The 72,089-nt window shown below is 44.5% G+C and overlaps 4 protein-coding genes across 4 annotated transcripts; 3 read left to right on the forward strand and 1 right to left on the reverse strand.

Moving 5' to 3' along the window:
- Nucleotides 1–13,720: 13,720 nt before the first annotated feature.
- On the forward strand, nt 13,721–19,156 carry commd3 (COMM domain containing 3). Its single transcript, XM_083670531.1, has 8 exons — nt 13,721–13,878; nt 14,454–14,565; nt 14,770–14,833; nt 15,049–15,083; nt 17,013–17,073; nt 17,154–17,210; nt 17,299–17,361; nt 18,906–19,156. The coding sequence occupies exons 1-8, from the start codon at nt 13,740–13,742 to the stop codon at nt 18,963–18,965; spliced, it is 591 nt and encodes a 196-aa protein (XP_083526657.1). The 5' UTR covers nt 13,721–13,739; the 3' UTR covers nt 18,966–19,156.
- Nucleotides 19,157–20,055: 899 nt separating this feature from the next.
- bmi1a (bmi1 polycomb ring finger oncogene 1a) lies at nt 20,056–29,864 on the forward strand. The gene is made up of 10 exons (XM_083670455.1): nt 20,056–20,375; nt 24,332–24,462; nt 24,846–24,942; nt 25,107–25,162; nt 25,393–25,443; nt 25,797–25,905; nt 26,716–26,761; nt 27,762–27,860; nt 28,232–28,312; nt 28,634–29,864. Exons 2-10 carry the CDS (start codon nt 24,345–24,347, stop codon nt 28,964–28,966), a joined length of 990 nt encoding a protein of 329 aa, XP_083526581.1. The 5' UTR covers nt 20,056–20,375; nt 24,332–24,344; the 3' UTR covers nt 28,967–29,864.
- Nucleotides 29,865–33,412: 3,548 nt separating this feature from the next.
- Nucleotides 33,413–39,097, forward strand: spag6 (sperm associated antigen 6; the record flags this gene model as incomplete). Its single annotated transcript, XM_083670395.1, has 11 exons — nt 33,413–33,437; nt 33,710–33,805; nt 34,007–34,173; nt 34,981–35,164; nt 35,465–35,670; nt 36,122–36,295; nt 36,399–36,551; nt 37,027–37,218; nt 38,381–38,497; nt 38,699–38,844; nt 38,967–39,097. 11 exons carry the CDS (start codon nt 33,413–33,415, stop codon nt 39,028–39,030), a joined length of 1,524 nt encoding a protein of 507 aa, XP_083526521.1. The 3' UTR covers nt 39,031–39,097.
- A 6,848-nt stretch (nt 39,098–45,945) lies between these two features.
- On the reverse strand, nt 45,946–70,993 carry pip4k2aa (phosphatidylinositol-5-phosphate 4-kinase, type II, alpha a; the record flags this gene model as incomplete). Its single annotated transcript, XM_083670441.1, is given in 11 exon segments — nt 45,946–46,026; nt 46,479–46,582; nt 47,760–48,000; nt 48,404–48,517; nt 55,430–55,468; nt 55,899–55,972; nt 55,975–56,044; nt 56,491–56,643; nt 58,262–58,358; nt 59,783–59,880; nt 70,020–70,993. Coding segments are annotated over 11 exon segments (1,212 nt in total). The 5' UTR covers nt 70,161–70,993.
- Between the last annotated feature and the right edge of the window lie 1,096 nt (nt 70,994–72,089).

The raw sequence follows: 72,089 nt of genomic DNA on the forward strand, positions 1-72,089 counted from the left end.
AACTGTGAACATAACGTAACTGTGACTTGCCCCTCTGTAAGTGAACCCTGTAAAGGTGTGTTTTACTGAGCCAGGAGATCTGCAGGGGCCTAAACTGTCTGGCCAGCCAGGGAGAGTAACGCAGACACACACCTGTATGGTGGTCATGCTCTAAACTCATGTGTGTGTGTGTGCGTGTACGTGTACGTGTACATGTGCGTGTGTGTGTGTGCGTGCTGCACGCACGTGTGAGTTCCAAACACACACACACACACACACACACACACACACATGCAAATCATACCCATCAACAGCTTGTGATGAAGTGAGACGGCGTCGCATAAATAGAGTGTGCCGTTACCATGGAGCCCACTCTCACCTCACGAGGGGAGAGAGAGAAGGAGAGAAAAAGGGAAAAACACAAAGAGAGAATGAGACAGAGAGAATGACGGACAGAATCACTGAGGGAGAAAGAGAGAAAGGGCGTATGTGTGAGAGAGGGAGAGAGAGAGAAAGAGAGAGAGAGAGAGAGAGAGAGAGCAGTTGTCAAACAGTGTAAGAACACCATTGCCTAGCCACACTGCTAAAGAAGCTTTAAAACTGTGTTCTATCACAATGGAGAGGACCAAGACACCTGATGCATCTTCACACATCTACATTTCCTGAGTGTCTTTCACAAGCGGAATAGTGGTTTGAGAGAACAGTATCCTAAAAGTTCCGAGTGCGTGAGACAGATTTGGAATGGGACGCGGTGAGTTCACCGATTTGACCTTTTTTCCCCCGAAGCGCTTTGCACACGTCTGTTGTAACGACCAGATAAAATAATAACTATCGTTACAAAGAGCCGTGCTCACACTGCCTCTGGGCCTGAGACAATGACACAGAGATAGGCCGTGCTATGACACCCTTACGAAGGCCCGCCATGGAGTTTACGAAGGCCCTATAAACATTCGCTACGGTGACCATCGGGTGACCGCGTGACCGTGGCGAGGAGGACCAGGGTGTACACACACTGTCGTCCCCTTCAAACGTCCGATGAGTGACATTTAATCACAAATGTCTCCTCAGTCCAGACATTTAATCATAAATGTACTATTGCATGCGTAGTGAGGTAGGTAGGCACGTAGTTTGTGCCAGCCTCATTTGGTCAATGACCCTTCACTTAAGATGGTTCTACCATACAAGTAGAAGGAGTAGAACAGCCCTCCGTCTATGGAATGTTGCGTTGAATGGGGATGTCCATTCTAGTCGTCGTAGAATGCTAGTTCTTTGGTCGGGGAACAAGAGGTAATCAGGGGAAAAATGTCCTTCTCCTCCAGACCTCCATCAGACCAGCCTGCCTATTGATTTTTCCTTCCCCTCCTCCTCCTCCTCCTCCTCTCCTCTCCTCTTTCTCTTCCCTCTCTCTTCTCAGGTTCCATTTGGAGGCTGTTCATCTACTCTTGAGAGAGGGAGGGAGGGAGGGAGGGAGAGGCAGAGAGAGGATAAGAGAGAGGGAGAGAGAGAGGGAGAGAGAGAGGGAGAGGGAGAGGTCCACTGAGATACACAGAGGCCTAGTCATCGCTCCACTCCTCTCTAATTCAGTCTCTTCATCCCTCTCTCCCCATTCTGCCCTCTGCATCTGCCTAATCCTTCCCTTCCTCTATCATTCACTCTTTGCTCTCTTTCTCCTTCCTTCCTCTGTCCCTATCCCGTCCAACCCCCATCCTACCCCCCCCCCCCCCTCCCCCCCCCTCTCTCTCTCTCTCTCTCTGGGAGCCAGGTCTTGGATCAATGCAGCATTGATTTTTCTATCAATGTACATTAGTATGGATCCGACTACTGGTCGCACTGCCCTGCCCCACACACACACACACACACACACACACACACGCATACAGCCTGTTGCCACGGGGACCCCAGATTTCATCACTCCTGCGCTGCTGACACAAAAAGGGGTGGATGAACAGAATGATACGGACAAAGGAGGAACAGCGAGGGATAAAGGATGGATGGATGGATTGAAGAGAGGGTTTGGCAAAGAGACGCGGAGAGATCGATCAGCAGGACAGTGAAAGAAACAGTAGGAAATAGAATCAGACAGAAAAGAGATTCTGTTGGTGAGGGCCAGGGAAAAACATTGTTTTAGCCTGTTGTAGATGCATTCCACCTGCAGGATGCAACTCTGGTGTGTGTGTGTGTGTGTGCGTGCGTGCGTGCGTGGACGGACATGTCTGTTCTATTCACCTCAGCTCTGTGTGGTCACATCCACACACGACATGACGTCAGACTTGGGTCACATTTGAAAGTCAAATACTTTCAAATACTTGGCCTGCGCTTCATGTAGTTCACCTGGTACAATGAACTACATGAAGCGCAGGCCAAGTATTTGAAAGTATTTGACTTTCAAATGTGACCCAAGTCTGACGTCATGTCGTGTGTGGATGTGACCACACAGAGCTGAGGTGAATAGTCCTACATCAATAGTCCTACATCAAGCACACGTTAAGCATACGTTTTTCAGATGATGGGACAGAGGCCTGGTTCCATTTAAAGCCCTAGCCTCTTCCCCTAGTACCAACGTCCCTAGCCATTAGCTATAACAGGGGAAGGGGCGAGGGCTAAAATGGAACCACTCCAGATATCAGGGGCGAAATCAATGTGTGAGATCTCTCTCTCTCTCTCTCTCTCTCTCTCTCTCTCTCTCTCTCTCTCTCTGGCACTGACACTCTGTAGGCCCTGGAGATTCAGCTGCACAGTCTGGGGTGGGATGGGGGGGGGGGGTCTCTGACACCTGAGGCTGAGAGACTGAGACCCCCAGGGGGTGAGGGGGGGGTCCAACAATGGGGGAGGACACAAATTAGTGAGACTGAGGCACGTGGGTAATGGAAGAAGGGGTATGATGCTCCATTGTAACTCATTATGCCCCCCCCCCCCCCCCCCACACACACACACACAGTAAGCATGCACACTCACACATTCACTGACACACAGGAAGCATGCACACACACACACACACACACACACACACACACACACACACACAGAAAGGCAACTACATACATGCACAGATAACAAGACACAGACAACAGACAAGAGATGTTGGCATGCACACACACACACACACACACACACACACACACGCACGTGCGTACCCACACACACAGACACACAGACACACACATAGACACACACACACACACACACACACACACACACACACACACATCTGTCTCTTCCCTTGCCCTATAATGGGCTCTGAGTCAGGTTGAGATTGACACTTCTCTTTCTGCTGTGCTCCTTTTGTGTATGTGATTGTATTCACTCTCCACAATCTAGAGGCAGATTCTGGCAAGGAGGGTTTCTCCTGAACTCCAGCACATTTACGTCACCACAAAATGATCCTATACCTCCACAATATTTTCCTTTTTAATTAACTCTATGTTAATAAACTAAATTTATAGTAGGAAAGGAAAGGAGGCAATTACCGTAAAATATAAAATAACAATTATAATCTTTTTTCACAATAATGTTCCAAAGACTCTGAGGTTAATTGCTTGAATCTTTAGAACATACAGTGTCGGTTAAACCTAGATGAATGTGCAGTTCATTAGTTTATACAGCAACCCTATCCTCTGATATTTAAAAAATGAAATCAATTATTTTTCGGATAATATCAGAATGTATGTAGTTATCTTTTTGCTTGAGAGGCATATATTCATTTTCTTTGTAAAGAAAAATGCATGCTGCAAATGAAAAAAGAAATACTCAATAAAACAAAACAAAAAGCCCTGAACAGCAACATTCTCAGAGAGGGACAGAGAGAGAAGCATACAGGTAAATAGATAGTGTTGACCAGATATAATATATATACATATATTTTCTGCTCCAGTTTTGAACAATTCAGTGTTTGAATGGTATAAATGGTATAAATAACGTGTATATATAACGTGTGTGTGTATATATATATATATATATATATATATATATATATATATATATATATATATAGTACATATACATATATTACATATATTAGATAAAAACAAAACGGGTACATTTTAAGCCAGTGCTCGTCCATTTTGAATTTCCACTATCGCCCCTGCAGTTCAGAAACGGTTCAGGAGCAGGTTTTGCAGATAAACATTTTTTTGACATTTTTTTTTTTTTAAACAGTTGATCATAACTAACCACTACTGCAATTGCATGTTCTCTTCCCTTCTCTCCCTATCTCCCTTTCTCCCTCTCTATCTCACACACACACACACACACACACACACTCACACACACACACACACACACACACACACACACACACACACACACACACACACACACACACACGGAGGCAGGCAGGCTGTGAGACTTGAGGGAAGCAGAACAAAGAAACATCCTTCTTTGAGAGCACATGTATGAAAGTTGATCCTCCGTTAAGACCCCCTGCACGAGGAACCGGAGAGGCCTTGGGGCCGTCTTTCGCCCTGCCTGATTGTAAAAGCGCTTTCATTTGGCCAGTGGTGGACGCCTGCCTGCAAGCCCGAGAGCAAGGGGAAAAGCAGCCTGCCGTCTCTCGAACCGCGGCCGGCGGCGGCCAGGGCAGGAGGGGGGAGAAGGAGACCCGAGCCGGGAGTAGCCTGGATATACCACTCTATATAGAGGCTCAACTCTCAGGGAAAGAACACAAATCAACTGTCATTCACACTATTAGCAATATGTTGTTGATGATAAGATGTTCTTATTCTAAGCTTGTACACTTTGGGTGGGCTACTATTTTAAAACATAAATCTCTGCATGAATTCCTCAATTAATTTCCATTAGGTTGCTAAATCAACCTTGTTGAATCATAACACACATTTTTGCTGTATGGCACTCGTTCCAACTTGTACATGTTATGTTTATATATATATATAAATGTTTAACATAACATATATATATATATATTATATATACATATATAAATGTATGTATATATATAAAAACCTATGAGTTATATATTATATTATATTATATGTTAGGCTATATACCTTACTACATGGGGCGGATGGAACCGTTTTTGCATGGTTACATTTTCATCGAGCTAAGAAACAGCCAATCAACGAGCTTCTAATAGTTGAGATATCTGTTTCATCAACCGAACATAAAGATGTACTGAGGAATAACGTATAGCACAATTTATAAACACACACAATATCAAATACGATATAAGCGAATAATTGAGTTGTGCCGTGACCTGTGGACGCAGGCTATTCCACTCAGGGTTGACAAGTTTTGTTTTTATCTTGTTAAGAGTGGCCGGCTACGGACGACACATGGTCATTCTTATCCCTACAGGCGGATAATGCATGGAAATATTATTCAGCAGAAACTATCGGCGGCAAGCTCACAGCACAATCGCCAACCATTTTGACCAAATAGCCCAACTCACCAAGGAGTTGGAATACTCCCTGGACACACAGAGCCAACACCATCAGTGGCCAAACACACACACACACACACACACCCCGGGAGCCCCAAGCACGCTCACGAGAGGTTACAGTCACCCCGCGAGCTCGGGCAGTGTGAGGAAGGTGGATCACGCAGCAAGAGAGGGAGAGAGGAGGCGAGAGAGGGGAGTTAAACTCCTCAAACTTCAACCACATATGTCAACATCTTATCTGACTCCCAAAACCTCGTATATGAAAGCCAAGGGTTAATAATCAGCAGGTCTGATATTGTGTTTAGATTATTTTAATAATTATGATGTGGGCTTAAATATAGCCTACATGCGGATAGGCCTTGGTTAGATTAATTTAATTTAATTTGTTTTACTATGTGTACTAATATTTCCGTAGGCCTAAACTAAGCTAACTTGTTGCAAGGTTGTTTAAGCTGCAATAGAGCTGGGAAAGCAACTGTCGCCATGGCATACGGAATATTGTATTGAAATTGCAAAGACTATTTTCTATTCAACTGTCCAGACACTAATTTCCAATCAATCACAAATCAAACACTGTAACAACTTTCATGAAGAAACATGAAGAAACAATTATTTGTAAGTGGTGTATACGCTCAGCCTTGAGTATATATATATATATATATACTCATACTTGAGTGGTGCAGCGTCAACATGTACAATTGTATATTTATAAATAAAAGCATTTAGTATGCAGTTTGAATGTGTATAATTAGGTATATAAGCAGAGTACGTAGGCCAATAAGATTATTAATGACAATTGTCATTATTGTAACCTAAGGTAGCCTACAAATCGTGACTTATAGGCTATTATTAAATATCACACTGAGACCCTTAGCAAACTTTAATAAATCAACGTAACCATCCGTTTATTTTGCCCTTGGATGTTTTCTTATCACAGTTTAAATGGATGTGTTCCTTTGACGTAGCCTATTTATTGCAGAAATAAGAGAGGGAAAATCAAGCGATGCATTTTGAATGATCAATTGGACAGCTTTTGTTTAAGACCACGTAACAGATCAAATTCTCACAGACGGATCAGATTACGGGAAAAATGTTCGAAATCTAAAAAACGAAAGTGGGATAGAGTGTAGCCAACATGTCAATCTGCGTCAGCGACCCGTAGCCTATAGTCCCGCACTGCACCGGCGAGAACCTGCACGTGGGCCAGAGTCAGGGCAACGTGCGCCACCGTGAATGGGGAAAGTATGGCGGTCATGAGTACAGCCTACGTCTCAATGAATCAACAAAGTCTTAGAAAATAAAACAACATGTGTAGGCCTAATCCTGCCATCCATAAAGACATTTCTGGAAGACATATTACACCGTATGGGAGGCTTAAACACCGGGGACGGTGACTGAGTTTACCGCTGGTGTTCATGCATGCCGGCAGCCACCGCGCTGTGAACAATACAGAGAGCGAGCTGCTTTTCCCCGGTCTGCTCGGAAGAGGAAAAGCCGCTCACCGAAAACGGAGCGGATAGAGAAGACCGAGAGTTAAAAGGCTGTACGGGGAAAATAAAATAAGATGATTCCTATAGACCAAATCATGGCAAAATAATGAAAACATTTGTAATAATACAATTTAAAAAAAGATGACAACAACAACATTATTATGCTATTGTTGTTTATAATATGTCAGTAATATTATCAGTAAACTAGTAATAATTTCATATGAACATTACTAATACCCTAATAATAATAATAATAATAATAATAATAATAATAATAATAATAAATAACAATAAGAAAATACATATATAAATACATATATATTATGAGTAGTGACCAATTAGTCTTATATCCATATTAGCCAATCAAGTCTATTATTAAGAGTTGTCGATAGTATTATTATTAGTAGGCCTAGGCCAGACAATTATTGATAGGCCTAATTATCATAGTCCTACCAGATCATATCAGGATAATGCTCGGACTATTTAGATGATTGGTTAGAATGACACAGATGTAGGTCTGTTCTGAATCCTCAGTGAGTCCAACAAAGGATGCAAAACCCGCCCGCTGCAGCTTGACACCCGTGACGGTATCGTGAAGAGATACCGGGAGGGTGTTGTTGTTGATGTTGATGTTGTTATTGTTGTTGATGAGGCCCAAAGTCACCTGATAATATCTAGGTCTCTCTATCTCAAATACTGATCATCCGTATGCAGGACATTTGTTTACTTTTACAATCATAGAGCCTAGGCCTATTGATCATTGTAGGGATATGATTAGCCCAAAATGAATTGGAGGACTAACAATCGACAGTCGTTAGGCCTGGTTAGTCATCCCCAGACCTGGACCCTGCACTTTAAAGGCAGAATATAGACTGAAGAACAGCAGCTATGCAAACAGCGAACCCCGCTGCGTAGGTTCACGTTATTGCATTCGCTTCTAATGTGCTATAAAGGTTAATGGCTCTGCGTGCTACAAGAATAAACAGAATAGCGTAGAACTACTCGAAAATCGCTTTTATATTGTCTGTCAAACCATGAGTTATGCCACACACCACACAACACGGCCTGTGCCGTGAGTCGTAGACAGAACGGTGCCTCGCGCGGTCACTCGAATACGTTCGTTCGACTGGAGTTGCGAGACCATGCACGCGGTCAGTCGGTGAATGGGAATTTTTTAAGTGTGGACAGAAACATTGAAATTCCCGTCGGTCCAGTGGCGAGGTACCTCCCTCTCTCCCCCCAGCCCCCCTCTTTTGTTCCCCTCCATTGCTTCGCTTTGAAAGGGGTTAAAAAATAAGCTGGCTCGCGCTCCTCACACAAACCACACCACTGCCACCAAGCGGCCATTGGGAGGTGCGCGTGTGCGTAACTGTGCGCGCGTGTTCTTTGTTCACTCGGCCGAATAACCTCCTGTACACATTTGCTTACACATACACCAGTACGAAGAGTGTTCTATAGCGACAGATCTGCAACATGCGAGGAGATATAAAGCATAATTCAGGACTCAGCCGTGCGCCTACATGTCCTTCCACGCACGCGACGATCCATTATTCTTTTCCTCAGAACAATGGAGCCATAAGCACGATTTCTTACTTAAAGGTTCTGCATGTAATTCACGTAATTTAATTAGTCGTAGATATGTTAATGAGATACTTAACGGGGAAATGTTGATTACCGTTCCTATAGGCTCTCAGGGCATTCTTTTATCTTAACGCCTTCGTCATTTAGCGTGATTAATCATCTATCTACATTTACCACGAAATGAAATAAATATCCATTCCACTCTGCCTGTCAGTGGCATCAGTTATTGAATGGGTATTCGGAGATGAATGTATATACAGCAATTATTCTCATCGTGGGATGTGACATTTATTTAATAAGGAGACAATATAGCTAGGAAAAAATCCATTAAAATTCTCTGAAGCCAAAATGTTCCGAAATACAAACTCAATCCATTGAACGAGTCTTTTTACTTCAGATAAAAATGAGAGACACTCTGCTTTGTTGAGGTCTACTGCTAGTTGTGCAATATTGCAGTATTAAAAGCATAATCAGGAGTAAAACCAATTCACCAATAACATTTAACTTATAGCCTCAAACCTATCCAACAACCTAACGCTTACATGTTATCCTTACTATAGGCTATTGAGTTCAATATAGCAGGCAAATTAACCAGGCAGAAAAGCAGCAGGCAGATACATCTTATTTAACTAATTTAACACTTGAAGTGTTGCGTCAGTGATTTACCAAATCAAGTCATGTTTATTAACAAATTGATTGATAGATAGATAAAGAGAGAAAGAGAGAGACAGAGAGACCTTCAGAGACCGTAGGGGGCGTAATCACTTCACAAAAACTTCTAGTACTACTACTACCCACCCTCTCTCTCTCTCTCTCTCTCTCTCTCTCTCTCTCTCTCTCTCTCTCTCTCTCTCTCTCTCTCTCTCTCTCTCTCTCTCTCTCTCTCTCTCTCTCTCTCTCTCTCTCACACACACACACACACACACACACACACACACACACACACACACGGCAACAATTAGCTACGACAGATGCAGGCTTTGGTCTTCTACTGTTGACCTGGAAGGCACAAGAGGCACATACAATATTCACATACTCAGCTGAAATGGGAATTACCTGTAAACTACCAGCCATCACATTAACTGTAGCTTGGTGTGTGTGTGTGTGTGTGTATGAGAGAGAGAGAGAGAGAGAGAGAGAGAGACCGGTGCGGAGCTGTTGTTTATGTTATCCTCTGTAACGGGTTGTTTGCTCGTTAACAAATAAACAGCTTGGCCGCGAGCAGAGGGCGTGAAGTAGAGGTCTGTGGCCTCGCGCCCTCTGAGGAAGGAAAGGGGGGTGGTATTAAAAACGCTCAAGTTTTCTAAACCTCATTAATGAAGTCCTTACTAGCTGGATGAAACGAGAAAAGTGGCTCATAAAACAGAGTGGAGAAGAAAACCACACAGGCCTACATGTGCCTTATTCTCACCCAAATAGCTACACTTTTTCCCGAGGCTCCCTCTGAAGAAGTCTTATGCATCGAATAAAGGACATTTTCACAATCAGTTATATTTCTTTGTATTTGCAATAGCCTGCATTTTATGAATGCATCCATGCATGTTATAACTCTATTTGCAAAATGTCAATTTACATACTTCAGGCAACCTCTCGTTTTAACCAAATTAAAAAATAAAATTCAACGATTTAACGTTACATTCACGTTAGTAGGCAACTGTCAGTCAATAACGTTGAGACGTAAACTGACCTGGCCTCTGCCTGCTGGATGGACAGTTCTACTCTGTTTATCCATGGCTCTGGTCATAACTATCTGGCAGCGTTGCGCATGCGTTATAGGTGGGCTATAGCTTCGAAGCCTTCGATGCCATAAGATTATGATTAAGGGCAGGTCGCTCTCCCAGGGGCACGCCGGAAAGGGGGTTTTAAAACTCTCCTTCTCTCCCTCTCTGGCCCTATCGCCCCCCAAGACGCCCCGGCTCAAATAGCATAGTTTTGCTGAATCCGAAACTGAAAAAATACATTTTGAAAGGTCAATCTCTTTCAACATAATTGGAGTAAGTGATGTTCCTGATTATAAATCGGTTAACACTGTCACATTTATAAATCGCTTGCTGTAATGCAAGCTCATCATGTATGCATGGCCTAAGCATTTTTGCTTATTACAAAACATGGCACATGCACAGTTTGCCAAATAATTAGTTAATAGGCATAATGTAGGCATATACATATACACATATACATATACACTAAAACATGCAAGGTAAACTAGAATGTAGGCTAAACTATTGGTTGTTCAGACAATCTGGTTTACAAATGAGATGACTGTATATTCCTCACAAAGGTCACATTCACCTTAAACACGATTTTCATCACTTTCACTTTTAAAGTGTGCTGTAGCCTAACTGACGGAAGACTCGTTGAAGTTGTGGTTTCTGAAGAGAAAGTAAAGTGAAATCAGTAACGACACCCAACTTCATCTTTCATGCATCATTTGTTCAAAGTGGTAATCTAAAGAGAAGAATCAGCCTGATAGGATAATGAACATATTTAGTTTAGATCGTAAATGAACAATGAATGTTAATGTTGATCTTTTATTTCAAGCAATACTTGTTAATAACTTGGTTTTAAGCCATCAAAAGGCTATCGATTATTTGGTTTAATGTCTTTGAATATTCCTATCTTCACTGTAAATGTTTGAGTGACAAACTCGTTCCAAACTCGAATCCAAAGTTATAAATCACATTCTTAACTGACTCTGAAACGATGAACTATATGAATGAACATATTAGAAAATGGGTCACACTTTTCATTAAGTTGTCCAACCGGTGTAGTAACTCTGTATACAGCATTGTACCACGATGTTACACACCCGATACATTAGTAGCCTAATTGCTTTGTAATTACATAAATAGTTGAGCCGTTTGTGCTAAACGAATGAGGACAATTCCTTATTCCACTAGTGTGATAACACAAATCGCTCAACTGAAGATCTATACGCAATTATCAAATTAGCAGCCTAGGTTTATTACAATATACATTGTTAGGCTACTGGAGTAATTCACCGCTTTAGGGCACACTTATTACCGAAATAATCTAACAACACATCGCTCAAAACTGCGCAAAGGAGAGAAAACATTCCTTTATTCCAATATTCTTGCCCTTTCCACACCTCACCCTTCGATTTTTTATTTGATCAACAATGAAATACTCATAACTAATAACATTGAAGCAGTATGTCTGTCTGTTTTGCATAATTTGAGTAATGTTAGTTTTGTCTGAAAATATATAATTTATCATTAAATGTGTAACCCTCTTGGTTGATAGGCAAGTATTAGGTTGAGCAAGTAGCCTGCCGAACTATTTGTGAAGACTTTCAAAGTTAAATCAAAGTCGGCATTACTGTCTAATGTGGTTTATTGTTAAACACAGCATACCGTAACAGCTGCTTTCCCAGACGCTGGCATATCGAATAATCTAAAGAAGAAAACACACACGGTCTGGAAATCAGAGCAGAGGTACCCATGTTTCATGTAACCGTTTCACTTCCAAATGTCCCAATGTCAACTTTCAGTTTTACACCACCACACTGAGCCTTTGATTATGCCAAATTCACAACTTGTCACTTGTCACAAAACAAAGTGGTACATTGTCAACAAAGCCAAAAACACCCATCAGAAATACAATTATTAGCCATCATTTTACATCCCATCCTATCCAATATCCCAGGCTGGCTCTTTGTAAAGGTATAGGCCAATAAAATAACATTTGGTCGTCAAACTGCTGATTATGGTGCAGATTTATGCAGATTCGATTATTGGGATCGTGAGGGGGAGGGGCCAAATTGAGATTAATCTGTGAGCTCACGGTTGATTAATGTGCAACAGAATTCAGAGGACAAAAGTGAGCTATTTAGAGAGGGCACAGGGCGCTCGGAAAAAGGAAAAAGGTTATTTCGGAAGGGAAAAAGAGACATGGCTGGAGTAGCCTATATTCAATTTTTCATCAATTTTGGACTACGAATGGACTCGCCGAGGTCAGCTCTCGTGTGTGTCATATCTGTATCTAACGACGCGTGGACAGAACCAGCCGCACCGGTCATATAACTAGCCCTAGGCTAAATCGCGACCAAGCCTAGGCCACCACGAAACGTGTTTAATAGTGTCTAAACCAATTTCCAAATATCGTTGGTGATAGGCAAATTGTCTAAACATAGCTATGAAATACAAGACATTGACAGTGTCATAAGGTATCCCATTATAGCCTCTGTTGGCGTCAGGGTGGGTGCTACCGGGCAGGGTGAAGCGCTACCGACCATTTCTGTGAGACACAGGCTAAGCCTATTGTGCTGAAAGTAATAAGGACAGCAAGCTACGAGTAGGCGTTCAACTGTGACAGAAAACACAACAAAAAAACAACAACCCGGAACCCATGCTGCACAAGGATCACTTCTTGACAGGTGAGAGAGGTCGTGAACTCTGACCTTGATAAACCCCAGCACCAGGTTGGCCTTTTAAGGGCATTGCTTCGGCTATAACGCAATATACACTGCATCTGCATCTGCTTTGACTGGTGGGCAGCCCGGTCAGCTGGGACAATGGATATTCGTTCCATTCTGTGTCTCCTGCATGGACATAATGGTCTCACCAACGCCTACCTATAGGACCCATGGGCTGGACATTTACATACCGTTCTTTGAAAGGGATTTCCAATATTGTTACATGGCTAGTGGCCCTAACCCCTCTGTATGAAAGACATGTCTTTTAATTACCAGTAGCCAGAGCTACCAATGTTGAATGTGATATAATCTGCGTTGAAAGACTCTGGATGGGAACACAATATGATTCAGTCCTGTCCTCAGTAGAGCCTACCATCCTCATTTTGCCTAGTTCCTGTTTCCAAATGCCCTACGAGATTCTCACACGTACAAGGAATTCCCCTTAAAATGCGTTCAGCTCAAGAGGCTAATAAAACGGTACACCGTTATTATAGCTGTTCTACAACCATCCACTGCCTATTATCCTCATTCTCCGAGACTCTATTAATTCCTTAAAATATAGGCTACACACTAAAAAAATTGCATCTTTGGTTGGGGTAGGCCTAAGCAACATCCAGTTTTAAACCTGTGCAAATAACTGAGTCAAACATAAAACTACTCTACAGCCTACCTACCGGTTTTCTCTGCTGTTCACAACTGAAAGATATTATTAATATATCATTTTCATCTCTTTACGACGAGACATGTGTTCTGTGTGAACATTGCTCTCTCTCTCTCGCTCTCCTTTTCTACGAGGAAACATGCAACATCAGCTGATCTATCACGTGATTCAGAGTCGTGGGTCATTCCTCATTGCAAAATGGAGTTGTCGGAGTCTGTACAGAAAGGGCTGCAGTCTTTAGCAGACCCGACGCTTTTCGACCTGAAAACCTTCACGGTATTGCTAGACGTTGCCTTTCGTAGCTTGCTCTCCTCCCATTCCGACAACAGCATTCTAGGTAAGCCCGTAGTCTCTGCAGGAGCCTATTGTCTGTGCTTCCACAACTTCCGGTTTCTTCACAGTGAGGTGATATGGGGGGGAGCTTTGCAAAGCTTGGAATGCAATGATACGGTGTATCCCATGCCTATAGCAATGACATGGATACAATGTAAAAGTATCTATATGTGTCTTGTGTGTTTGAAGTGGTCGACGTGTCACTTCATTCTCGCAGCGAGCTTGAAAAACATGATAGCGCTGTTCACTGTTAGAGAGGGTTCTGAGCCAGTGCAGCATCATCCGGTAGCCTAGCGGTGTGTACAATAGGTGGGAGAGCTGGGAGCGATGATCTCTGAATCGTAGCTGCGACTTAAGCCTGTTGCACCAGAGGAATGTGTTGATTATTTGACTTCAGATTTCTTGGTAAGACTGTCCGTTATTCGGCAATGCAGAGAGAGAGAGAAAGCGCGCTTTAATGTACATATTTTATTTGCCTCTCATCATCAGCATCTCATCGTCTTCCACAGAGTACCACACACACACACACACACACACACACACACACACGTGAATAATTAGACAATTATTTTATCGCAGATCAACCCGAGTTTAAGCGTATTGACCAGACCCTGTTGAAACACTGTCACGTGTCAGCGACCACCTGCATACTCGAGGGGGTTAAACAAAACGCGGACAAATCCACAATAAGGTGAATCTTTATTCTGGCGTCTTTCTAAAGTCTAATGTTTGAATGGAATAGAAACATTGAAACCATTTGCCCACACAACATTTGCCTCTGTGCTCTGAAACATCGACAAAACACCTACAACAACGTTAAAACCCTAGATCCATAGTTTATTCATCATGTAGGTTATTCATATATAATCTGTGTTGATTCTCTGTGTTTTTACAGCTCGTGTCTGGAGGAAGTTAGATTTGATGCGGAGCAAACGGAAGTGTTCTACACCTCATTCCAGGTGATAACTATGTTGACTAATATGTTAGGCCTAGGTCATTATTGGTGATAACTAGCCTATGTTGTTTAATATGTTAGGCTTAGGCCATTATTCAATGTAGGTGATAACCAGCCTATGTTGACTCATATGTTAGGCCTAGGTCATTATTTAATGTAGACTAAAGCTTATTCAAACTGGTGCAAGATCTCAACTCTGCCTTTTTTTGTTCCCCCTAGAAATATAAATGTGACCTGGAAACTCTGTTGTCAAGGTTAGTATGTCCACTCTGCAAAATACCTACAGAATTAGGCCTAACTTGGGGAATGTGTCCATCTTATTTTGTTGTGCCTTGCAGAAGCTTTTTGGCTGGTCAAACCTCATTGCTTTTAATCTGAACTTTGTCTGTTGGCATAACGATTATTGTCACATTCCAAAATACAATATAGCCTCTGCGAGGGCTTGGCGCGCAAGGGCGTAAGTGACATTTTGGACCAAAACAAGTTTTATATATCAATAGAAAGCTCTAGATGAGATCTATCCAATGGCAAAACAATGTGACGGAAATCCTTAAATGGACTGAACTAGAGGGTAAAAACAAAGGTCCCATTACAACATGATGGGTTCACCTTAATGGCAAAATTCAACTCATACTGTAGCAAAATGACTTGATCTTGGTGCGCAAAAGGCATAAGTGACGAAGTCAGTTGTTTATGATTTCCAAAATATTTGTTCAGATTTTATTTTGCCTGCTTATTAACTGAAATAAGATCTTTAAGAAAAGATAAGTGGTTTTAAATTGTTGTTTTAAAAGTAATAAACATTAGACTTACCAATCTCAGATTTGTTTTGGCTCTCCTGAAAATGTTAGAAAATGTCACTTATGCTTTGGTAGCCTACTTAACTAAATTTGATAAATCCCTTAAAGGGGCACTCTAGGATTGGTACCCCCATGTTTGGAATAATTATATATAACCATTGGAGAATATAAATGCACCATGAGCTTAGTTCAACTTACCCCATCAGAACCCAGAATATGAGCTTGTTTTACTCCATTGTTTGTAAAAGATCAAAACATGGTTAACACTGTCATTTTGATCTCATGGTCCTTGCATTCACGTAGCTCCGTTTATGAATTTGAGAGTGGTTACATTTCACCAGCCCCATGCCTCAGCTGTTAACCAACTAAGTGGTTGTTGCTTGAATCCAAGATTGCCCTTTAAATGGTGTGGCTAGTGTAGCATATTTCCTCAGACTACACACATTCATGTTGAAACATGCCAAATACTGCCGGGTAAAATAAGACATCAAACATCTGACAGAAGCTGAATGAACCAAACACTTCATTGCTGATGGGTCTTGCAATTTTCATGTTTTAATGTGGCACTTTTGAGCAGTTAAGTTGCCCAGAGCACATGCCACTGGAAGCATTGAATCAAACCTAAATGATTTTAAAGCTTCTTCTTTTTTTTTTTCTTTTTTTTTTTTTTTTATACATGTAAGTCATCATTTTATGCAAGCCCATAAGATGATTAAGTCAAGCCAGCAACATTGCAATACATTTCGCCAAATGATTTGGGGATGCATAATGAAAGGCCAAAGTTGTGAATCTATTTTCTAGATTTTTGAATTTCTTTTAAAATATAGACCTTCTGTTGCTACTAAACTATCATGCACATTTGAATGGGTAATTGTAAAGAGGCAAGTACGCTATAGACGTGAACCTGCAATATTTGTCATTTGTGACAATGTTTTTTCCGCCCATTGTCCTTTGATGGCTTAAGTTAGTGAATGCGTCTGCTTGACAGCAAACACTTTAAATCAGTTTATTTTTCTTAGAAAAAGCGCAGCTCTTTTACGGGGAGCGTTTGTTTGTAGCGCATTGATAGAAGCAGCTTTTACATTGTAATTAATCACGCTGATTGTCCCTTTTGTCATTGTCCTGACAAGAAAACTTCAAAAACATCACATTGGTCCCAAGGAACGACACGAATCTTTCCCGACGTACATATTTTAGTTTTAACAACACAAGTATGATCGACCTCATATGTGAGGAGGAAAGACTACAGTATGGGGGTTATTCAGAAATCGTTCTTCTTCTTTTAATTCTCCGGGGCATTCCCGTTTCTTGTCCATGAGTGTATAGCTTTAAGATAATGTGGGCCTTTTTAACATTCTCTTCTCTGTGTTTTTGCATGTTTAGTATAGGGAGATGCCCACCTCACATCAACGATGTATCATGGCGCTTGGAGTACTGCATCAAGGTATTTAGTTTGATAACGATGACGGTTGGATTTTGGTTACGTGGATTAAAAAGGTCTAATTGATGTTGTCTCCATGGCAGAACGGACACGTGCATAAAGTCAACGAGCCCTCCTACCTGATCTCATTAAATATCGAGGTACACTATATACTAAGTCCAAGAAGAATTGATTATAAAAGCTGGCCTGTATTAACTTGTCAGCATATAACACGTGTTGCATTTACAGAATGGCGATAATGGAGGGTCGTCGGAAGACGTAAACTTTAGCTGCACGATGGAACAACTTCAGGTACAGTTATTTGGAATACAGTAGAAATTGGGTAGGCACACCATACATTTGTACAGAATGGCTAGTAATGTTTTACATGACATGTCTACAGTTAGGCTACATGTATTAAAGAATCCAACTGTCACCACACACTGTTGTTTCCCATCCTTCCGATTAAAAAGAATTCCAGAATTCAAAGTTTAATAAAACAAATAGCATATGGAGCACTTGTGAACTCCTTTAACCACACATTGATGGGCCGTTCTTAATCGTGTTTATTTTGTTTAATAAATTAATGGAAAATGGCCCGAGTGAATGTGTGAAAAGAAAAGCATTGGAACTGAGATTGGAAGTCCATTGCACTTTGAATATGCATCAAGTCATGTATTTCAATTATCTTTCTATGATCTGTGTCAGGATTATCGTCTTGCTGACAAAATGGGGACATTGATTGTAACCTCTTGGCTACCTACTGCAGATGTTTTTTGATATCGAATATTTCTGGCCTATTTAATCCATTGATTGTGACATATAGCCTACAGCTCATGTTTTTTCTGCAGATAATCTTAGTTCATACTTAAAAAGCAACTTTGACGGTTTTATTCAATTGTTGTGTACGCTTGCCCAACATCCACGGAGTCTGTCCTTCAAATAAAGTGCTACTGTTTTGTTATGTGTGAATATCGATGTAGTAGTCTACATCAGCCTATAACAGAGCCTATCATCCTGAAAAATACATGTACAGGACCGCGCTTAAGTGGCACGAGGTATCAATAACGTGTCAGGTTTAAATGTGTGCCTGTGTTCGTCTCAAAAGTGCATCTCACCTGTTTATAAGTCTTATTCGAGTTTGTTGCTTTATTTTCAGCAGTCCTCCAGATAATTTGTTTCACTGCGACCCAAGGTTTCCCCCGTCCCTGCACTATACTGTTTAAAGTGTATTCTCTGACTTTACTGCTATATATTTACTCTGGTATATCTGTGTGCAAAGGAGGCGAGTAGAGGGCTTAGGTAAATGTGTGGGAGTGAGAGAACGCCCGGTTTATGAGGGATAGCCTCATTTTAGGATTAGGTGAACTTGAACGATTGCATTACATTTCAATTGAAGTCAACATCCTTAATCAAAATACCTTAAATGCAACATGCATAAAATATTTTAGGACCTTTACATTGAATCAACTTTAACCATACCATGTTAATAACATTTTTGCTGCACGTGTAAAAGTTCAGACATGGGCATGATTAGCTCTAATTGAAGCAGCGCCCAGTTTCAATACAGACACTTTACTTTTTCCATTACGCAAGGATTGCCCCGAACGTGGCTATGGTTGCACGTTCTAGGTTTGAGATACAAGTCTTGCTTGTCTCGTTGACTGCTCAGTCATATATAGCCTATAGAAATCCCTTGAATCCAATAGCCTTTTTGATCAATTCTTAAATATGTTATTCGTGCAATGCTGCGTTCCTCATTTTCTATTTTTCAAACCATGAAACGTATGGTGTTTTTAAACTCCCCCGCATGCTCATTATGTTGAAGTGGACCGACTATGTGACCTTGTTTTCAGGATTTGGTGGGAAAGATGAAAGACGCGGCCAAGTGTCTGGAAAAAGCTACGCAGTTGTGAGCTCAAACTCGAAACACCGTGCAACAACAGTGGAATCGGGTTTCGCAAGTGACCCCCTTCTTCGCATCACTGAAGTTCAGCAATTCAAAGCGGAGTCGATATCTATTTTTTTTGCATTTTTTTTGCATTTTTGAAAAGAGTCAATTATACGTTCAACAATGATATTGTAAGCAATAAAATGTTCGATGAAAGTTTTTGTCTTCTGATTTCTTGCAGCTGTTGAGGTGCGAAATGATAAGGGCTAGCCTAATACTTAAACCTTTTACAGGTATTTTTCGGTGATGTCCTTGAAGCCCTATACAGTCCATCAACAGTTTTCGACTACACCTCCTGACTGACAGTAAAGGTGTCCAATATAGCCTATTGCCAACAGTGTCTTTGTCAGGACGATAAATAAACCTTAAGGTGAAGCATCTTTATGACAAACTAGAAAATCCACATGGAATGAAACTCCGTGCCACAGGCGAGGCGAGGATGGTCGTCAACGCATTGGTTCCGTGACGTAGTGGCTTTTGCCCGTGCAAACACGAGCTGAACAGCATCTACATAAAGCTTATGGTTCAAAGCATCGTCCCAAACGACCCATGGCTCAAATTCCTAAACATCCAAGACACTTCAATTGCCTCCATTAATTCGTAGTCTAAATTTGAGTAAATGGTGTAGCGGCTTGGTGTTTTATACTTTAAATTGGGAATGGAATTTGGAACGTTGGCCGCCAATGCATTTATCACAAAGATGCATTTTGCCTATAGCTCAAATGGTTTTGGAAAAGGACACGGCAAACGCACCGTTCCGAAAAGATAATCTCTAGGCTGTTGTAGAATATCGATGTTGCTGTAGCCGAGAAAACACACTGTAGCGCCACTCCAGTGTTGTCAATGTGTTCGAAGGAAATTTTGCGATAGGGCAACAAGATGGGTTGAATATGTATTCTTTGTCATTTCACGAAGCATCGTGAATTGGCCCGACCCGAATAGCCTACACCGACACTAATTTCCAGGCCACCCTTAAGGAATGGGACCACGTGACCAGAGCGGGGCGGTCGAACTACAAGCCATTTTGGGGACGGTGTCAGTTTCCACAGAGCACACACTGCTGCATTTTTCAAAGAGCCAATTTTGGAGGCAAACTTGTCGGGAACGAAGTCCGACCGTTCGGAACGCACAGCCAGAAGTCTGGAATCTTCAGCAACAGAAGATACTTTACGCGCACGAGTTGCAAAGCGGGAGAAAAATACGAATTTTACGCATCTGAAATGAGCTCCGGTTTGCCTTGCGCTCTCCGCAATTGACAGCGTCTGCAGCTCGTTTCAAGATGGCGGCTCAGCTCGCATTCATTTTCTGCTGATCGCCTCCTAACTTTCATTGTCTACTTGTCTCCAGTCGAGCAGTTCACCAGTCGAGCCTTGGGGTATGTATCATTCGATATCTTCTCTTACCATAGAATAAATAACGGTATGGTTCTCGGTGCGTGTATGTGTTTTTTTGTGGGTTCAAATGTAGACTGAGCCCGTGGTGGATGCGGGGCTTTGACGGTGGCTCGCGCTCACCGACGTGGAGCTCTGTCCTCCCTCTGCTTTTTAAAATGTGTTCCTTTCTCATTCACGCTTTGGCATTGCGCTACACAGTCCTGCGCATGATATTCTTTACTATTTATTGTTATGGTCTGTTATGTTTGTTTATGGAATGGGTTTGGTTGATGTTGTTAAAATTTCCACAAAGTCCGTGATCTCAATCGAACAAGACCGAGATGGGTGAGATGTTCACGGCAGCACAAGCTCCAATGGTTCTCCTTATTGGTAAAGTTCCATATAGTGTCCCCATTTTATAGAAATATGACCTCTTTGATGTTGGGGACAGATCAGTGTAGTTGTATTACGCATATGTTGCCATGTGTTGGTTTTATTAACTTAACTTCCCCCTTGGTGAATAATGGTCCCTGTATATGGTGAGTGTTAAACCTTTTAATTATTCACCAACAAATCATCGCTATCAGTTGGTAAAGACGGGATCAAAGTTATCCACGCCAGATGACTGTGCTACAATATTGGCGCACATGAATTTTGAGTCAAATCACTTTTATGATTTTTTCCTTACCAGGATTGGCAAGATGTTGGCTAGAACCTCTGATTAATAAGGATCCTTTCAGCAACCATGAATAAGGCTCCTCACGTGCAACCATCTTTAAATTATCTGTAAAATGTAGATGGCCTATTTAGAATGGATGGTTTAATCATGACTTAGTTCACCATAAGCCTTCTTGATGTCAAAATGGACAGACAGCCTATACCATACCCTATCCTCTGCCAAAACAGAAGATTTTGTTGGTTTCTCGTAGCCTAATGTTTGAGTCAGCAATCTCACCACCTCTTGTTGGTTCACTATTAGGAATTGTGCACTGAATGTTTATCGTGCGTAAAAATCTATCTTTCAACAATCAAACGCAAGTTTTGCACTGAGTGAGAACATTATGTCGTTTGATAAGTGCAGGCTGGACGACGAGTGTTGTTTGTCCTATATACTTGGTAATAAGGTCATTTTGATCGTATTATTATCATGCGTTGTCAATGCAAATGCTCTTCTGTGGAAATGAACTCTTTAAGTGGGAAAGAATATGTTCTTGCAGCTGACAGCCCATCCATGATGTTTTCATTACATTAGTCTGATCTGTGTTGATACAATGTTGCTACTTCCAGGAATGCAAATATGTATCTTATGTCCAGCCATAGGCTAAGCGGACGCTTTCGCTATTATTGCGGACACTTTTGCAGACTGATAGAAACTCCCTTTTACAGAGGCCTCGCCCCCCCCCCCCCCCCCCCCCCCCTGTCAATTATGTTAATTTAGATATCTAGTAAAGGCGTCTTCAGCTGCAGTTAACATGCTTGTGCCAGTATATGATTTGTGCTATGGTAAGCCTACAGTAAAACAGGTCCCCCAAATGGAAATAAAGATGGTCAGCATCATCAATTACAACAGGAGAACTATTCTGTGATGAGCTGTCTTCATCCATAATGATGTGCTTAGCTGTGCTATAAGTGATAATGTCCACTTGTTCTTCCCTTTTTGTCGAAAGAAATACTAGCCTGTATATTGACTGTAGCATCCAATTCCTTACAGAGGCTATTTGTTGCGCCGGAACAAACACTGATTGCTGTTACTGCAGATCACGACCGAAGATTAGAAAGCATGGGAACCGTTGCTTCATATGATGTTGATATCCCAACTTGTGTCTCCCAGTTCAAAGTTCGAAGTTGATATTGAAAATATATTCAACTTTGGTAGGCATCATCTGTTGCATATATTGAATGGTTTGCTATGTTCTTCTATGGACTCAATTTTCGTGCTTGTTCGACTTCGTGAAGGTGGCTTATGCGTGTGTATGGCAGCATAGCCGGCATTTGGTTCAGCGATGGTCATCCCAAAGCAGCGGTATAACAGTTGTGCAAACATCAGTTAGTTAATCGACTGACTGCCTAACAGGCTACCTGTTTGCGTTGCCATTCGTGTCGACAACAGTAATAACTATATTGAAGTCTTCAACGATCCCGAAATTCGTGATTTATTATTTTAGGCTACAACACACGATGTGCTATTGTGGAGATCGGGCTGGAGATAGGATATCTATAATTGTAAAGCCTTTATGCTCGACCTTAGACGCATCCTAATAGAATGAGATTTAGACTCCAGTTGTGGGGTGTTCATCACGCACGCGGTATGCACGTTATAATTTTTGCAGTCCGTACGTCACGCAACATGTCGCTGGGACCACTTTTGATACAACACTGGACGTTTGTGTCACTTAATTTCTCGCGTCCCATGTTTTATTCCTCATTCCAGTAGCCTAAACTAAAGCAACAATTCTGTGCCACACAATCCATGTTCATGTGTTTTTAAAGGAGGGCTGAAATCTTTGCAAGTCGATGTGTTGTCATGGCATTATAAATATGACTAAAATTAAAGGGTTTATGGTGAGAAGAAAGATAGAGCGGTGGCAACAGAATATAGACAACAACTTATTTAATAAGTTTGTCTGTCCTCCCAGACGTTGTTTTGAAACAACCCCGCGATTTCAAATCAGATTTTTTCCCGTTGCCCTATGCTGCTATTATTGTTGGCTATTCAAGCTGCCCGTTGACACTTATTTAGTAGCCTAAACCATGTCCTTTCGGCTGAATAGTGGCCAAAATTTAGCTGTGCTTCAACTTGGTGTATAAATCACTTCGACGATGCATTAGAGGTCGAGCCATGTTATTGCACTGTGCCGATAACCTATGCTGGGTGTGCAGCATGCACACGGAAACAGCAAGCAAGGGAAAGCGATCAGAAATATAGTCTATTCAAACGAATGCGCACGACAGGGAGATGTGGGTCAAGAACGACACAGGAACCGATCTTAACATGGGTTGATGTGGAAATTGTTGTTCATTGTCAGAAATCTCTCTTATTTTCGAGCGAGACGTTTTTTACAAAATGGCAGCCATGCTGTCGGGACCGACTGTAGCCTATTCGCTACGCGAGGGAAGGACGGATATTTATTTTCATATTGGGCTATTCATCGGCACATCATCAGCGCGAGTGATGATCGCTCTCAGGGCGAACCACGTCTCCTCGTCTCGGTCCCTGGCAAGATGCCAAGTAGTGCAACCGAAGTTGCTATAGAAACGGTAAGAATTTCCATGTGTGGCACACCTGACACGGAGTGAATTAACGTCTTCAGCATCCCCGAGAGGTGAGCGGATTAATTCACCCAAGAATGTGACCAATTGTTGTTGCAATTGGCTCGGCCGATTTGATCTTGCGCATTTCACCGGGTTTCAATGAAATTCCGGAATCTTATCACTGAGGCGCTCTTCAAATGTCTCGATGTTAAATATAGGCTATTTGATTCTAAAGCTACAACGTGTCTTGTTAGTTTTGTGGGTCTGCTATCAAATTCTCATGAGAGACTGAATGGCACAATCCTCATAGTTAAGCGCTGGGAGGCATATGATCCATTCTAATAGATGAGATTGATTTATGGCTACTCAGTGCGTTCAGCTTTATGTGCCCTCAACAAATCCAAATCGACGACATCCACCAATTGTTGCCTATCAATCAACTGCTGGGTCCTCTTCTGAAACCGACCAGCCCCTCTCCCAGTTATCATACTATTAGCATAAAGTATGGTGTTTCTCTAACACAGAGAAACAAAACATTCTTCCAAATGGTTTACGCGATTTAAATGAACGCACGCTTGATCAAGCTGTGAAAGAACCAACATCAGGGCATGAGTTTTCAATATAAGGCTACCGTATATTTTTGTGTGGTTACAGATAGCGTGGGTGTCTTGTCGTGTTTTAACTGTGCCCCTGTCTCCCATCGCAGGACTCTGCCTTCCATGACGATGCATCGAACAACTAGAATTAAGATAACGGAGCTGAACCCCCACCTCATGTGTGTGCTGTGTGGGGGATACTTCATCGACGCCACAACCATCATAGAATGTCTACATTCATGTGAGTGACACTCCTTCAAAACATGGTCCAAGCACAATTGCTTGGTAGTGGAGCCAAGCCACATGGGTTTCTTAATGACCTGAAATTCATGCTATTTTAGAATTGTACTATTCTAAGTAGGCTAGTAAGTTCCTGCAGTCTTAGAACATTTTTGGTAGTAGGAATATACTGCTATTCACACTAGCTACTGTATGTTGCAAAGTGTTCTTAGGAGATGATCAATACTATACCCTTTAATTTGTGAAAGATGCGTCGGTCCAAAATGTATGGTGTAAGTGAAACACACTCTTCTTTCACACTGGAATAGGGCTGTGCATTTACAGTAAATATGTTTTTGTTGATGAAATAAACTAATCCAGAGTTGTTGTTTTTTCCCATTTAAGTCTGTAAGATGTGCATTGTGCGTTATCTGGAGACCAGCAAATATTGCCCCATTTGTGACGTGCAAGTGCACAAAACGAAGCCTCTTCTCAACATAAGGTAGGCACTTTGTTTTAGAAAAATCATTTCTTATGATCAGTGCTGTTACTATCTTGCTTTTTTTTTCTCTTGTAAAAAAAAAAAAGAAAAAAAAAAGAGTTCTGCAAGCTGTGCTGTATTCGTTACCCATGATGACTGATTCTGAAACTGCCGTTCCTGTCAAGGTCTGACAAAACCCTACAAGACATCGTCTACAAGCTGGTCCCTGGCCTCTTCAAAAGTAAGCACAATATGTTGAGTCAATTGCTGTCCCTCTATTTGCCATACTCTCTCTGTTCCTTGTAAATGTAGAGAAATGACTGTCCTGAATGCATCATTGGCCTGTGTTTTATACCAGAGAAGCCTTTTACAATAGGTTCTTCATTTCAGTGTGACCATTGTGGTTTAAGTAAAGGCAGCATATTTAAATATAGATGTGCCTGTGAGTCACTACCATGTGTTTCCCTATAGATGAGATGAAGAGGCGGAGAGATTTCTACGCAGAGCACCCCTCTGTAGATGGTGGGTCTATAACCCCTTGTACACACACAGTGATTGATTGATTGAGTTCCATTGGCCACTGCAGTGTCTTATTCCATTGGAGTTGTGAACTTTCATGATTAAGTCCTAGCTGGAAAGGTTGAACCCTATCCTCTGGACCTCCCTTCTGCTTCAGAAGTGTGATTCCTTCCTTTGAGTGAATGTTGTGCTTGGTTGAGGAAATTATTTGTGTTTCTCTCGACTAGTCCTCCTCCGAGTCCAACCAATAATAACATAAATATTGTGAAATTATTTTCTTTTGCGATTCCCTTGCTACCTGTTGGTCTGTGGTAAAACTCTGCAACTTGTTGATTTTGTTTTTGTTTGTTTTTCAGCGACTAACGGATCGAACGAGGACCGCGGGGAGGTGGCTGACGAGGACAAGAGAATCATCACAGATGATGAGATCATCAGCCTCTCCATCGAGTTCTTCGACCAGAATAAGTACGTGTAGGACACGTCTGTCCATCTCTCATTCAATCATCATAATGCCATTTGCAAACACTTCACCTTTTTACTTGTGTTGTAACAATATTATTACTCTAGTGCAAACAATGTGGTGATAAATAATTTAGTGCCCGATTTGTAATTACATATTAATGGACTTTGAGAAACAAGAACATTCCCTGTTACACTTCTTTAGTAACAAAAACTACACCACAGTGCAATGGAATTATAAAGGCATTTTTATATCACAACATGTTATGACAATGTTGGTACTGAGAGTAATTAAAATATTATTATGTAGGCATCAGGGCAACATCATGTAAAGTGTGACTTGACATTTTGTATGACAAACATATTTGTGTAATTTGTTTTCTTTCCTTGCACAGCCATGGTTTTCCTTTTAATTATTATTATTCTACACAATGTCATGTTTTTCTAGAAAAGCAGTTATCCCCAAAAATGCTCAAAGACTTATCATAAAGACTTATCATAAAGACTTATCATAAAGCAATGAAATGTTATTTTTCTTTTAGAACCAAGTCTTTGTTTTAGAAGTGGAAGTGTTGCATCTTGTGAACATCAGTCACCATTTAATAAATCTTGGGTCAAAACCCCCAGATAACTGAAACGTCGCTCTCTTTCTCACATGAATGTGAAGTAGTAAGGTAGCTAGTGTGCTTGAGTTTTTTCATTTTACTCAGAGTACCTGGAGCAAACTAAGGTGTGCAAAGTTTTCTCAAACAAGAATCTTGTGTAACATTTTTGTGTGGTACTGTGAATGAACTAATTGAGTTGTCCTTGACCTAGGGTTAAACTGGCAGGTGCAACAGAGGACAAGCAGACTAAAGAACAGGTACAGTGACCAAGTGTTATCTGATTATATTTGTGAATTATAAGTGTGATTTGATTTAGTTGTGATGTGGCATGCTCCTACCCAGAGACTGCAGATACAACTTCAGATGCAACACACAAGTTTACATGTTCCCTAACAAATGGGGAAAAAAAGTATATTAAATGTTTCCCGTCTGTTCTCTGCTGTGTCTTATTGCTTGGTCTGTTAATTTTTACTGGACATGTTCTCTAACAAATAGCTTGCCTGAATTCTCGTACTCTTAGTATTTACTGTTACTAACAGCACTACAGTCACTTGGCACACTCAGCTGTCGCTGCATACAACAAATTGTCATCTTTCGCTCCATTGTTTTGTTCACCACCTTTGGTTAACAATTTGTCACTACTCCATTTGAATTGTGGGCCTGAAATTTGAATTTATTTCTTGAATAGTCTGCAGAGAATTCCTTTTGCATCGAAAGGCAAAAATTAGTATTACATCCTGGCATTTTAAGCAAATTTGATTTTGACAACGTTCATTCTACAGAATGTTCTAATCTGGCATGAAAGGTCTACTGTATTGGCCTGGGTCATCACAGTGCAGGACTGTATAGAGAGTGCATACTGTTCAGATGCTTGTTTTAAAAAGAAAATTCTTCAATCTGGATCCTTAATTAAGTTATCTCCTTCAAAGCTTGCTGTATGTCTATCTGACACGTTTTACACCAAGTAAAAAACAATTTGAGTGAAAAAAAAAAAAAAGGTCTCCCTACAAGTCTCCCTTTGTCCTCATCTTTGCAGCCTCTGAGGATAAACCATTCTCTAAACCACTGCTTTCTATTTTAATGTACTTTTAAGGTGGACTGCAGCCTTCTGTCAGTTTTCAGATAGAATATGATTTTGAGATTCTGACTTTCAGCTACTGTCTCTCTTGCTTGTTCAGACATGAGTTGTTTTATCTTAATTAGAAGGTAGGCCAACATTATGATGATGATGATAATTGTTGTGTTTATTTTGTGTAGATGAATAATAAGAGGTACCTCCAGTGTCCAGCAGCCATGACAGTCATGCATCTGAGAAAGTTCCTGCGCAGTAAGATGGACATCCCCTGTGCCTACCAGGTAACTGAGCACATTACCAACAAAACAACAAAAGAAGGACAAATGTGATGTTAAATGACTGCTAGAGCAGGATTCTCTTATCTTCTGACCTTCTTTTTCACACTTTGATAATGATATATCAGCTTTCAGAGTTGTAAGCATTGAATAAAACGTTGGAGCATTTAATGTACTTGAATTTACAATTTAATAGTGGTATTGGATTTTGACGTTGTTCACTTAAGCTTTTTTATCAGATTGTTAGAATTAACAGGCTTTAACTGTTATTTATCTACATGCATTTAAATTCACACAGACTGCTTGCAGTTAAGGGGAACATCAAAGGGCGTTTCTACTGAACATACTTATGAAATGTTGTCTTTTGCACAATGCAGGTTGAAGTGATGTATGAAGATGAGCCATTAAAAGATTACTACACGTTAATGGACATAGCCTACATATACACCTGGAGACGGGTAAGAACTGACTTAAAGAAGATTGTCATTTTAAGAGATTTCATCAGCCAAAGTTATTGTTGGTTTTTATATGCTTCATATGTAGTATTTTATTTGGTAGTGCATTGTCACTACCAAATAAAATTGGAGTTGGAGTATAATTTTGATAAGACTATACTCTTTTACTTTTTTTTTTTTTTTGGTTGTTTCAACATTTGATTTAACCCTGGATTGGAATGTTAAAGTCAAAGTTTAAAAGCTTTATTTTCCATTTAGGTAAAGATTGGAAATTGGGAAATGTCTCTTTAAATATGCAAATGTTTTGTTTTTTTTCCTCTCCAGAATGGCCCTTTGCCCCTCAAGTACCGTGTCAGACCCAGCTGTAAGAAAATGAAGATCGGTCACACACAGGAGGGCCAGAACAGCGCTGCTCGCTCTGGACTGGAGAGCGACTCAGCCAGCGACAAAGCCAGCAGCCCTGCTGGTGTCCCCTCTACATCCTCGTCGCTGCCCAGCCCCAGCACCCCGGTGCAGTCCCCACACCCCCATTTTCCACACATCTCCAATGCTGTCAACGGAGCATCCACCTCGGCACCAGCCCCCAGTCGGCCTTACACCTTCGGAAACAAACCACGGAAGGCTTCCCTGAACGGCTCCTCCGCCTCCTCGGGATGACTGCACACAGAACCGGATAGCCAACGCCAGACCGCTCAGCTATTTCCATGCCAATGTAGTTCCATTGTTGTAGACGCTCTCTTTTTATTATCGTTGTTGTTATAAATATATGTAAGTTTAACGTAGTGGAAGTGAAGCATTTCAATAGGAACATAGCCGGGATGTTATATAGCTGAAAGGTGACATTGGCGGTATGACAGTTGTAAAAAGGTTAGAATGTTGGAGATGGCGAACATTAAGCCCCCTCAAAGCTGCGTTTTATTTTACAGATGTGACTGAAAATCCTTTATATTATTTTCTTTCCTTTTTAATGTTTTCAAATCAAAATATGTGTTGACTCTATTTTAAGTGTGTATTTCAACCTGTCTGATAAAGCATGGTCATGAAAAACACTTTTTATTACTCATGTTTGAAACGGTTGCCTCTGATTCAGTTCTTTCGACTGGCCTTTGAGAAGCGTTCCAGAGAGAAGTACGTTGATAATCGAAATAATAGCCTATGGATACAACAATGTATAGTATTAGGCCCATGACATTGGGAGGAAAAGAAACTCCAACGATCTGCGAAAATGTACAGCGCTTTTATTACTCGGAAAGTTTCTCTCTTTTATAGCTGCAGTGGAATCGAATTGCTTAGCCTCGACACATATCCTTAACCCTGACACCAAGCAGTTCAGAGTCCACATGTATATAGCGAAATATATGCATATTTAATCAGCGATAATGTCAAATACTCTGTCCTTCGTCCAAGGAACGGACAGGCTGTTGGAAACACACCCCTCACCCATTTCATGCTATGACAAATGTTTTGATGTCTCCCGTGTTCTACGTATTTGTATCGCTCGATTGTATGGACAACTATTGTATTGTTACTGTTGCACAGTATAAAAACATCTAAATAAAACATTTTACACTTAAATGTATGTTTTCTTTTGTGGCCAGTATCAGATGCTGTTCGTGATATCTTTCAAGTGACTTATAGACACATGCCTACATTAATCCAATCGTTGGAATTTATTTCACTATTTTGGTTAAATTAATTTATTTCTAAGTTGAATCTGTTGTATTGTGAATCGAATAATAAGAATTTGTAGACAAAGCGCAGCACCAAATGGCATTCTAAAGATGCACAGATGTCTCGTGCTGAAGCACCATTGATTTCATTCAACTGACAAAACAATGTTGAAATCACAAATGGGACGACTTCTGCTTTTTGTGTATTTGATAACCTCTCCATCGCATGCGGATTGTTGAATGAATCGGTAGCAGATGATTATTAATTGAAATTGAGAAACAAATGGGCCTAGCTGCAAACAATCTTGCACAACAGATAAAAAAAAATTCAGACCGCCAATTGCTTGACGAAATGTAAACATTAAAGAGATGATTCATGCTTTTCAATAAAGGTTAAATAACACCCATAGCCATTATTTAGTAGCTGTGTTTTGCGTTCTTTCATTTGGAGGCCTTTTCTTTGGCAATAGATAGTGATCTTTTTTTCATGGTCAGTTTTATTGCGCTGGACAAAATACAAAATAAAATGTAAAAGACAATATTTTCTTTGGCTGCATGAACCTTCGTCATTAACTTGTTTACAAATGTGAAATGTTCACCCTAACCCATTTCACAGCATTCCTTCCTGGCATTGATTGGTTTAGGCCTACTTTTACTTTTTAGTCATAGGTTACAGTAGTAGGCACATCGTTCATGATCTTGGGAAAATACAGGGATATGGACATTCAGGAATACTTAAAGTTCGTTTTCACTAGCAGCAGCTGATATTGTGGCTTTGAGATGTCTTAATCTTACACAATTTCGTGAATAGATTGCCACCGTGTTGGGATAGCCTCTAACTATGTCTCACGTTACGCACTTAAAATTGATCTGTAAATTCTACACATTATAGAGTTAGTCATGTTAGAATGTGCGCTAGGCTACACATGGTTTGTATATAGTTGGCATAGTTATTGTGTGAATATTCAATAAAAAGGGAAATTAAGACTGAGAAGTGGTCTCAAACTCACCTGAACATTGCCATTTTAAAAAGTTTTTTTCCCGTAGTTCATCCTCATATAATATAAGACACATATATATAAACTATATACAGGTACATATTTGTTCCTTCATTTGAATTAATGTTTTAATAACTCAACGAAATGTAACGACGTGCGGGCATGAGATTGACCGAGGATACACTGAGGTAAGTGGTTTTATTTGTTTTTCTCAGCATCAACCAGCCGCTTTCATGTGTCAACAAACCCTCGTTTTTCTCAATTGATTCTAACACGACTGTCAAAACCTTTGTCTATGTTTCTAAACTATTTTCATTGTCTTCACACAAATTGCAAATTTGCATAAGACACTGCTGGCAAAACTTATACATAAAAGCTCCACTTTCATGTGAGATTAGTTGTCACATTTACAACAATATTTTCCAAGATATTTTCTCCAGACGGGATTAGTGATATATTAAATATTTCGGCCTGGAGAGGACTAATAACGAACATCATTTCTTTGGAATTGATGTTTTTAAAGCAAATTGTTACATATATGCCTATACAGAATTACAGTAAATTATTGAGATACGTAAACGATCATACACTGACATACTAAAACGTGGATTGGAATTTTGCCAAAGGTGGACTGGATTCTAAATAACATGAACAAGTGGATTACGTTCAAGAGAGTACACGATAACGTCGGCTGCACCTTTGTGGTGAATGACTTAATCGACATGTTGTCATATGGTGATATTAGAGAAATGAAAGCAATACTGCATTTTGCAGTGCATTTATGCTATTTTGCCAAGTAAAAGTCTGTTTCACAGTTGTGTTAAATGTTTTGAGAACATGAAACAAATCAATTGAGAAAACAAAAAAGTTAATTAAGAAATTAAAATTAAAATTCCATATAATATTGCATGGCATGTGTGCAATTCATATACTATCTGACCCATTTCCACTTTGGACACTTTATATGATTAACAATATGTATACTATATATCATACAATATGTATACTATATATTTTATATTTCTTTATTTTTTTGTATCTTTATTCTTTATGATGATTGTGCTGATGATATGCTATAGGCATTGCATTGGCCTGTTCTGAAATACATGTCAGATATCCAAGATATGTTTAGCAATTAACAATTGAATTTTATTTTGAATCGAAATTGATTAATCGTTTAATGATGAATGAATAATGAAACCATTATTGTGTGAATTTCCCCCAAACATGCATTTTATTTAGCCTATTTTACACAGACACTTACTGACAAAAAGGGATTGTTGAACAATTTATATGATTTATTTGATTGAAATAAATAATTAGATTTTTACCTCTTAACTTTTCCCAAATGTACAGAAATGTGTAGACCAATATCGTATAGGCCCTTTATTGTTATAGGCCTTATCATCTCGCTCTGTGATAGTTGATGAAAAGTTTGATAGGCTACCTTAAAGAAAGACAGTTCAAAACCATAACCAAAACCATACTAATGTGATGATAATATAAACTTGATCACATATTACAATTTTAATGTATGGCTTGTGTAGGCCTAAGACCTAATAGTTTTGATTTGAGAGAAAGGCTGATGATCGGATAAGGTGATACACTTGGCGCCATGCACATTGCTTGAAAGGTCTGAAAAAAATAAAATAAATAGAGCCATTGCACATTGTTTTGCCTAATGTCGGTTTGCCATAGGCATAAGCAATGTCAAGTATGTATGGACTTTATTACCTCCACTAATAATGTTATACACTAATAATGTTATACATCTATTATTGTTGTCTAAATAATGCTCATTTTCAAGTGTAGCCTGAAATATTTCTACAAACTGGGGCAAATGTTCGACGACACATTGAAATGACATAGACATTTTTATATTACTAATGTAGATATAATGTTGGCCAGTTTTTCAATTGAATATAGTATTGTATCAAAGACTGGCTACATTACTGCCGAGAGTCTGGAGAGCAGAGTAGACAAAGTAGCGCCATTAGCCCACTGATACATGTGTAGCCTGCTACGTTAGCCTGGTATCGTTTCAACGTTGCCGTCGTTTTATTGTTACTATTCAAATCTTGTCAAGTATAAACGTTACAAATGCATCATTGGGCGCCTTAACTAAGCTGCAAGCATGTGTAGCCAGTTGGCTTTCATTACGTTTGACATTGTTCTCCCTCCACAAGTGTTTTTGCGGGAGCGGGATGAGGGAAAGCAGGCAGAGGGCACAGGCGATTTGCGCAAGATCTGTATTAGCTTCCGGATTGTTGCTAGGGCAACTGTAACACGCTAACCCAAACAAGACGCACCGCACCGTGTGGAGCCAGTAGTATTTGGGGAAATTCACAACAAACAGATCTTGTGGTTGTGGTAAAAAAAAAGAAAAAAGAAATCTATTGCAAAAGTGGCTTTAGATTTTTGATGAAACTGTAATTATGAGTCAACGGCAGGTTTTGCAAGGTAAGAACCTTCAGTATCCAAATTCTCAGGACTGTCTTGACTGTATTTCAAAGGGAAAGTTAGATAAGGGCTAGGTCTCTATCTTAACTTTAGTTACCTGCAGCTTTAATCATTAACATTTGTTTTACAATGCACATAATACAATATAAATCATATACAATGGAAACGACAGGCCTACTCCTTAATCACATTGAGATAAAAACTAAAACATAGAATCTTTGCAGTTGAAAATATGAATAAATCAGCCATTGATTATGATTTTTCTTTTGCAGTTTTTGAGCAGTACCAGAAATCAAGGACTCAATTTGTGCAGACTATTGCTGAACTTGCAACAAGACCACAAAACATAGAAACGTTACAAAATGCAGGTACGTTGGCAGGAAGCCTGCTTCCTCTTATAGCTGAACATCTTGAGATGCACGTTTCCTTATGTGTTCCTTTTCCCCTACTCTTGTTCATTTGCCATAATGAAAACTAGGCTACTCACTGACTGCTGTGTCAATGCTCTTGTTCTATCTCTCTTGTCCTTCCCTCCCTCTCTCACTCTTCCCCTCCCCTCCTCTCTCTAGGTGTGATGTCTCTTCTGAGACCTCTGTTGTTAGACGTGGTTCCTACCATCCAGCAGACAGCAGCTCTGGCTCTGGGCCGGCTGGCCAACTACAATGATGACCTGGCCGAGGCTGTCGTCAAGGGAGACATCCTCCCACAGCTTGTCTACTCCCTGGCCGAGCAAAACGTCAGTATTTCTCTTTATTTGGGTGTGTTTTTCAAGTTTGTCCCCCTCCACCCACCGTATCTGGGCTCTGTTCTGTGTTACGTCAAGCCCTGTGTGGTGTGTGTGTGTGTGTGTGTGTGTGTGTGTGTGTGTGTGTGTGTGTGTATGTGTGTGTGTGTCACTCACCCTGTGAGGCCCCAGGGTCGGCCCCTGAATGGGAGGGTGTGTTGGCATTCCGCCTGGGGGTCACTCCAGAACCTAAGAGCCTCTTCACTTGAGAGCAGCTAGAGCAGAGCCTTTCTCTCTCCCTCTCTTTCTCTCTGGCGTCTCCTCTCTCAGGGGAGTCTAAGTGCCTGGGCAGAGGCAAGGGTCTGGTGCTACGCCAGGTTCTGGGGTTTGGCACATTGACTGGTATTTTTTGGTTGAGCATCTTTTAAGAATGGCTTCTTTGGTCTGGTTTGCTCAGTTGGTTGTAAACTCGGCTAGATTTTGAGATGTCCACTTGATTCCCAGTACAGTCCAGGACCAGGACGTATCCACGTGTCCGTTGGGATGACAGAGATCAGACTGTATGGCTAGCTAGACAATGACAGCTAGTCCTAGAAGCTAATGCACACACAGATAGGAGGAGCTCTTTCCATTCAGATTTCTCATTCAGATTCAGTCTGCCAATTCCTTCCCTGTTGGTTGTACACAGCTAGTCATGGGCCACAGTCACTGGCCTATGTTTTCTGTAATGATTGTGGTTCTGGATAAGAGTGTCTGCTGAGTGTATTCAATGTACCCCTTTTCTCTTGTGTGTGTGTGTGTGTGTGTGTGTGTGTCCAGCGGTTCTATAAGAAGGCGGCAGCGTTCGTGCTGCGTGCGGTGGCCAAGCACTCCCCTGCTCTGGCCCAGGCTGTAGTGGACTGTGGAGCGTTGGATGCTCTGGTCATCTCCCTGGAGGAGTTTGACCCTGGGGTGAAGGAGGCTGCAGCCTGGGCACTGGGATACATAGCCCGCCACAACGCACGTAAGGACAAATGCAGACAGACAGACACTCAGATAGACAGACACTCAGATAGACAGACACACACATATACACACACATATACACACACACACACACACACACACACACACACACACACACACACACACAAAATGAACGTAAGGACACACTGAGAAACATACACTTTATATAACAACACTCATACATAATCACTGTACATACTGTAAGGACACACACACACACACACACAAACACACACACACACACACACACACACACACACGCACACGCACACACTCTCTCTCTCGTCTCTGTGTGTAGACCTGTCCCAGGCGGTAGTAGACGCGGGGGCCGTGCCTCTCCTAGTGTTGTGCATCCAGGAGCCTGAGGTGGCCCTCAAACGCATCGCCGCCTCGGCCCTCAGCGACATCTCCAAGCACTCCCCAGAGCTGGCCCAGACCGTGGTTGATACGGGCGCCATCGCACACCTGGCACAGATGATCCTGAACCCCGACGCCAAGCTCAAGGTGAGGGGCGCCAGGCGGGAGGAAATGCTGAGGAGTGTATGCTATGAAAGTGACTTTCAGTTGGTGGCAAACGCACAAAGCCACACAACCTACTGGAGGCGGGGGGAGACAAAACAGCACATTTCCCTGTTTTTCAACTGTTTGTTTTCAAATGTCTTCATTGTGCTTCCCAAGTCTCTTAAACTGTATATATTGAGTTGAATTGCATATATCTGGCTGTTTAGACCACCGGAGCCACATACATAAGTCATATCTAGCCTATATCTCTGGTTTAGACTATCATCAACAGATCATTATTGACGTAAACGTAGAGACGAAGTGAATTAGAAGACTCCGGCGTTACAATTGTCTCTAAAAACCTTCTTTTGCTCTGTACATCTCTTCCTCTCTTCCCCCTTTCTTTCTCTCTCCTGCCACCCCCCCTGTGTACGACGTGTCCTCCCCCCTCCAGAGGCAGGTGTTCTCGGCTCTGAGTCAGATCAGTAAACACTCTGTGGACCTGGCTGAGTTGGTGGTGGAGGCAGAGATCTTCCCTGCCGTGCTGGCCTGCCTCAGAGACCCCGACGAGTACGTCAGGAAGAACGTGACCACGCTGATGAGGGAGATCACCAAGCACACTCCCGAGGTGTGTGTGTACGCATGCACGCACGCACACTATCAGAGGTAAAAAACACACGTGTACCCCCACCTGAATGTGTGTGTGTGTGTGTTTGTGTGGTTGTGTCCAGTTGTCTCAGATGATCGTGAATGCAGGTGGCGTGGCAGCGGTCATAGACTACCTGGGGGATTGCCATGGTAACGTGCGGTTGCCAGGGATCATGATGCTGGGATACGTGGCCGCTCACTCAGAGAACCTGGCCATGGCCGTCATCGTCTCCAAGGTGTGTGTGTGTGTGTGTGTGTGTGTGTGTGTGTGTGTGTGTGTGTGTGTTACCCCCCACTCTATCACCACTTCATTTCAAACTATCATTTCCCTCCTCATCATGTCTTTGGACCACTTTCTTCCATGTTGTTTCCGTCTCTTCCTCATCTCTGTACCTGTTGCTCTCCCTTCCCCCTGTCTCTCACTAAGATTGCCTTACTTAAAAACCTATAGCCCCCTTTTTCCCCTTCTTTTTCTTCTTCTTCTTCTCTTTTTTCCTTTCATTGTTATGATCAGAGTTGAGGTCATTTCCATTTCAATTTCATCTATTCAAAAAGTCAAGTGAACTGAAATTCCAATTCAAGAATGGAAAAGATGCATTTTTTCAATTCTTTAATTGGAATTTCAATTCACGTCCGGAATTAACTCACGGAATGGTATACAGCACTTCTGATCCCGTCTCCCTGTGTCCCTGTGGTACTCCCGTCCTCTAGGGGGTGCCCCAGCTGGCCATCTGCCTGTCTGAGGAGCCAGAGGAGCACATCAAGGCCGCCACGGCGTGGGCCTTCGGCCAGATCGGTCGCCACACCCCGGAGCATGCCAGGGCAGTGGCGACGGCTAACGTGCTGCCCAAGCTGCTGGCGCTCTACATGGACACAGACAGCTCCGAGGACCTGCAGGTCAAGGTAGGCTCAACAGGTGATGGACCTGGGAGGTCAAAGGTCAGAAGTCACACGGCATTCAGGTCAAGGTGTGTTAGACTGTGTTTTCAGAATAGGTTTAACTCAAGAATGGCGAGATCTGAGATTTGTGGCTGAAACAGAGGACACAGGTGGGCTCTTTTTGATAATGCCTGAACACTGCCTGAGTGCTGCGGATAGAAATGTGTTGAATAGAAAAGGACATGTTTTGTGGCGAAGTCGTGGCTTACCGGTAACACTCCCAACAATAGCATACAGTGCCCCGCATAAGTAATGGGACAGTGAAGCATTTTTTCTTCTTTTGACTCTTCCTCCAAAGGTTTGGATTTTAATTTACTATGAGGTTAAAGTAGAGACTCTCAGCTTTTATTTGATGGTATTTGTGTACATATTGGTTTCACTATTCAGAAATTACATAAATAACACTGAATAACAAACTCAGTGGACGGCACTTCATCATACAGCAGGACAATGACCCAAAACATACTGCCATAGCAATTAGGGACATTTTCAGGCCCAAAAAGTGGAAAGTTGTTGACTGGCCAAGTCAATCTTCAGTTTGGATCCTATTGAACATGCATTTAATTTGCTGAAGAGGAGACTTAAGGTAAAACAACAACTGAAGATGGCTGTAGTACAGACCTGGCAGAGCATCACCAGAGAAGATACCCAGCGCCTGGTGGGTCAATGGGTCGCAGACTTCAGGCAGTTATTGCATGCAAAGGATTGTTGACCAAATACTAAACATGAGTGCTTAATTTGGACATTTGATAAATCTGTCCCATCACTTTTGGGTATCCTAAAATAGGGGGACTATGCATAAAAAGTGTTGTAATTTCCAATATGTACACAAACACCATCAAATAAAAGCTGAGGATCTCTACTTTAACCTTATACTTACGCAGGGCAATGCATATGCCCACTCCCGAGAGTTGTGGGTTCAAGCCCTGCTTGGCCTCTTCTGTCCTGACATTCTTCTCAAATCTCCCTGTCTGTCTTTCTACTGTCTCAATAAAATGTGAAAATACGGAAGGAGTGGGATCTTGCCATTAGACATTACCTACAATCTCTCTCTCTCTCTCTCTCTCTCTCTCTCTCTTTCTCTCTCTCTCTCTCTCTCTCTCTCTCTCTCTCTCCTTCCCATCAGGCTAAGAAGGCTCTGAAGAGCATCCTACAGAAGTGTACCTACCTCCCTGCCCTGGAGCCACTGCTCTATGAGGCACCGAGCAACATCCTCAAACACGTGGTGGGCCAGTTCAGCAAGGTGGGGGCACGTTCAACAGACACAACAATACAAACACAACACATGTCCAATCCTATCTATGAAACAGACTCAATACTAACAACACTAGTTTCAGCAAGGTAAGGGCACATTCAAGAACGTAGGATCTGACCCTATTCCTACTGATGAGACTCTCAATATAGAACATCTCTGACTCAGCCAAACTGCCTCTCTCTCCTATAGGTGCTGCCCCATGACAGTAAGGCACGCCGTCTGTTTGTGACCAGCGGGGGGCTGAAGAAGGTGCAGGAGATCAAGGCTGACCCAGGATCAGCCCTCCAGGAGTACATCAACTCCATCAACAACTGCTACCCCGAGGAGATCGTCCGGTAGACACACATGCACGCGTACACACACACACACACACACACACGCATACACACACACACATGCTCCATTAGGCCTACTATTCAGTTGTATGATGATGTGACCCCCTCTCGTCCTGTTCCAGGTACTACTCCCCGGGATACTCAGAGACTCTGCTGGAGCGGGTGGAGAAGTACCAGCCCGTCTGAAGGTCCGAGCCCCTCAGGAGGACACAAGCTCACATCCTCCAATATCCACACATGCTATAACAGGCAGACTATATACATACTGAATAGTGAATTAAAACTGTCTTTACGTCCCTTACAATGGCACTCAAATGTTGTATTTTTTACTCAGTAGTCCTGTGAATTGTCAGTTGATGTTGATTATTATGTAGCTGTGTATTTGTTTATTGTCATACCACTGTGTGTATGCATTCCTTAACAGTGAAGCTGTTATTGATGAGATATTGATGAGAATAATTTAGATATGTTGTCCTCTGCATCTAAAAGTCACTTTCAAGTATGGACCTGGTAATGTATTTAGTTAAGTATGTTGTATTCTTATTCTTCATATCATATTTTTTAGAAGGTTATATTTTTATGAGATTTTTGTTTTATTGTAAAACAACAAAACTGCATGCAATATCGTGTTGGTGTATTCTGACAGATATGCATAATAATACAGCTATGCAATTTCTTGTAGAAATTTCGGTTAGGCCAAATTGAAGAAATATAACACTATTCCATAGTACATTACAAAATAACGTGTTGGTAAAACAAAGAAGGCGATCAGATGGAAATTCTCTGGTCTTTTCAGTCCATATTTCCACCTTAAAATAATGTTCATAGGAAGATATGGTCTAGGAGATGGGTTTTCGTTCGCGGGAAGACATCTTCTTATCATCTCAATCATCATTCATACAATTCAGTTAGACCATATCAACACATGGATACCAACAACAGGTAGTCAAATGTTTAGTAGTAGCTGTTTCACTGCCTATTGCCATTCTGGATCCGTCAGATGTCTTTTGTGTTCTCTGCCACTCGAAAAAAGGCTGTTTGCTGCTCTCTGGCGGCCGTTCTGTCCTCAAGTATCAGATTTCCTTTCTACAACAGCTGTGGCGCACATGGCGACCCCCTCTTTGTTTATTGTCTCCACTGGTTAATACTCTAGATTGCATTATTTATTTATTTATTTTTACATATACATATATATACGCGTTTTACCAGTCTCTAGTGTGATGGCTTTTTAAGGGGGTGTTAAAAAGGTGAATAAAGAAAATGACATGACGAACACAAAGACAACTGCAGTTCGGGTTGAGGATATGCAGAAATTAATTGGATTACAGAATAGGTGTTCAATATGGACATTCTCGAGGTTTGTGAATGAGCGTTAGTGACTTCAGTTTGGCTCAATAGGCTCATTTGGTATCCAAACAATTGCAAGAATAATAAATCCAAAACAAAGCTTTTTAGTGGTAGCCCTCTCTGGGAGAATCATGTTAAATTGAAAATGGTTAAATCCATCGCATATATCTGCCGCAGATTTTTCTTTACAATCTCACGCTTAGGCTATTTGAATTTGCTATATGAAATTGGCTGTATTTTTGTTCTATGGTTCTATTCCTGATGGTATGGAAAAAGGTTCTGAACTTGGAAACCTATATTTTTCATAAATAATTTGATCCCACATTCAGATGGCCAAATTAACTCAATCATTTTACAAGAATGTTTTAATGAAATATATGTTTATATATCAATTACTCAATGACTGGAGATAAAATAAAACTGAACAGAACATTTTTGCCGTTTGGACTGGGCAATTACTGGGCAAGATTTGCCAATTTAGGGTAAGATGTTGGCACGTAAAGGTCAATGCCAATGAACGTTCAGACATATATGCCTAGGCTATACTTCCTTCAGAAGAAAACTAATCAATGCGTTAAACGAGAACATTGGATAGCATACATTAATGGTAGGTTATTCTGCCCCAAAATATTTTTTTTTTTTAATTGACCGTTTTATCGGCACACAAATCGCTTCACTTGATCCTCATATGTGAAAGATCATGAATAGGCTTTCTGTTAGGAAACAGCATTATTGTTGTCGTCATTTTAAATTGTTACGTGATGAAAATATTGATTAAAGTAGTAATCGCACGAAAGGGCTAAATTAAATTGGCCGAATATTTCTGTTCCGGTCACCGGCTGAACTTCGCGCCCTGGAGAAACATCTGACAGCAGCGCCAACCATCGCTGCTTCGATTACTTCGGACATTTTACTGAACTATAAATCAAATGTTAAAAGTCAACCTACAAGAAAAAAAGAAGAAAATATTGCATACTTTTTTCATAAACGAAAAGGTGAAAAAAAAAGTTGGGAAGAGCTTGTATGTCAAATGTGTTCTTGTTTTGTCGTCTCCAACTCCATCCGTCTTCATGCTTCTGTCTGTATCTGTTGGTGGCCTGCACAACCTCTCCTGGCTACACCCCCGTCGTCTCAATGTCAATACCAATAATAAGAGACAAATGAATTAACACAAACCAAAAAAAGGAACAAAGTATTCTGAGCAGGTCGAGTTTAGCAGACCAAGTGCTTTATTGATTTGAGCGAATGCTTATGGAATGGAGTGTATTAATTATTATTATTATCATCGTTATATGTGTAGAACAATAAACATCACAGAACATGTTAGCCTCCCTCGCAGGAGAGAGAACTCCCACTGACCACCGGCAGACAGCAATAAACACACTTTAGCAACGCTTAGGAAGTACTCTGGGTCACCGGAGAGGACAAGACAGAGTCCGCGGGGAAAGTTTCATATCCAATTTGTCTTCATATTCAATTAACAAAATTGTACTTATTAATGTTCTGTAACAATAGTTTAATAAACAGTTGAATCCACAACTACTTCGATTTTTAAATCTATCTATCTACGGGCATAAGAAAATTCTGCCCCCGCAGATTCCGTCTGGCCCAAGTCGTCGTCATCATCATTTCGTATTCCCTTAACACTTAAAATACCACTATAAGACACACACACACATCCAGATTTCATACATGTATAAAAAAAAAAAAAATAATAAAAAAAAAATGTATCAATCAAACCGATACATATACACCGTACAATATTTTCAAGCTCATGTGGGATCATTTGACTGTAGATGGATGCACAGAGGAAGGAACACTGCTTTTGGCAAAATGGAGGTGAGGTGAGGTGGGGACATGAGGGGGCCACGGGGCCTCACACGGAGGAGGGGTTTGGAACAACGAGTGATATCATCCGTCTCCCAGTTGGAATGGGCTCAGGGTCGGAAGGGGTGTGTTATAGTCCGTAGTTTGTGTCCAAGCCCATGAAATGGCATTGTCCCCCCCGCCCCCCATCTATAGATCCAGAGTTCATCTTCCCAGAGCCAAAACTCACTCTCCCAGCATGCTCTCTTCAGACAGCACTCTCCGCCTTGACTACAGGAAGCCTCCAGGGCCAAACAGCCAGTATTCTCCCCAAGAGGTTTCTGTTCCCTATTTTTCCTTTTCTTTCACAAGTCTCTCTGTGTGCATATGTGTGGGGACAGAGAGAGCTATCCCATTTAGTGGGACTACATACAAGTTTCAGAGAACCACTGATAGAGGGTCAGATATGTTTCCCATCCCACTAATGGTTAAGATTCTGAGTTGGGTGGGGGTAATCTGATCCTAGATCTGTGGCCAGCTGGTGTGCAGTGATGATGAGGGGCGACAGCAAGGTAAAGATGGCGGACGAGGGTGGTGGTGGAGGGGGGGGCGGGTGGTGTTGGTGGAGGGGGGGGGGGGACTCCAGAGAAGGAGCCCAGTTAAAGAGGGAGAGCCGTCAGTCAGAGGAGAAGCATGACAAAACACTGTCACAACAGTCACACAGATGTACTCACTCTACAGTCACAACGCACGCACGCACGCACGCACGCACGCACGCACGCATGCACGGACACACGGACACACACACACCTCCCTACTGAGGGGTGGGGTGAGGGAGGGGGGTTAACATCAGCACAGGGGCCGTCTCCACCTCAGGGAGGAGGTAGATCTCCACACCAGAGACGGCCCTTTTATTTTTTTTCCCCGTTTAAAACTGGAATAGTCAATAAAGTTTTATCAATTTGAATCGATAACATTAAGAGATTTTAACACATACACGGGGACGGGGGGAACCAAAAAAAATAAAAACCGTTGAAAATAAAGTCGGGATACATTTCAAAGTAACCACCCTATTATTAAAATAACCTTTTACCTTTGTTTTAAAAAAAGATGAAAAAATACAAAATTAAATAATTTGGAGTATAAAGGCACACCTCTTGCACAGTGTATACAATGAACACACCCAGTTTAAAGCATGGTCGGGGACTGACTCAGTTAGTTTAAGAGAACACAGATCTGGTTAAGTATGTGGGACTGAGGAACAACGGACCAAGACAGCTACGACACAGAAGGAGGAAGGAAACGTATTTCCGCGACATGCATTTGTTTTGTTTGTTTACAGTTCATACAGTAAGCATTGTACAAATTCAAGCAGTATCATTCTTCATTTACCACAACACTGTCATTCACTCAAAAGGGTGGTGCTTCAAAAGACAATTATATTTGATGACTATGACTAAAATGCAATGTAAAAATATATGTGAATATAATCTATCCATCTAAAACAAACATACCGTAATGGAAGCTTTTTGCATGGGTTAGAATAGTCAAGGAGGACAACGTTACTCGCTTTTAGTTGGTTACCCAGGACTGACACAACATCACACACAAACTCTTCTCACTTGGTACAGGTATATTGCGTTTCCCTTGTTAAGACCACGTCAACCAATTGGGATCGTATGCATAACATTTGGTTCCTTTTTTGTCTTGTGCAAAATATACAAATTTACCACGTCAATTCAAAACCCGCCAAATTCAAAAAACACAGAAAAACAACCTTTCAACAACAACAAAAAAACCTGAATAACAAACACACACACGCACAACAATGTTAAAGGAGAAACAGACAGGTTGGCATGACATAATGAGTTTAAAACAACAATCTTATTTTTTTTTTTCTTTTTTTTTTTTTACAACCCTTCCTTCCTTCCTTCCTTCCCTCCCTCCCTCCCTCCCTCCCTCCCTCCCTCCCTCCCTTCCGGAACACTGAAACACACAGCGCTAGCTCCGGCTGTTGTGTGCTGGTACGATGCCAGAGGTAAACTGTCGTCTGTCTGCCCTGAACGCACACATATACTCTCTCTCTCTCTGCTGATGGCAACACTTGGGCCCTGTCCCAACCCACCCCTAGACCCTACTATGACACCCCCTACGGTACTTCTGACAGAACTGGATAGGTGTCAGCCCAATGGAACCTGTCCTCTAATACTTCGCCTATCAGAAGGCAAGGTGAAACTAGGTGAAACTACCAATATTCATTTACATATTTATCCAATACTACATGAAGTGTCTAAGGGGGGTGGGTTTGGGATTGGGCATCAGAGATCTCAGGGCTGCGTTCAATAACGCCAAACAGTGCTTTTGTTGCTGGGCATGTAACAGAACGAGAGATTCTATCTTTAACAAATAAAAGTGCAACGTTTTGTTTCGTTTTAAGGTGCTGATGGCAATGGAGGGTCGAGGGTGAACGAAGTCTCACACTACCACCACCCTGTCCCACCACAGGAAGTAAGCAACAGCTACTTCCTGTTGGGACTTCTGGGTATCCTGTTAGAATCATATAAACAAGAATCAGACAGTGATGTCATCTGTTTTGCCCAATTCATCTTCCAGTGAATGGTAGATTGCCATTGAATGAAACGTCACCTCTGTCAAATCCTTCTTTATTCCATTTGAAGGTTCCCTCCTCCTTCTCCCCAATACACCACCTAACTCCATGAAAGTTGGCCTGGGGAATCAGACTCAACCATAGGTAGCCCGCTCACTCACTCACTCACTCACTCACTCACTCACACACACACACACACACACACACACACACACACACACACACACACACACACACACACACACACACACACACACACACACACACACACACACACACACACACACACACACACACACACACACACACACACACACACACACACACACACACACACACACACACACACACACACACACACACACACACACACACACACACACACACACACACACACACACACACAGACACAGACACACACTACAATGACAGACCAGCACCCTGCCTTATTGAATGCAGCTCATATTAGCTTCTCCTGTGTAGATAGGGTGTGTGTGTGTGTGTGTTTGTGATAGGGCTATAACCTTGGAGTCTGGTCATCTAAAGACAGAAGGGTGAATAGGCGGGAAAAACATCTTTTGTCAGTAGGAGGAGCTAAGGGGAGAATGGTGGATTAGGGAACCAATAGGAATGATGGTTTGGCCGGGTACATGCATGGCAATTGGGTGGAACGGCTATTGGAAGACTGCTTCCTACTTCTTAAAGAGGAGCGATTGCATTGGACGAACCTCAAGGTGCACTTCCTAGTCATTTCTTGCTCAAGTCTAACCCATTTCCTGTGAGAGTGACCTCACAGTGATTACCCAATCACTGAGTGCCGTTGAAACTCATACTACACCACACAACCCCCCCCTCCTGCCTCCCCCTCACCTCTGAAGGGAAAGCAAAAACAAACAATCACAAACAACAACAACACCACCACAAACAATGCAGGGCGGGGGGGACGTTGCGTTAGAGGCAGTAAAAAAAAAAGCCATATTCCCAAATCAACAAACAAAAACAAAACAACAACTTATAAAAGTAAATGACGAGAACACCTGTTCTCCTTCCACCCTTATGGTCCCACGTAACAAAGAACAAACCAACAGAGGACAAGTTAAATGTAAACGAATGATGGTTTTAGCTGCAGAGAGGGGCACCAGAGGGAGAGAGAGAGAAATAGAGAGAGAGAGAGAGAGAGAAAGAGAGAGAGGGGGGAGGGAGAGAGAGAGAGAAATACAAACCGACCCCAGCCCCTCTCCTCTATCCGCTGGTTTCCCTGTATCACCTCTCCATTCTCCCTTTCCCAACCCCCCCCCCCCTCTCCCCCCCTCCCCTATGTGCCACCCAGCTCTCGGTGGCTATGATAGGATAGTGGTGATGAAGTCGTAGAACCTCTTGGAGTACTGCTCTGGGTTCACTGTGGAGATCTCAGCTCCCGCCTGCAGGGGGAGACAGAGACACATGTCACCATAGTGCTAGTTAGCAGTTTTCCTCTATCGTGGTCCTGGATTAGGACACGCAGGACCCCATCCACCAATGCTCGTGTGTGTGTCTACTTTGGGCACTAATATGCACGCACACACACACGCACGCACACACACACACGCACACACAATTTGTAAATTTGTTATTGCTATTTTGTTAATATTTTTGCTTTTTGTAAATTTCTTGTCAATATTTGCTATTTGTTTTTTATGTCCATGCACCAACCTCACCAAGTCAATTTCCTGTATGTGCAAATATACTTGGCCAAATAAAAGAATTCTGATTCTGATACACACACACAGAGACACACACACACAGAGACACACACACACACAGACACACACACACACACACACACACACACACACACACACACACACACACACACACACACACACACACACACCCCATGCTTGACAGTCTTGGCGGCGTGAGCGGCCTTCTTCTTGGCGTCATAGTGCTGCAGGATGTCTATGACAGCCATGAAGTACACCTCCTTCCTAGGAGCACCTGAGGGGAGGCAGAACACACACAGGGTTAAAGCAGAATGGTACCCTGTCATCCAGTGCATTTGTTGTTTATTATTCAAAAGTAAACACATTCACAACAAAAAAATCGCGTTTTAAAACGACCAAATCAATATATCTCGCTTCGAATGCCTCGATCACTCCTGATGTTCCAAATTGCTCATTTGAGTCAATTCCTACAACTCCCAAGACACAAATGATCCAGTAGCAGGAGGAGAATCAGATGGATGGACTCGTGTTCCATCTCGCATTCGTTAATCTACTAACGATCGATTGCTAAAAGACAGCCAGCTCACACACTGCAGCCCTCGGAGAGTTATTTCACAGACCAATAACAGGGAAGAGAAGCGTGGCGTTAAAGACGAAAGGAGTGAACAAGTGGTCTTTAAAAAAAACGGGTCCAACACTTGACGATGACGCCGCAGAGCTATCGCTCAACTCCGTCTGATCATTCAAATCCACCACAGAGATAGGCCACACGCTATCGCTCCCATTCATTGTATTCGTGACAACGGTGGGACGACCTTTGAGTTGGGAAGGCTTCCCGCCAATAGGATAAATACATGGTCTACTTCTTCAAGAAGTTTATCTTCAGGTTGTCAATGGCTTTCAGGGACATGACGGTATCGACGGTATGTTCCAATGAATGACTGGGCTGAGACACTGGAGCTGAGTGGATACGACACTCCAGCACAGCATTTGACGTGTCATTTAGTAGAGGCTTTTATCCAACGCAGACTTACAATAAGTACATTTTGTCTAAGTGAAGTAAATCAACTATAACTGACAGTCACCGTGAGTGAAAACCTACAATAAGAACAAGTGCCGTCGGCAGTCACGGTGCATTTCAAGGTCTTGTCATGTTAGAGGTCTGAAGAGGAGGAGGAGGAGCCCAGGTGGAGCCTAAAAGAGACGGGTCTTTAGTCTACGGCGGAAGATAGGTAGTGACTCTGTCGTCCAGACAGTGGTGGGACCCTCATTCCACCACTGGGGCGCCGAGACAGATGGCAGTGAATCGCCGACATTTGCTTTTACGCCCGCTCAAATCACAGAAGATGAAGCAAGTTGGCTACATGGGGGCTCCCCCTTATAAATCACACTTCATTTGGGTGATGAGTGCGCCCTCTGGTGGTTCACTAACTCTGATGCCCTCCACTCACTGTCGTTGCTCTTGATGGCGTAGACGTCTATGGTGGGGTCAAACTCCCCGGGCGAGAGGGGCTTGGTGCTGTCCAGGGTGTTGCTGGGGCTGTCGGGGGGTGTCCCGATGCCCCCTCCGTCGCTCTCGCCCTCCGAAGCCCCGTCGTTGTCCTCGCTCTCCACCTCCTCCTGCTCCGCTCGCTCCACGTCATGGATCCCCACCAGCAGACTGTAGTCCATCAGCTTCAGCTGGGCCAGGAACTACGGGAGAAGGGGGAGGCAGGAGAGGGGGAGAAGGGGAGGAGAGGAGGAGGGAAGGGAGGAGAGGAGGGAAGGGGGAGGAGATGAGGAGAACGTGGAAAAAGAAGAGGAAGGAAAAAGAGCCGGGTGAGAGGAAGAACAGAGTAGAACGAGGTGGGCAGACAGAGAATGAGAAATGCAGGGAGACGGCAAAAGTGAAAGAGAGAGGACATTTTGGAGAAAGAGAGAGAGAGAGAGAGAGAGAGAGAGAGAGAGAGAGAGAGAGATAAGGGGGACACGGTCAGGGGACATATTTTTCAACCCAAAAAAGGAATAAGGAACAGGAAACCCCAAAACCCATATCTTCACTGAACACTCCAAACCGAGATCCCCCCAATCTCCCACTCCCACACAGTCCCTTTACCTCCACGTCTTTCCTCAGCTTCTCCAGGAACATCTTCTTGTTTTCCTCGTCGATGTAGATCTTCTGCCCGTCGTTGATGAAGTCGTTGTCCTTGTAAGTGGGCAGCTCCTTGGCCTGGGGGGCCGTCCGGTGTGGAAGGTGACCAGAGCACAACCACAACCACAACCGCAAATCAGAACAGGACAGGAGAGTGGAGAAGGCTAAAACCCGGAGGCCTGCTGAGCCGGTCTACCTCTGCTTCAGCCACAACCGCAAAATGAGTCGGGCTGAAGCAGAAATACACGGCCACAGGACTACGCGTTTTACCCTCTGAGAAAAAGATGATCCTAGAACTAGCCCTCCTAGATGGATCCCAACTTTCTTCAACCATGTATGTCTGTGACCCAAAACAGTAGAAATAAGTAGATGTTGGGATATCTATTGATGTTAGGGTGTCCCCCCGCCCCCCGCCCCCCTCCCCAGCTGGCTGCAGCACCGGGTGTGGCCAGTGGAGGGCAGGTGTTTTTTTTGTTGTTAATGTGAGACGAGAGGAGGCAGTAGTGAGCAGGAAATGGGGCAACGGGCAGCAGCTCTGCTGAGAGAAGCATTTCTACGGCAGTGGGAATAAAGCAGCAACACACAACAGCACCCTGTGACACTAGGTTGAGCCGAGAATGCCGTCTCTCTCTCTCTCTCTCACACACACACACACACACACACACACGTGCTGTGAGGTCACAAGTGGACAAAACACACACAGATGACAAACACTTAAGACACATATATATAAAGCACACATATATAGACAGACACATTCAATGCAGCGATGGCAAATGCACCCCTTAAAATCGTGAATATTAAATCATATGGAGAACATTGATAACGTCACTCGTCCTCAACCTTCCGACGCCGCCTGCATCTGAACCGTACTAAACTGCCTTCACTCATCCACCCACCCATCCATCCATCCATCCATCCATCCATCCATCCATCCATCCAGTCTTACCATGCGTCCTCAATCTGTTCACAAACTAATCTATCCGTCTATTCATCCATCCTCCCGTATTCCATCCTTCTCACTAGCCGCTCCAGTCAGAGTCAGGTCTCTGTAACGAGAGACCTAGACGTCCAGTCTAGCCTGACCTTTGTTGACAGACCGGTTGTGGCTCAGTCGTGGGTCTACCAGAGTCTGGGATGGTAAAAGAGAAACAGAGACAGAGCAGGAGGGAGGGACGGCGGTGACAACTGGCCCTTAGAGATGGATGGGAAGGCCGTGAGCTTGGGGTGACAAGTTCTATATAGACACAAAATGGATGACAGCCACGTCGCGGGGTCTCGCTCCGGTGATCGGCCCCAGGCTCGCTCAAGGACAGAGCGTTGCCCTGTATCGGAAACGTCAGACCCAAGTACCCGGCGAAAACTGAAACTCTGAACACAACATCTTCAATGACCTCCCTGTGAAAGAGGAAGATCTGATCTCAGCTGGGCCCTTGAGTGAATAAGGTGGAATCAATCAAATGGAAAGAAAAAAAAGAAAGAAAGAAAGAAAGAAAAGAGAAAAGAAATGTCAGTAAAACCGCATGATGTAATGGGACCCTTGTTAGCAGCCAGGAGAGTCCTGACTGGAGGGGGATGTAGAGCAGAGACCCCACCTTAATATGGCTGCTAGTCCCATCAGCCTCATCTCAGCCTGCCAATACTGAATCTGGGTCAGCTACGCTCCCTGTGGTATGCCAGTGTGTGTGTGTGTGTGTGTGTGAGAGATACAGAAAGTTATTGGGTCTGAGGGAGAACGTAAATGATGGGTCAGGATGTGTGTGTGTGTGTGTGTGTGTGTGTGTGTGAGAGAGCGAGGGCAGAAGTGTGAGGGTGTGAGAGAAGGTGTAAGTAAGCAGAAATCCTAACTCAAGACCTGCATGCGTTAACTCTTGACTTTGGCGTAGAAATCACGCATTGGAGGTCAATGAGAGATTTGTTAGGACGTTTCTCAAGTTAGGATTTCGAGTGAAGGGGACCGAGTTAGTCGCTCTAGAGTGCATTTCATGTTTCCCCAGTCAGTCCATGTAATGACTTTTCTTTCCCCCTACACTACCAGTCCACTAGGGGGCAGTAGTGCTGTGTGTCTAGGTCTATGGGCTCCTCTGGACTCTTCAGTAAACCGTGCTTGGTGATTCACCCTAGGAGAACCAGTTGAAGAACTGCCGTGGGGAGTGTCTCCTTTATCCCTCCATCTTATACGACATGCCGTCAGACCACGCTGGCTGGGACCTTTTAAAGGACAGCTATCTTTTTCCAAGATGGCCACCTGTACTGTGAACCTCTACCCAGCCAGCCAGACAAGGATGGGGGGTTCCCTTTTATCTAGAGTCTTGGTTCCTCTCAAGGTTTCTTCCTACCTAGGGACAACCAAGAACCCTTGCTTGCTTCGCTTGGGTTCAAGCATGCCGTGACTGAACTTGAAAACAAATGTGAAATAAAAATGAAGATTGATTGATGGAGGTCCTCCGTGGGTAGGACACGGTGCTTTTGGATGCAAGCGTCAGCTAAATGGCATATTCTCTTATTGTATCTTAAAATCGATTGGAAAAAAAGAGCTGCAATGGGGATGGAAAGTGCGGATTCTCACCTACTCACACAGTGTGGTGTCTTCAAGTGAAGGGGACAGAAATCTTACAAAAAAAATAAAATAATAATAATAATAATCAAATCAAATCCAAAATAGATCATGCCTCTGGATGAGCCCTGGTTCTCTTACGTCTCTTACGTGTTTCATGGCGCAGTAAAAGCGCGTGGCGATCCGCAGTGTTTGCAGCCTTTGCTGAACGTTAGATTTGGGCCGCGCCGGGGGCGCATCCTCTGGAGGGCGCGGCTGCTAGAAGAGGGGAGGCGAGGGAGGGATGGAGGGAGGGAGGAGGGAGGGAGGAGAGGAGGAGGAGAGAGCCGGGGGAAAGAGGAAGGAAGTTGGAAGGAAAGGCAAGTGTTTAAGAAATATATATATATATATATATGTATATACACAACTGCATTTGGTTAATTTTTTTCTTTTTTTTCAAGCGCGGCAGAGAGGATGAGCTTCTGAGAGCTTTAATACAGCCAGGCAAGTGACGTCATAATCTCAGTATCAGTCAACTGATCCAACTCAACACATGAAGCAAAGGGGGAGGTTTTAAAGGTCAAAAACGGCAATTCTACTGGTTAAGTCTTATGTGCTTAAGAGAAAGACCAGTTGTGTGCCCCCCCCCCCCCCCCCCCCCCCCATCTCTAGATGAGTCCAGACTCAGGATAAACAAGCACAACTACTGCTTCTCATGATGTTCTAACTAAATTGTATTGTACAACTGACTGGGCTTTTTTTCCCACGGCAGACGCCTCTCGGAGAAGAGGTTCAAGACCTCAAGAGGCTTCCTAAAAACAAAACAAGGATGACGCGCGCTCCTTCTTGTAATGTGTCTTGTGTGTCAATGTGCTTGCTTAGCGCCATCAGTGATGAAATGCATTAGCTACCGTCCATCTCAAAGAGGTATCTTAACCTACAGCTCTAGCTCCTATTCAGGCGTAAAGCGTGAGGTTGCTCCCTGTGAGGGGGATTCTAATCCTCGTGTTGGGTTCCTGACACTGGGCTCTAGCAGTGACAGCATGCTTTGGCAGCTCTGACAGGGAGACAAGCAGAGACTGAGACTGGGACGAGGCAGATTTCTACGTCACACCGCCACGTAAAAGCCATGTCTCCCACTGGGAGTGCCAGCCGGTGCTGGCATGAGGAGCGCAGGGAGAATAAACACAAAAACAACAACAACAACAACAACAACAACAAGAAAAACAACAACAACAACAACAGCAGCAGCAGTAGCAGCAAAGAGCTACGGTGCTGAACCCCAGGGGAATGGGCCAGGTGGTACAGTATTTCACACCGCAGGACCGATGGGTTAGCCAGCTGGAATTTGATGAACGCTCAAAAAGCTTCTCAATATTCTTGTCCATAAAGAACGCTAAAATGGGTTACTTAAAGGGACAACTCACCAATTTTTATGTTTTTATACTTTATATTCATTATCTCTAGCAGTGTCAACATATGTGAGAAGGGCGATTTGTTACGTTCTACGTTCGTTTTTTTTAACCTCATCTTTTTGACGACAGAATGCAGAAAAATCACAAACGTTGTCACAAACGCAGGCACTGGTATGGTGCTGGAGATAATGAACATGGAGGTGAACAAACTGTAAAGTGTCCCTTTTTAAAAGCTGATTTCCGAACCCATTCTCCGTGTGTGACGTTCTTTATGAACAAGGAAATTGGGAGTTGTTTTAGAGCCCACAGCAAAGTGAGCAGGCTGACTAACGGACTGATCCCGCTCGGTCAAATACCATCCTGCAGAGAGGAGCGTGGAGGAGAAGCCCCGGCATGGACTAGCCGCCCCTCCGGAGACCAGTAACCATGTGACCATGGATGTAGAAAAGACAAAGACAGGTTTGACTGTGAGGAGAACAGGACATGGTCCGCGGGCATGCGACACGATGTGGTTTTCTAGACACATCCGAGGGTGTGTTAGAAATATACGATCGGAGAGAACATGGACGTACCATGCAGACGCATGCATGAGAGAGAGGTGGGGGGGGGGGGGGGGGACAGGGAGGGGGGGTTTGGTTGGGGGGAGGGGGGGGGGGGGGGGTGACGGGCATGCAATAAGAGAAGAGCCCTGCAGTGCTTGTTGTTTGTGTGTGAAGCCACGACACACACGATGACCTCCGTTTGGAACACACACTTGACTGTAGTACCCATGTTACACACACCAGACCTATACTACAGGAACCTGCCTCAGTCACAACTGGTCCATGGTGGATGTATACACACACGCCTGCAGCAGTAGGGGATTTAGTTTGAAGTCCCCACACTCAATGTGAAAAGGCAGCCCTTTCATTCACAACAGTTATCTAAGCGGACACTGAGAGTAGGATATGGCTGTGGGCTGTGTGTGTGTGTGTGTGTGTGTGTGTGTGTGTGGTGTGAGACAGAGAGAGAAATGAATTAAAGTAGTCTGAAATAGCCAGCTGTCACTGGTCATTTTTATGCCTGCGTGCCCTTTCTTTGAACTCTGTCCCCTGAGTATACTGTATGTGAGATAATTTGCTGCCGTGTGTGTGTGTGTGTGTGTGTGAGTGTGATTTCTTCTATTGACCCTAGCAGCAGGAGCAGGGTGAGACCAACAGCAGCAGTCCAGGGTGTCAGCAGTGGTAGTGGTGATAAGTCACATGTTGGACTTGTCTTTGCTAAAATCACTAGTGGTGTTACTCTCTGTTGTCAGACTGTAAACCTGAGCGTTTCACACACAAGCTGAAGCAGAGAGACAGCCGGAGATGGACAGTGGCCACAGTGAACTTACTGGTGTGTGTGTGTGTGTGTGTGTGTGTGTGTGTGTGTGTGTAAACCTTGGCTACTTTGTTTCCAATTAAGTCCCTGTTCTATTCCATGTAAGTACCGTATCTAAATTTAGACTGGGGGGTTCCGAGAGAACGCCCCACTGGGTTTGGGTTCTGGTGCAGCGCCGCTTTAAGCTTCTACCATCGCCAGCGGAAAGATCCGGCCTTTCAGGGTCAAACGACGACACTGTCCAAATCATAGAGCTTCGCTTACACACACACACACACACACACACACCACAAACCACCTTCACTCAGTGACTCAGCCTTTTTCCATATAGCTGACCCAACACACCAGACAGAGAGTTCTAGAAGCAGGAGGCTTGCGTTCCGTTTCTCCAGCTACCACTGGCTGAGCCATTCAATCGCACTTAAGGGATGTAATCCACGGCAAAGACCTCAAACAACAGCATTGGATTATATAATCCAGCAATGGCTAATGTACACACACACACACACACACACACACACACACACACACACACACACACACACACACACACACACACACACACACACACACACACACACACACACACACACAGCTAGTCAAACAGGACTGTTCTACTTTTAGGTACAATACCGGTTCAAACACGACACACTCACACACACCCACACACACAGACCCACACACAGACCCACACACAGACCCACACACACAGACCCACACACACAGACCCACACACACAGACCCACACACACAAAACCGCAGTCTCCCACACACAGACAGCAAGCAGAGGATCAGATGGGACTGCAGTAGCATGAGGGATGAAGCCAACTAAAGACACAGACAGCGTGCAGGAGAAGGGGGGGGGGGGGGGGGCATGGGGAGGAATGGGGAGGAATGGGGAGGAGCTAACAAAAGAGGATGGATGGCTTTTTCATTGTCTTTGTCCCCAAAGAAAACACAACGTAAACAGTCGTTTTTTTTGTTGTTTGTTTTTTTTAGCAGCCATGTGTGTGATGACAGAAGGTCATGACCAGAGGAAGCTGTCTCGGTTCGGTGTCAATGAACACGGTCTGAAACACAGCTCTCTCTTTCTCTCTTTCTCTTTCTCTCTCGCCCTCCACATGGCTTTTAATGGACAGTTAAAGAAAGTGGCCAAATAATCCGGAGGATTAATAATAACCAAATAGCCAGTTATCGAACCGGCGGCGGGGGGAGGCTACGGAATTATACAGAAGCCTGAAAACATTGGAATAAACACAAAGAGCTCTCGAAGTTGTCGTTCAAGGTTTTCGGGTGGGGTTGAGTATGGGTGTGTCGTGTTACGGTTAGGAGCGGGGGAGGTGGGCGGAGGTAGAAAATCGGAGGACGGGCTCATTGTAATGCGTGGTGCAAACGTGTGTGTGTGTGTGTGTTTGACACCGTTCCTCATTCCATTCCATGCATTCCAATGAAAACGGTTTTAAGTAGCCTCCGATTTCTACCTCCACCAACGTCCCTACTGGTTAGTAGGTCTGGGATGTGTGTGTATGGGTCTTGAAGAGGGTTTTGGGTTGTAAAGTGAAGTCTTGGGTAGTTGGACTATGTCAAGTGTATGCGTCTGTGTGTGTGTGTGTGTGTGTGTGTGTGTGTGTGTGTGTGTGTACACACGCAGAGCCCCAGGTTAGGGGTAGTGGACTGTACCTTCTCCTTGTCGCTGGCCTCCCTTGCCACAGTGGAGCCCTGAAACGCAGACAGAGAGACATCAGACACTTCTTCTCCTCTCCCGTGGGGAAACATGGACACCTCAGTTGGGAGGATAGGAGGATGGGAGACCCCCCCCCCACCCCCTACCTAATGAGTCAAGTCTGGTGAATGGCCTGTTTCAACTATCCACATTAACAGCGTCTTCAAGTGTGGGGTTGAAAGAGCTCCATTTATGAAAATACTTTCTTTTAAAATATTGATCAAGAAAAGACACGTTTCGTCAGCGTCGCTTTATAGATCCTACCTAATCCCCCTCTCCTTTTACCCCTCTCCTGCTCCCCACCCCCCCCCCCCCCCCCATCTCTCACACTCCCTTCTTTCTCTCTCTAGCCCCCCTCCTTTTCACCGTTCTTTTCTCTAGTCTTCCCTCCCTCTCCCTCCCTCTCCCCCCCTCCCTCCCTCTCACCTTCAGGTCGTATTTGCGGTACACAGAGAGGCGGTGGGAGAAGACGTTGCGTGTGACGATCATGTAGGTCTCGTCTCGTCCACCGTGAGGCGGTACATCCCCAGGAACTGAGGGAGCAACGTGTTCCCATGGCACTCCACGATAAACTAGAGAGAGAGAGGGGGGGGGGGGGGGGGAGATATCAAAACATGCTTATGAAACATGCATACGGAAAGAAAAAAAAACAACCTTTTAACTTTTGGCTTTTTAATCTCTCTCGTTCCAAAGCAGCCCGTCCACCGTCCACTGTCCTCTCTCCGCACTCCTGTCGATCTGCGCCGATTGGATGGATAGATATAGAAAGCAGCGTGGAGAAAGGCTCCATCTTGTCTCCCGATTCGATGGATGGGTGGCGGAATGTCAATCCTCTCACATCTACAGGAGTGACTAGGGAGTGTGTGTGTGTGTGTGTGTGTGTGTGTGTGTGTGTGGGGGGGGGGGGGGGGGCCAGCCAGGGGCCGATTTCAAAGTCACTGCTTTGATTTGACTAGGGGTGTGTGTGTGTGTGTGGGTGTGTGTGTGTGTGCGTGCGTGCGTGCGTGCGTGCGTGTACCTGGTGGTACTTCTTGAGGATGTTGTGCATCTCGGCCACGTCCTCGCTGCTGATGGTTTTGACCACGTAGCGCTTGTCGTAGGAGGTGTGGAAACGCGCCCCGCTCCTCCCCTGGGCATCGCTGTTCAATGGAGCACTGCGGGTCAGAGAGTTCTACAGAGAGAGAGAGAGAGAGACACACACACACACAGAGAGATATAGATATAGAAAGAGACAGAGAGAGAGAGAGAGAGAGATAGAGAGATAGAGAGAGAGATATAGAGAGAGATAGAGATATAGAAGCAGAGAGAGAGAGAGAGAGAGAGAGAGAGAGATAGAGAGAGATATAGAAGCAGACAGAGAGAGAGAGAGAGAGAGAGAGATAGAGAGAGATATAGAAGCAGACAGAGAGAGAGAGAGAGAGAGAGAGAGAGAGAGAGAGATAGAGAGAGAGATATAGAAGCAGACAGAGAGAGAGAGAGAGAGAGAGAGATAGAGAGAGAGATATAGAAGCAGACAGAGAGAGAGAGAGAGAGAGAGAGATAGAGAGAGAGATATAGAAGCAGACAGAGAGAGAGAGAGAGAGATAGAGAATATGTTAATCTATATAGCAGCGCTGTGACTCATAACATGTGGGGGGAGGAGAGATGAGAACAGAGATGAGAGACAGTGAAAGGGGGACTAGCAGTCAGTGCTGCAAAACCAAAGAAATAGGTGCTGTTTGAGTGTATGAGAATCCCTGAGTGTGTGTCTTTCTGAGTCTGCGTGTATTAGTTTGGGAGAAAACCCTGTGTGACTGTGTGTGTGTGTGTGTGTGTGTGTGTGTGTGTGAATGTGAGAATGTGAGAATGTGTGCATGAGCAAGTGGCAGAGACAGCTGCGGTCGGTCAATCTCCCACAGCCTTCGCCACCCCAGCCCTGTGGCGGGATGCACAAACACACACACACTCACACACTCCCCTGGGCTTTGCCTCTCTCCGCCCCCAGCCTGAGGAGCCTGACCCTGGGTGGGCATGTGTGTGTGTGTGTGTGGGTGAGTGAGTGTTTCCCATCTGCCTGCCACCCCCTGCCCACCAGGTCCAGCTCAAAGCGACACTACCAACCACTTCTAACCCCCCTTCACCCCTGTCCATTCCCTCAGCATCGTCAGCCCACAAGCATCACCCCTTCCATATGTCTGTGTCCCCTTCCACCCACCCACCCGTCCACCCGTCCATCCATCCATCCTCTCTCTCTCTAGGGTTTGTGTGTCTCCTCCAGCCCAACGTGTAAGCCTCAGCCCTCCCTCCCCCCTCCTCCCTCCCCCCCTCTCTCCTCCTGCCCCCCTCCCATGCCTCCTCCCTGCCCACAGCTACCCTGCTCATCACCCCTCTACTCAGCCATAATGTAAACAGAGGGACAGCTGCGGAGGGGCAGAACAGGCTGACCTCGCCTACTGCCAGGCACCACAGCACAGCACAGCACAGCACAGCCAGCCCTGGGAATAGATAGGGCTTTACTGAGAAAGAGGGGGAGGGGGAGGGGGAGGGAGGGAGAGGGGCTGAGACAGAGAGAGACAGGGGGGGGGGAGGAGGAGAAGAATGCTGCAGTGGGGAATTTTCAGTCTGCTCCCTCTGTGTGCATGCGCGTCCGTGCCTTGTGCGTGTGTGTTGTATGCGTACACCGGTGTGTGTGTGTGAGTATGTGTACACCGGTGTGTGTACATTAGTGTGTGTGTGTTAGTATGTGTACAACAGTGAGTGTGTGTGTGTGTGTTAGTATATGTACGCCGGTGTGTGTGTGTGTGTCGTACCTGAAAGTCCTGGTCATCGATACCAAACCTCTCTCGGAGGTTGCGGAACACCAGAGGACAGTACTCCTTGAACTTGAAATGGCTTGGCATGTTCTCCCTACACACACACACACACACACACACACACACACACACACACACACACACACAATTAGAATAATATATAGAATAGTAACAATGTTATTGTTATTTATTGTCTATATCTATACATAACTATATATAAAATACTGAATTATCATAACCAGTTACTGAGGTAGGTAGCAGGCCTACATTCTGTAGTGATGTCATTTGATGACGCATATGTAGGGCCATGGGTTTTTCCTGACCATGTGAATAAGCCTCCTGTCCCTGCCTCCTGTTTCCACACTCTGGAAACTGCAACGTTAAATGAAGCCTAAGCCAATAACATCCCAGACCAAAAAGTGCAAGCCCGAGCAGAAATGTCTCGCCTCATAATAGTCACAGGCATGACACTGAAGCCCAGGGCCCGCAGTCATCAAGCCTCTCCAAATGACTCACAGGAATCACCTTGTTTTTTTTTATGACTACAGAACACTCGCAGCCCAGAGTCGGCAGTGGGAACGCATTGTTAAGCTTCTTACTCAGGCTGTGAGTCGGACCCACTCTTGTGAATGAGCTTCTTCTGGATTGGACAACATATTTGGAACCGCGAAAAGGGCCGGATACGGGAGCAAACTGTCAGGAGCGATTCGGGAAAGGGTCAAAACGTAGGATGTGGATTTGCTCCCATTTCGGGTTCGCTCGGGACATTACATATCAACAATCGTAGTGAGACTCTCTTCATTCTAATAATACCTTAATAAACATAATGGATGACTGATACCGCCTTTTGTTCCACTTAAGGGTAAATCATATTTTGGTATAGGCTTAATCACTGCCCCCCCCCCCCCCATCATGTTTTGTTCATGACGGTTAAGGGGTTACAATACACCCATAAGTGTGAAGGCAGGTTGTTTGAGGCTCATTTGACATTGAGTGGTGGGGAAATCAGTCAAATCTTCTATTGACGTGTGGCGCTGTAATGAATGAATGTTGGGAGTTATTGCGCTGGTAATGCAGCGAGCAGCGACAGACCCAAATCGTTGCTATTGCACTGCTGCGTTTTCCCTGTCGCCCAAAAGCGCAAGGGTTATTTTCATTTTTCCAGGGAGCGCAAAATACCTTCCCATGATTGGGGAAGTGACAAAAATGATGCCATCCCTATCCAACAGTTTTTTCTTTAAAGGAGCTATGTTGTCAAGTGTTTGTAAAACACCTCTCCTATCCTGAAACGTGTGTATCGTGCGTGCCACAATCTATCAGTCACTCCTAGCCTCCTCATAACGAGACACCTCTCGAGGACTCCTGCATACTTGCAGAGTTATGATAACTTTATTCGTACGTGTACAAGGAGGACCAAATGTGTGTCCCTCTCTGAATTTTCACAGCACTTCTTAACTGTTTCCTACTCTGAGAGGCTTGATGGTGTGTGTGTGTGTGTGTGTGTATATATATACTCACTTGTTGAAAAGGTGGTTATCCACCTTGATCTTGGAGTAGGCCTTGAAGTCATCAGGCATGAGCATGATGGGGATCTGAACATGGCTCAGCTCATTAATCTGTGGACCCATCAGAGAAGGGGTGGTGGGGAAGAGAGACAGAAAGTGCATGTGTGAGTGTTTTGGGTTAGGGTTTCACATCCAGAGTCATGTGACTGCTTTCACATCTAGAATCATGTACTTTCACACCTAGAGTCATGTGACTGCTTTCACATTCAGAGTCACATGACTGCTTTCACATTCAGAGTCATGTGACTGCTTTCACATCCAGAGTCATGTGAGTAGAGGACCTCCTCCTCGTCCTAGCCAAGCATCATGTACACGCATCCGCTTCCATCCAATCACCTTGACCGCTGCCGTGCACGGCAGCCATGACGGCTATCTATTCCAGTCAATAACAGGGTCGAGTCACAACGACCTTCGTTTGGCCTTCTTTATTTCAGTGGTTAGGGACCGTTTCTATTCTGCAGACAGCTTCAAATCCGACCCACAGGACACCAGGCTCGTTCGGGACGCCACCGCGGGGGCTTGCCGACCTCCACATTGCTGGAGTGTTAAGGAGCTGGCATCAGCGGATGTGACTAAGGCACAGATTGATTGATTCTCTCTCCTCTCTCTCTTTCTCCCCCTCCCTCCCTCCCTCTCTCTGTGTGTGTGTGTGTCACTGGGTGCTGGCTGCTCAGATCTATAAATAGTCCACAGTCTGTCTAGGGTTTTTATTAACTACTACTTAATACAGCACCTAGCCTTGTCATACAAGTCTGCTGAACACGAGACATGAGACATGGGACTGGGACCTCTGCCGCGTCCCGTTTCGAAAAACACGAGTGTCGGGTGTTATTAGATCGTAATCTCTGGACATACCGGCACATTCGCCACGGCTAAAATGCAATCAAGTGTAAAGCCTATAGGTGGATCGTATGACAATGTCTTAGCAGCTGCTTAGTGGACGGGGCCCATCTTTCACTTGGGAGGGAGGCAGATTTCTCCTAATGCAGCAGGCTCGACACGACAGATGGCGTGGAAGACCAACTTGGCTTGACTTCCCTTCTGAGAAATGAAAGCATATCTCGCCAACTTTGACGACGGCCCCGTCGCGGTTGCGTAGTGAACCGCCTTTGGTGTTTAAAAAAAATAAATAATGTTTGAACCTGAAGTAAAATACGTGTCATATTGCGAAGGACAAGCCCCACCCAGTCCGACGTAGAAATGACCTTATATGGTATTATAGCTTTCATGTGGTTGAGCGGGTCATGAGGAGTCACACGTGGGGAGTGAAGAGACACAAAGCCGTCTCCGTCAACCCTGCTCCTCTGAACACATCATGGGTTGGCCGTTTGGCACGGTTTTGTTCCAGCCTGGCGCCAACACACGACTCAGACAAATAAAAACACAGATCTTCAAAACCCTTGATTCGCAGAACAAAGTGCGTTGGGGGCAGACCCCGACTGTACTGTGCTGGCTCCGACATTTTCCTTTCACAGGCCTTTTCTGGCACCGTTTCAGCACCTGTGGAGGTGGAAGTGGAACCGGGCCGGCCCCGGTACAGATCAGTTCGGTTTGGCAGTGCTGAACTGGATCTACCGGTTTAAACCCTCGTTCACGCTACGGAGCCGAACCGAACCGAGCTGTACTGGGGCTGGCCTGGTCCACATCCACCATAGTTGCTGAAACAGTGCTGGAAATATCCCAGCCAGCACGGTATGGTTCAGGTCAGAGAGAGAGAGACAGAGGGAGAGAGACAGAGGGAGACAGAGAGAGAGAGAGAGAGAGAGAGACAGAGAGAGAGAGAGAGAGAGACAGAGAGAGAGAGAGAGAGAGAGAGAGAGACAGAGAGAGACAGAGGGAGAGAGAGAGACAGAGGGAGAGAGAGAGACAGAGGGAGAGAGAGAGAGACAGAGGGAGAGAGAGAGAGAGAGAGAGAGAGAGACAGAGAGAGAGAGAGAGAGAGACAGAGAGAGACAGAGAGAGAGAGAGAGAGACAGATGGATCAGATGGTAGACTATCGTCTTCACATAGCTCTCTCAGTGCCCTGGTGTGCTAGGAACCGGCGCCAACGTCAACCCAGAGAGAGACTGATGCATCCTGGGTAACTTCAGGAGGGGACGTCTCTTCATCACAAAGCTTTGTTTGACAAAAACAGGCAGGAGAGAAGACAAAGCCCCCCCCTATGCAGCCTCGCCTACCACACAAACACTCCTCTTCTCCTGTCACTCACTGATGATGATGATGATGATGATGATGATGAGCGCACACACACACACGCACGCATATAAATGCACACCAGGTGAGGCTCAAGTTCGGGGAGACATATACGACCTCTGGGATTGCAGACAGAGAGACTCCCCCCCCCCCCCCACCCCGCAGGTTTCAACATCAATTTGAGCTGAGGAAGTTTAATGCCACGGCCTCCTCTCGGCCAGGGTTGGTTTTTTTTTGGTTTTTTTATTCGGGAGCGAACGCCGCGGCAGCTGCCCGCCGCTCCACGTACTGTAACCAGCAGGCAGTGCAACAGTTCACATTCATTCCGTTTCACGGTCGGCCTTGTGATCTCTGACTAACGCTAAGTGGTACAGAGAGCAGCGCACTCCTGTCATGTTTGGTTTCAGTCTTGATGGCCTCCAACGTCAGCCAGCGAGCGAGGGAGGGAGGGAGGGAGGGCTTATCTCTCTGCGGCTATCAGTGGCACACAGCGGGGCCGCGTTTCAACCCCGGCTGCTTCCTGTTTTGTCGCCATGGCGACAGAGTCTGTTTTTTTTTTTTCCGCCTCGGGAGCCGAGCGATACGCGCGCTACGGTGGACAGGAAGTGTGGGGAGGAGTGAGATGTGCTCAGTCAGCGTTCTCGAGCTCGCAGAACGTCGACGGAGAGAAGAGGCGCGGACGAGAGCGGCTTCCCTGTACCTGGCGACAGCTCGCTGCTGCGGGGTAGAAAAGAGGGACAGAGGAGCAGGGTCACATGACCGTTCTGGTCTAACATTTACATCTTACATTTATGGCACGTCTTTATCCAAAGCCACTTACAACAAATACATTTGTTTAAGTAAGTGAATCATCTATCCAACAGTCATCATAAGACAAAGTAATCAATGCTCACACCAGGGGCCATTGGCAGTCGTCATGCCAGTAGGCATTAACAGGAGAGAACTTGTACGGGGGGGTAGCGGGGGTGAAGAGGTCTCTGGGGTTGGGGTTAGGGTTAGGGTTAGTATAGGGGGGGGGGGGGGTAGTGAGGGTGAAGAGGTCTCTGGGGTTGGGGTTAGGGTTAGTATAGGGGGGGGGGGGGGTAGTGAGGGTGAAGTAGTCTTTAGGAGGAACTGTTAAGATGTAGCCTGAAGAGATGGGCTTTCAATCTATGGCGGAAGATCGGAAGTGACCCTGCTGACAGTAGTGGAAAGCTCATTCCACCAGCGGGGCGCCAGGACAGTGAAAAGCCGTGACCGAGCGAACAGCCAAGGTGTCTGGTGGATGACAACATTTTTTTTTTTTTTTTTACCAGCCACATAAAATAATAGAAAAAAAAACCCCATTAATATTAAGGCAAAGATCACAAAAAAACGAATTAGCGTGACTCCTGAGGCATTAGAAATGACTGCCTGCACGGAACGAACCTCCTGTAGTAGGCTTTAAGATTTTTGCGCCTATCCCTGTCAAAATACCGCTCGATATTTTGTGTGTTTTCTCTCTCACCCATGTCGCGTATACGCTGCTCTCGTGCTTTCGCGTGTCGTTGAATTTGACTGTTTATTTTAGGTTGTAACCAGAGACGTTGTTTTAACTAAGAATAGACTTGCGGGCGGGCGGGCGGGCGGGGGGGGGCTTGGGGGGGGTGTCGTCACCAACGTTGATTCAACGGTGACCATAATTGCAGACGGCACCAGTGTCGTTTGAAGCACAGTATTCGCAAACCTTTGTTGGCTACCTGCCAAAGTGGCTGGTAAGATTTGGGTTAGGTTAATTGTTGTCCCCTGCATATTCCCTGACATGAAGACTTCCTTTGACTGCGGTGTCAGAGCGTTGGTACCGGTGATCCCCCAGCCATCTCAGCGAGCATGCTTAGGGTCAACAACAGCCCCAATTCTGTCGCAGCCTTTAGGTTATCTAAAGCTATCGGCTATCTGGCCCCCGTGGGCTCGAACAAAAATCAGAGGAATGTGTCACGTCACTCAAATCTTGTCTCTTTCACACTCACTCACACACACACACACACACACACACACACACACACACACACACACACACACACACACACACACACACACACACACACACACACACACACATCCAAGACTCTTTCCCTCCAGCAGTCGTGGTCTCACGCCAACAACGATCCTTTTATTGCCACATAAGTGAGGGTGGTGGAATTGGTTGTCAGTAACAGCTCATTTACTGCGGTGAACAGTTGAGGCTATTAGGCTACTAATTCCAGTCATTACCCTCTAAAGACACACATGATGTCACTGTGTTGGAGCAACACGTGTTGGTGGAACTACAGGCTTGTGATGATGTCTGACTAGGGCTGCTGTAAATCAACCTGGGCCTGATTTCACACCATCAGACCAATTACAGCGTTCCACCCCCCCCCCCCCCCCATGACAACACTGCGCATGCATCCCACCCCCCACCCCCCCACCCACACACACACACACATTTCACGCTTTGTTCCCAAACTGTGCTTTTAAAGCACACATCAAGGACCTACTTGACAGGCAACATTAACCAACACAGAAATGGTGTGTGTGTGTGTGCGCGTTTGTCACTGTGTGTCTGTGTGTGTGTGTGTGTATGAGTGAATGTGTGTGTGTTTATTTGTTTGGTGTGAAGCGTCACCATGCCTGTGTTGGAGTATCTTTGCTAGGAAATTCACCAGACATTTTCTGGGAGCAGCCTAGATATTAATGAGCTTTAAAAGGTCACATATCACAGCCTTAGTTGTGTTGCGACCCTGGGACTAGACTGGACCTTCCACTGGCCTGTTAACAATGCAATGACCGTCGCCCTACTACATCATATCTATAGGCCTATTCATGGCAGGGTGTAAATGGCAGAGGTACTATAGAAATAGTACCATCAACAACATAGCAAACATCAACGTTATTCCTAAAAGAAAATGTTCGAAAGAATACAACCTCCAACTGAGTCTCATCTCTGCCTAGCGTGGTATGGCTACCTAGGCTAACCACTGCCTAGCGTGGTATGGCTACCTAGGCTAACCACTGCCTAGCGTGGTATGGCTACCTAGGCTAACCACTGCCTAGCGTGGTATGGCTACCTAGGCTAACCACTGCCTAGCGTGGTATGGCTACCTAGGCTAACCACTGCCTAGCGTGGCATAGCTAGCTAGGCTACACTGAGCATGTCTCATCACTGGCTAGCTAGGCGAATCCTATGAAAGCAGCCCTCTCTGTTTCAGGGTCAGTGGCAGCCCTGCAGTGGGTCTTATTAAAAAAGCTCTGTTAATTTCCTCTCACCTCTCTCTCTCTCTCTCTCTCTACTCACCCCTCTCTCTCTCTCATTACTCCCTCTGTTCCCATCCACAGCACACAGAGGTCAGCCATAATGAGGACAGACCACCAGGGCCTAGCACTGATAGGCGTGTACACTCTCACACACACTCACACTCTCACACTCTCACACACTCTCACACACTCTCACACTTGTGGACTGCTAATCGTCAGCATCACTGTATTCATGTATTCTATTCTCACCGAGCCCGCTGTGCTGCTGTGCATACAGTAGTAGTACGTGTCAAAGAGGGACGGTAGTAGGTGACGCTTTTTCAAGCCACCACACACACATCTACCCTGGGTAGCTCAGCTCTTCAGTTGAAGTTAATGTCATCCAATGTCACCCTTCCTGTGCAGCTGCCATGTGTGCTGTATGCGTGCGTGCGTACACACACACACACACACATATACACACACATACACACACATACACACACATACACACACAGGCTGAGGAGTAGGGGGCAGAGGGAGGAGTGTGTCTGTGGCAGAGCCAGCAACCTTGAGAGCCTTAGCACGGGTCCCGTCTGTGCATGGAAGAGGACCTCTCTCCTGCTGAACCAAGCTGCTTCTAACCCTCTCCTGTCCCCTGTCCACCGCGGGTGAGAGAGAACGCGTGGAAGGACCTTTTGCTGCTCTAGTGTGTACACACACACGTACGCGCACACACACGCGCGCACACACACTGTGCGCGCACGTCACAAACACCCGCCCACACACACAGCAATGTGCTTGGCTGTTGGCCCGAGGAATCGGGGTCCTTTTTGAGTGAGATCCCATTATTCCCTATTCTACTCCTCACCCATATTCACCACATCTTAGCTGCAGGTCGCTCCTGTGGCTATTTATAGAAAAACCCTCTTATGCAATCAACAGACCCAGACACAGCCACTCTCATAGAGAGAGAGAGAGAGGGGGGGGGGGGGGGGGGAGAGTCTGGGGGAGAGAGAGGATGACACAAAGAGAAGGGGAATAGGAGAAAGAAAGAGGGAGATGGGAAGAGTGAGGGGGAAGGGGAGAGAGAGAGAGAGAGGAAAGGGAGGACAAAAAAAATTGTGAGAGGGGAAGTACTGCACAGAGCCCAGGGAGAAAACAGAGAGCGTAGAAAAGTAGAGAGAGAGAGACACACACACACATTAAAGAACTCTATGACAGCGAAATCAAGTTAAAAAGAAGATCGATCGGGTCATTTTGGTTGCGACTGAGACCGAATTTGATTATGTAAATTAAACTACTGCTCGACATCACTCCATGCATGTCAGCCCGCTCTTCAAATCCATTCCCTGCCGCGCGTGCGCCATGCGAGCATCGCAAAATTATTTAACACTCCCAATCCCATTCTCATTCTTCCACACTGCTGGAGCGCATCTGGGAGTGCATCTGGGAGTGCATCTGGGAGTGCATCTGGGAGTGCCTGGGAGTGCCCCCCCCCCCCACCCCCTTGCGTCTCAAATAGAAGCAGGTTCTATTTGAGAATGCTCCGTAACCAAGCGCCGCATTTCGTCCGCTCACTCCGCCAGTGTAGGAATCACTGAGGGACCTAATAATGACAGCATGGAGCACTATCCCTCTGGAGGGGGTCAGGGAGCTGAGAGAGGACCTGGGAGGAGACAGGGGGCTGAGAGAGTCACACAGGACCACTCTCTCTCTCTCTCCCCCTCTCTCTCTCCTCCTCCTCCTCTCTGCCAGGCAGGCAGGCAGGCAGGCAGGCAGGCAGGTTAGGGTCAGTCCATTGGGGAGTTAACAGCTGCATGCATGATTCATCATTGAGAGCTGTGGTGGACGGAGGCTGCTGCATTCTGGACCAGAGTGTGCCACCGTTCCACAGGACTAGCCTCGGGTTTTGGGCACGGTCCGTCCTTGGCTAGGCCGATGGGGGAGTGAGTCACTGGTGTTGGTGGTCACTCGGCAAGAAGGCCCTATAGAATGCCACCCAGTCCACTGGGAAAAGGCTTTATTTCAGCAGAGAGAGAGAGAGAGAGAGAGAGAGATAGAGAAAGAGAGAGAAAGAGAGAGAGACTTCCATCTTCAAGGTCTTAAGAGAGTGACTAGTGAATGTCTCTTCAGAGGGTTTGGGTGTGAGTTTTCAGATCCGTCTCTCCCCCCCCCCCCCCCCCCAGAGGATTATGGGATTAGAGACAGAGTGTCGTCTCACGTTGCCACCAATCACGATCCAGCGGCAGCAGAAATGATGTCACAGGCGAGAGAGGACGGAAATACGGCACTTTCAAACCAAAAATGCAGCTCACCACAGAAGCTTAGCGTAGGCCTAGATTAAGAACAAACAGCTGATGAGTCATGTGGCCTACTTACTAACTCACCAGCTACTAAAAGTATTGTTACTTTTCCAAAACGGCCATCTAGTGTCTCTCAGTTGTGTCGAGCGATGTCACTGGTTTCCCATGATGCTTCGGCTGCAGGAATGCTAGCGCGCTGGCTGGTTTCCAGGAAGTGCCAGCGAGTGGATGGGTTTGATTGATAGGCCCCTGAGGAGATAAGGAGGGTTCTGTTTCGTTGCCTGTGTGTGTGTGTGTGTGTGTGTGTGTGTGTGTGTGTGTGTGCCTTTGCAGTGCTCTACTAGCTGGCTGCATTCTCGAGCCTCCCCCTCTCTCCTCATTCCATTCCAGTGTTCCATCGTTAGCAGACATTCCGAAGGACCCCCCTACTCCAACCTGGGGCAAGACGTCTGCGCCTTCCACCCAATGGAGTGCTTTCAAACTAACCCTCTCTCAACACCTCCAAACTATCGCCTTACCGCACGTATTCCCTGTCCCTATACTTTCCCTAACCGTGACTAGCCTCCCTGTCCCTATACTTTCTCTAACCCTGGCTAGCCTGACATAGGCTGGCCTGTATCAAGTTTGAGTTGTTGCAGAAGTGCAATAAGAAAGAGAAAGTCTTTTTTTTTTTTTTTTTTCTACCATGATGATCACACAGTAAGTAGCTTCAGGCATCGAAAAGGGAAAATGTTGGTCGTCCTGGACCGTGTTGGGAAACCGACAAAGAGGAGTTTGAACATGTCACTGGCTGGGCATCAATACCACACACTGTCTGAGCTCAAGCCTAGGAGACTGCCTCTGGGACATGAAATGAGTCTTCAGGTTTCAGACAAAGTCATTCATCAGTTTCACTGTTTAAGTGAAAGAGCATCAAAGGCAATCTAGGCTCTCTGCATCTAGGCAATCCTGAGAGAAACAGGAGCAGTTGCAGTGAAAAATGGGTGTTGCATTCAGGGGATAGCCTACCTAGGCAAACTCACTGTCCAAAGGACGACATAAGCTGGAAAAGCACACTCATTGTGTAACCTCCCCTTAGTTCCCTTCCTGGCTGAACGCAGAGGTGACTGAGGCCTCTTCTGTGTCACAAAAGCCTTACACTGCTCCGGGGAGAGGTGGCCCCTAGGCACAGATCTAGGATCAGCTTACCCTGCCTCTCAGTCCCCAAATCCTTACCAACACTATTTGGGGAGAAAACACAAAACTGACCTGAGATCAGTGTCTAGGGGCAACTTGGTCCCGCTCCTCCTAGGCTGTTGCAGGTAGAACACTGGGACGATGACCTAGCCTATTACTACACCACGTGCTGGACTGTCTCGGCTAAAGTCTGACATTAGAAACAGCCAAGCCAAGGTTTATTCTTGTGCTTCGTACTTCAGTTTAAATATAAACCAACCTCTGGTTTACTCTACTGGCTGGGGTAATAGTTTCAGGCCAATGTTATACATTACCTCAGCTGCTCACTCTTTTTAAACCCCTCAGTTTACTTGAAGACGGCTGTAGTCTCAAATTAAACATAGCAGATAAAAGTGTTCAGTAAACGAATGGTCTCCTCTTTTAAAGGGCCAGCGTAGCTTTCAAGAGAGTTGACAGATGGATCCCCAGAATACTGTGTTCATTCACTCTCAACAATGTTAGGCTACAGTGTGGAAAAGGTTAAAGGTTTAGAATAAGAATGTGCACAATGTTGGCAACGGAAGACAATTATTCTACTCTACAAGCAGTTAGAGAGTTAGGATATTTGCTAACATGGAGTAGGTCTTCAGTTTATCTACAGTATATGGCTCTGACTTTACAGTAAGGAAAAGGCAGGGAGCAGCGATAAGCTCTCTCTAACATGGGAAGATCTGCTCTCTCATGACACTGGGCCCTGAGAGCTTATACACAACAGGAAACCAATGGGCCCTCTGACAGACAGGCAGGCAGGCAGGCAGGCAGACAGGCAGACACACACACACACACACACACACACACACACACACACACACACACACACACACAGGGTTATACCATTTCTCTCTCTCTCTCACACACCGATCTGTATCGTCACATCTATAGTTCAGATTAGAACTGTAAAACAAATATTACAATCAGCAAGTTCATACATTGTACCCAGTTGGTAGGTCGCAGCTTGATGGTGGCAGATTCACGGGGAAACGACACTAGAGACAGTGTACCTCCACCTCGCTGAAAAGCCCACTTAGCTAACTGGTATAGAAACTATGCCAAACCACTATGCAAAGCCAACCTAACTGGAATTCAGAATAGTAGCTCATTTGCATTGACAGGTCGAGAACCCCACTGTCACCTCAGATTGGCGCCTGTCAACCACATTCACACATTCTTACCCACTAGGTAGGCTGTTTATTCGTAGCATATAGGTCATGAAACAAGGTGTTGATCGACCCCGATACTCACCGAATGGTTGACTCCCCACATAAGAACGCTCAACAGAGGGTCGCTGGCACGGAAGAGCTTGACTTTCTGAGCCACGAAATGTTTCTTCTTGGTCTTCGTCTTGCTCGCAATAGCTGCGGCAATGCTGCTTGCCGTAGCCATCTTTATCAATACTAAATTGGCTAAATATCACTCAGTGACAGATCGGTATGAATCTGGCACAGTGGCGGCCACCAGCTTGCCTCTCAATGATCACCGACACTCTGCATTTATCTTAGATACTAAGCTAGCAGCCCGAAATCAAGTCGATTTTCGTATTTGTCTCAGCTTCACTGTCCTTAGCCTATATGGTTGGAAAACGTATCGTTGAAGGCTGGTTCCTCTAAGCATAAATTGCACTGTGTGTTTTCAGCTAAAGTTCCACTAGCTCGCTCGTTAATATGCCAAGACTTCCCCCCAACATCGTAGCTTGAGTCACCTCTTCCTTCCTCAAGCTCCCCGCACCCCGCCAGCCCTCACTGAGCTGACGTTAGCATACCAGCTAGCAGACTAACCCAACGGTGGGCTGGATACTCGTTTTGCATTCAGGCAAAACAAATAAAAAAATAAAAAATAATAAACAGAAACGTAACCGTGGAATACGAAAACGAAAAAAACGAAATTGCATGCAACCTCATCAATTACTGAGCTAACCACATGTAAAAACCCAAATGTACTTCGCTTTCCTCCACTCCAGCACACTCCGACCTTCCCTTCGCTTCCTTGCTACTAGCTAAGCTAACTCGCTAGCTAGTCAGTCCTGCTGTGTGTGTGTGTGTGTGTGTGTGTGTGTGTTTTTTTCCTCTCTCTTCTCCCTCCTACGCGTTCGCTGGTCAATCCCGAGAGATGACAGTGTGGTGTGCCATGCCGATGCGTCCCAACCGTTATCCCAGTGATGTCGAGGCGAAAATCTAAAATCTACGGTTTCTCAAATATGTCGCTCTACTCCGATGCTTCCTGCTCGGTGTTGGCGCTGTCAACTGACAGCTCGGGGGAGGTGACAGGCAGCCGGGGCTCCGTTCCCTCGTGTAGACAGATCGACGTTCTGACTCCCGCTCTGATTCGCTGCCCAACCACCTCCGCCCAAGTATGTTCTCTCTAGGCTATTTCCCCCTCTCAAAAAGATAGTGACATAATCTCAGATATTCAGTGATATGAGATATGATATATATATTTTTTCATATCTATAAATATATATATATATTTTCAACCTTGTGCAGTTCCCCCTGTGTGTGTGTGTGTGTGTGTGTGTGTGTGTGTATGTGTGCGCGTCCATCCGTACTATTTCGCAACCCCTGATCATGCATTAGTGTGAAGCCATGTATGCCTTGATGTGAGCACAGAGCACCTCCATCCCCCCAGCCTTCATTTGAGATTAATCTGAGGCAGCCAGGCCGGTGGCAGTGGAGTGACAGGGTGACAGTGCCCCGCACCGCCGGAGGTAATGCCTTTAGAGGTCGTTTGGGTTTTGGTGCAGAGTATGCTGTTTCCAGCGGCGCTGCTGTGTCAGTGCACCTCAGAAGAGGAACCTCAGTCTGCTGATGCTGATGTGGAGCTCATTTGTTTTATGACTCACTCTCATGCCAAGAGCCTTGCGCTGCAGAAGATGGGCCACCTCTTAAAGGTACAGTACCGTCAGAAACAGTACCGTACAGCACCGTTATTACTCATTCACGCTTACTGTCTCAATTAGTATTCCCTTTAGTTAAGCGGCTTGGCTAGCTCGACATTCAATTTATCTACTTCATTCCAACAAAAGACTGCAAAACACACACATTTGTAACATTTACTACCACCATGCAAAAAATGTGTGAGAGGTATTATTGCGCCATAAGATAAAGAAAACTAAACCACCATTATTGTACAGTATTATATTGAATTGGATTGTAGTGTTCTATTGTATTGTGTTGTATTATATTGTAGTGTATTCTGTGTGTGATCTTTATCTGTTTAATCCACATGTAATTATTTATTTGGGCTAATACAATAAGACATTTAAGGGAACTTATATTCATCAAAGAAGTTTCATGCTCTCATGAAATTGGTCTTCCA

This window comes from Argentina silus (genome assembly GCF_951799395.1).
Source record: "Argentina silus genome assembly, chromosome: 1".
Lineage (NCBI taxonomy): Eukaryota > Metazoa > Chordata > Actinopteri > Argentiniformes > Argentinidae > Argentina > Argentina silus.

Coding starts and splice junctions, on each gene's coding strand:
- commd3 (XM_083670531.1), top strand. CDS start 13,740: ATGGAGTTGTCGGAGTCTGTACAGAAAGGGCTGCAGTCTTTAGCAGAC. Junction 14,566..14,769: donor GCGGACAAATCCACAATAAG/GTGAATCTTTAT, acceptor GTGTTTTTACAG/CTCGTGTCTGGAGGAAGTTA. Junction 15,084..17,012: donor CTGGAAACTCTGTTGTCAAG/GTTAGTATGTCC, acceptor TTGCATGTTTAG/TATAGGGAGATGCCCACCTC.
- bmi1a (XM_083670455.1), top strand. CDS start 24,345: ATGACGATGCATCGAACAACTAGAATTAAGATAACGGAGCTGAACCCC. Junction 25,163..25,392: donor GGTCCCTGGCCTCTTCAAAA/GTAAGCACAATA, acceptor GTTTCCCTATAG/ATGAGATGAAGAGGCGGAGA. Junction 25,444..25,796: donor AGAGCACCCCTCTGTAGATG/GTGGGTCTATAA, acceptor TTTGTTTTTCAG/CGACTAACGGATCGAACGAG.